The sequence below is a fragment of the Electrona antarctica genome (genome assembly GCF_951216825.1).
Source record: "Electrona antarctica genome assembly, chromosome: 22".
In the NCBI taxonomy this organism is placed as follows: domain Eukaryota; kingdom Metazoa; phylum Chordata; class Actinopteri; order Myctophiformes; family Myctophidae; genus Electrona; species Electrona antarctica.
The window spans coordinates 39,967,550-40,028,514 of record NC_136805.1 but is presented as its reverse complement, the minus strand read 5'-3'; the positions used below and the strand labels follow the sequence as shown (position 1 = coordinate 40,028,514).

Sequence of the window (60,965 nt, the reverse complement as noted above, 5' to 3'; positions counted from 1 at the left end):
GCGAAAGAAATAGCTTAATCTTTATCTAAAGACATATATAATAAAAGTCTTCAGGGCTTTTTGTGTTATCCTTTTAGCTTTATTGTATAGCTGAACCAATCAATCAATCAATCAACCGACCGACCAACCAAAGGCTTAAGTCGTTAAGATCATCAGACAAGGTCTTTATGGCCCATCTTACCAAGATATGATACCAAAAGGTATTCCATTCTGTTTTAAAATATGAATGAATGAATGAATGAATGAATGAATGAATGAATGCATTTTAACCACCCCAGAGTGGCTGACTTGTCTGTTTTGATCAGAAGTTGAAGTCATTTGTCTTGTGTTATTACCCCTAATGATGTCTGGGAAGGAGGGGGCGGGGCTGGTCATTAGCTTGACTGACGGCTAATAAATGGATAGCAAAGCAGACAAACACCCCACTGTTGCCAAGTCTGCTTATTATAAGCAACTTTGTTTTTTATTGCTTATAAATATTGGTACATTTGTTTATTTTTGTTCTTGTTGCTTATTTTGGGCTTGTTTCTAAAGTGTAGTTGCTTATTTGGGCTTGTTTATAAAGTGTGGTTGCTTATTTGGGCTTGTTTCTAAAGTGTAGTTGCTTATTTGGGCTTGTTTCTAAAGTGTAGTTGCTTATGTGGGCTTGTTTCTAAAGTGTGGTTGCTTATAGGCTTGTTTCTAAAGTGTAGTTGCTTATTTGGGCTTGTTTCTAAAGTGTAGTTGCTTATTTGGTCTTGTTTCTAAAGTGTAGTTGCTTATGTGGGCTTGTTTCTAAAGTGTGGTTGCTTATTTGGGCTTGTTTCTAAAGTGTAGTTGCTTATTTGGGCTCGTTTCTAAAGTGTAGTTGCTTATTTGGGCTTGTTTCTAAAGTGTAGTTGCTTATTTGGGCTTGTTTCTAAAGTGTTAGTTGCTTATTTGGGCTTGTTTCTAAAGTGTAGTTGCTTATTTGGGCTTGTTTCTAAAGTGTAGTTGCTTATTTGGGCTTGTTTCTAAAGTGTAGTTGCTTATTTGGGCTTGTTTCTAAAGTGTAGTTGCTTATTTGGGCTTCTTTCTAAAGTGTGGTTGCTTATTTGGTCTTGTTTCTAAAGTGTAGTTGCTTATGTGGGCTTGTTTCTAAAGTGTGGTTGCTTATAGGCTTGTTTCTAAAGTGTAGTTGCTTATTTGGGCTTGTTTCTAAAGTGTAGTTGCTTATTTGGTCTTGTTTCTAAAGTGTAGTTGCTTATGTGGGCTTGTTTCTAAAGTGTGGTTGCTTATAGGCTTGTTTCTAAAGTGTAGTTGCTTATTTGGTCTTGTTTCTAAAGTGTAGTTGCTTATGTGGGCTTGTTTCTAAAGTGTGGTTGCTTATAGGCTTGTTTCTAAAGTGTAGTTGCATATTTGGGCTTGTTTCTAAAGTGTAGTTGCTTATTTGGGCTTGCTGTCTAATGTGGTTTGAACCAGTGGTTCCAAAAACATCTCCATGTCAAAGACCCCCAAAGTAATATGTATTCGTCAGCGGACCCCCTTCTGAGAATCAGTTGAGCCAGGGAGGGACCCCATACGAGATTTGTGTTAGAACGATTAAAAAAAAAAAAAGATTCCAAATATTTCTGGATAATAGCAGCTCTACCAGATGTGACGTGCTGTACGTGAGCTTCAGCTATGTTCAAATCGCTGATGTATCACGCCATGTTAATGTAACTATCCTCTTCTACCCCGGATTTGAACCTGCAGGTTTCCTGCCGCAAGTGCTGACATTTGTTTTACCATTGGGCCAACAGAGCCGGCCTGTTTGCGATCAGCTCTGTAAATTGAATCTTGACCATGGAGGTCATAATTGGTGTCAGATCCTGTGTCTATTGGTGAGACATGACCTTTGACACCATCTAAATGTCTCAATAGAAGAGCAGGGAGACCAAATACAATTAACCACCCCGATTGACATTAACATACCCTACCATACAGATTAGACCAAATTACATTTTATATTGGGTTTGTGATTATCGGGCCTTAGCCGTCGACCCCCCCCCCCCCCCCCCCCCCCCCCCATCTGAAAATAGTATGTACCAGGGACCCCCTATACAAGATTTGTGTTGTTTAAAACAATTCATAAATATTCAACAATATTTCACAGTTTTTGATTGGCTATTTTCAAATAGTATGTGCATGCATAAAGTGAATGGCAGATCGAGTGGCAAATCGAGTGACAAAGTGAATTTAATGTAGTTTAAAGTAATTTAATTCAATCAAATTGGACTTTTCTGTTTGGATGTAGGGGCTGTCAAGGCCAGAAAGTAGTTTTTTGCCACTCAGTAGGCGTTCCTGCATAACTTCCTGGTTTGATGATGATGTCACACGCATACCCTCTATAGGGGTTCAAGTGGTAAAAGAAAAACAAGTGTAATTTACATATCATGTTATGTAAACAGATGCCAGGCAATTATTGACTTGGCATCCTATAGTGTTTATAGTTTCATTGTACAATCCTTCCTTCCAGTCTTGTTTCCATTTAGACCCTATCTAGGGATTCAATTCATAGACAAACTGTATAGGTCAAAATCCGTGTTGAATCCTCAGTCCTGTGTCTATAGGTGAGACATGACCCTTGACACGATTTCTATCCATTCCACGTGTTGTCCTCGCTTACAAGTCCAACCCATTTAGGCCTGACGTCGAAAAGTCTTCTGAAAGAATATATATTCAAAGATTTGTGCCGCATTTTCACGATTTTTTCAAAAATAGCAGACCTACAAGCTACAAGCTACAAGCAGACCTACGAGCTTGTAGATCTGCTATTTTTCAATAGCTAAAGTATAACATAATGCTTAGTTATGTCCAATGATCCATGGGTCGGCGGTTCGAATCCCGGCTCCTCCTGTCTACATGTCGAAGTGTCCTTGGGCAAGACACTGAACCCCAAATTGCTCCCGATGTGCTGGTTGGTACCTTGCATGGCTTCCGCCGCAATCGGTGTATGAATGTGTGTGTGTGAATGGGTGAATGTAATGCACAATCTATGTAAAGCGCCTTGGATAAAGGCGCTATATAAATGCACCATTTACCACTTTAGTTAAAACACCAAAAGGGGTTCCCGCCAGCCTCTACGTATTATTAAACCGGTCGCTTCTTTTGGGCTTGTTTTTCGTATAGACCCCGGCCCCCGCTTGTTTCTCCGGCAAAACCTGGCAACAACGAGAGATATTCATTCACGCATGCATGCACGCTAATGTCAGAGAGGATCCACAGCCACGCGTGTAGACGTGTCTCCAGACCAGACAATACTTAATGATCGCTCTGGGAGGGTAATGAACTATACAACATACTTCAGCCAAACAAAATGAACTGGAAATAAAGCCCCCAAGGGAGAGATTAACAGGGTCCCTGTCCCCTCTGTCTGTCACCTGGGCTGGCCTGTGTGTGTGTGTGTGTGTGTGTGTGTGTGTGTGTGTGTGTGTGTGTGTGTGTGTGTGTGTGTGTGTGTGTGTGTGTGTGTGTGTGTGTGTGTGTGTGTGTGTGTGTGTGTGTGTGTGTGTGTGTGTGTGTGTGTGTGTGTGTGTGTGTGTGTGAGATTCCTTATGCCAGTGGTTGTCAACCCTTTTCATATTAAGGCCCATTATTTATTCGGCATTTGAGCCACGGACCACCATTTTCTCAGACACAAAACGTAGAATATTTTTGTTATCGTTGGATACGATTTTTGTCCACATTTCCATGCTGTATTGATGTGGTACCATTAGGATAGATAACAGGCAATCATCAATCAAAATAATAATTATTCTAACTCTTGAGAGCATAAAATGAAACCAATGATACCATTATTAGAGACAACAGGCAAATGTTGATCAAAATAACAATTCTTCTACATTCTCTGATTGTGCAGACTTCTTGTAAATGAACTGAATCAGATGTCTTGAGAGTGTAAAATGAAACCAAATGGACCCTCACAGGTCCATTTGGTTTCAATTTACACTCTCAAGAGTTAAAGATCTATAAAAGGTCCATTTGGTTACCAACTCTCCATCATTTATAGCTGAGGGCCACCTGGAACCCCCTCAACGACCACTGGTGGTTGAAAATGGGGTTTTGGGTGGCCATGCTTCATATCCCCCACACGAGGGCAGTGTTTGCTTGAAACACATGTGGAGCCACTTGTATGCTGCTGTTGCTGCTGCTGTTACCTTCCTCCACCACCAGATGGCGGTGTTACACAGGGTCTGGTCAAGGCTGTGAATGCAGAAAATGATACAGTGGTTTGTTTGGGAGCTGGTAACAGTGATATAAAGTATCTAAGTATACATTTACTTACATACTGTGCTTAAGTACAATTCTGAGTTATTTGTACTTTTACTTGAGTATTTCCAATTTCCCACTATTTTACTTCTACTGCACTGCATCTCAGACGCAAATATTGTACTTTTTACTCCACTACATTCATTTGAAAACTTTAGTTTACTAGTTTGTTACTTTGTACATTTGGATTATTATTACAAGACATACATTAACCACTTCAGCCCTACAGTATATGCATACCAGCCATTTGAAAATAGCCGATCTACAAGCTCACAATGTGTCCCATCGCGACACATTGTGAGCTTGTAGATCGGCTATTTTCAAAATATTATTATACATTTGAAAACTTGAAAACGAGACATTCTGCACAATGACTGTACTTTCAGTACATTTCAATGCCAATACTTTTGTACAGTACTTTTACTGAACTACATTTTGAATTTGAGTATTTCTATATTGCAGTATTGATACTTTTACTTAAGTAAAAAGTAAAAACATTTGACTACTTTTGTCCACCACTGATGATAGCTAATGTGAACATGGAGGCTTGCAGAATGGTCACGTGCACGCAGAATGCGGTGCACACACACACACACACACACACACACACACACACACACACACACACACACACACACACACACACACACACACACACACACACACACACAGTGCAGTGACCCTGTTTTACCCTGAGCTATTCCAAGTATGTTAGGAGGAGAGGCAGTGGGTGACTCTGACCTCCCAGGACTGCAACAAATAGCCTCTCTCTCTCTCTCTCTCTCTCTCTCTCTCATTGCAATTTCAATTCAAAAGAGCTTTATTGGCATGAGAAAACACAATGCGTTTACATTGCCAAAAGTGGATTAACAAAACAAACAAAAACGATGCATGTGCAAATAAATCTAGAATATAAATTGGAATAAAATACAAGTGTAAACAGAGCTGCACGTGTTACACGAGGGAAGACTATCTTAAACTATACAAATTGTAATTTGTATATTTTATGTCAGAATTAAGTCGTTACATGGGCTAATACAGTACATCCATATAGCTTGGTGTAAACATTTGGAAGTTGACAGCAGTATCTCTCTCTCTCTCTCTCTCTCTCTCTCTCTCTCTCTCTCTCTCTCTCTCTCTCTCTCTCTCTCTCTCTCATACAGACATAGTTTCATAGTTTTAGATATCCATCGGTTCCCAGCAGCACACAGATGATGCTTTCTTTCAGATGATAATTTCATTCCTTTTTTGTTTTAAAGGAGCATTCAAAGGGGTGGAGAAAGGGCTGTCAGTCACTCGGTGTCAAATGTCTGGTGCACGCTGACAGCAAGCATGAGAACTCAATCTCCAAACATGTGTCAAGTCTGTCAACAAACACAATGTTGTTATTTGTTATTATGTTGGCGAATTTATAGCCTCAGACCCGCATTCCATCGAGGATATGAGGTGATGAGAAAAGTACTATACATTTGAACCATTTAGACCTGATGCCGATTCTAAAAGTTTTCTGAAAAACCTATGTTTCTATGTCGGTGGTGCTCAACCTTTTTCATGTCAAGGACCCCCAGAATCATCTGTATTTGGCTGCGGACCTCCATCTGAAAATATGTTGTTCCAGGGACCCCCAGAAGCAACTATTTGAGTTAACCCCCAAATTGACACTAATTAGCCCACGGACCCCCATTTGAAAAGATATGCCAGGGACCCCCATAAGAGAAGATTGTTACGGCTCTAGCAGAGATTCTCAACCCAGTTTGACATTAGTCTACGGACCCCCATTTAATGGCATTTCTATCCCTGGGACCCCCGATTTATATTGTAAAATCAATGTCAACTTAACTCTGAGAGTGTACAAATGGAACCAAATGGACCCGGTCCATTTGGTTCCATTTGTACACTCTCAGAGTTACAGACCCATAAGGGCCCATTTGGTTCCTAATTATCATTTAGCTGGGGACGCCCTGGAACTTCAAGGACCCCTGAGGGTCCCCGGACCCCACATTGGGAACCACAGGACTATAGTACCGCAGTCCAGATTCCTAGATTGATGGGATCTAAAGATAACCTTATGGGGATTCCAATACAGAATATTACGCCGTGTCCCAGGGGGAATAGTGCCCCCTAGCTAAGTGATGTGAGACTTTGGTACTCCTAAAGAACAAACCACACCAATGGGTCGCCGTACAAGTAATTTGCAACCAAACGGTTTGCGAGTAGACACATGTAGTTGCAAGCAACCATTGAATTGAACCACTTCCGACGTAGCCTGGCTAATAAGCCAGACTCAAATCACACTGTCGTGTGGTATTTGAGTCTGGAGATGCTGTGTATGGATCTTGTTTCCCGGGGGGCGGGTTCAAACATTTTCTCTTTGACGCAATTGGTCAGAGCTACTGTCAGTCAAAGGTCTCAAGCATTGAACATCACTGTACCAAAGCCCGACCATATTGCATATCGTGTCCCGATTGGCCACACCAGTTCTCTGGTGTAGGAAATGGGCGTACAATTGAGCCTCTCCAGACCGTAATCCGCCGGCAGGCAACATTTTTTTGCCAACGGCTGATTCGGTCTGGCTTATTAGCCAGGCTACTTCCGACGACTTGCGTCGACATGCGCCGACGTCCAACAGGACATATCACACCACCGGGACGAACGCTAAACCCGCTTTGCTGCGTCTCGACCCGTTGCCGTGGTTTGGGCTTTAAGTACAAACAGATCAGAGTACGTCTGATCCCAGTCTTGCCCAAATAAGGAGTTCCACACTGATGCCATCCATGTGATGTTAGTTTTGCCCAAATATGGGGTTTTGCCCTGACTTTTAATGTTGCTGTACCAACATAAATATTGTGTGGGACAGCGCTACCATTGTTTTTACGGGGCCTTCACATTCATTGGTCTTTGTTGCTGTTGTTCAATATGTGGCGCTGGACCTTGCACTTGAAGAGAGGGACAAGCAGATACTTGGATGCCACTGTAGCAGTGGGACAAGATCTGTACTCCTTCGGGGGGTATTGTGACCGGTTCGACCGGAGCCTGATTGCAGTGCATGTCTTCAACACGGTAGCTTTGAGCTGGAATCGCTTGCGTCCTGTGAAAACTCCCGATGTCCCCCTCAACCGTGTGTCCCACACCGCTGTGCTGATAGAAGGCACCGTCTACATCTGGGGAGGAGCGGACTTCCAGGAGTACAGCAGCAACATACTTTTTGCATTTGATGTGGACACCCACAGATGGTTAAGACCCAAGGATTCCGGGACCTTTCCAGCGGGGAGGAGGGACCACTCGGCCTGTGTCATGGGGAAGGTCATGTATATTCACGGAGGATCGATTCAACCGAAAACGCTGAACAATATTAGCGTGACTGAACACACTAACATGTACAAGTTGGACACCAGCACAATGGTCTGGTCTTTGATTAACACCAGAGGGACTCCACCTGCTTCACAATGCCACTCTGCAACCGTCTCCGGGACACAGATGTTCGTATTTGGGGGCGACCACAACAGCATCCAAGTTTTTGACACAGAGACCAACTGTTGGCTGAGCACACCTTCTGCACAGCTTCGCTGGGGTTACTCAGCCTGTGCCTACAATGGAGAGCTGTACATATTCGGTGGAAAGAACTCGATGTGGAAATTCAATCTAGAGACCTTCTCCTGGAGGAAGGTTAAGCCCAAGGGGAAAGGCCCGGTTCCAATGTATGGTAATTGCTGTTGCATGGTGGGAGATGCAGGTATCATCCTCTTTAGACCATACAAAGCCAATGATCTGTACATCTTAGACTTGAGTCCTACTCTTAAGACGCTGTGCAAGGGGGCAGTTATTCGGTACCGTCTGGATCAGTCTGAACTGCCTCACAACATCAGGTGGGAACTGGCAGCCTGCCGGTTGGTAAATACATCAAAGACGACGGCATCAAGGCCCTCCAAAATACATTTTAGTCGACGAAAATCAACTGTCAATTTAGTCGACTAAAATCTTATGATATTTACCCAACACATGATATTAACACCAACACATTTCAGGTGACTAAAATGTGACTAAGACTAAATTAAAACTATTCAAAAGACTATGACTAAAACTAAAATCTAAATTTGCTGCCAAAAACAACACTGGTGTGTGTGTGTGTGATCGTGAGCTGAAACCCTATAGTCAGCATGCCATGGATGACTGGCATTGGGGTGGCAAGAACGCAGAGCCTTGACTCCAACGTGTCGCCTCCTCACGCCAGCCTCACATAGTATATATACTCCCAGCTCTACTGGTATGAAGAGCAGCAGGTCACAGGCTCAAGTGTACAGTACAGTACAGTACAGTACAGTACAGTACAGTACAGTACAGTACAGTACAGTACAGTACAGTACAGTACAGTACAGTACAGTACAGTGGTCGGCAACCTTTTTGACATGAAGTGCCATGTTTTCATTTTCTCGATAATCAGTGTGCCATATCAACAAAGTTGAATTATGTCACCACATGAAAATGTAATATTTCCATCAGATTTTGATTGTCCATAGGCTGTACAGTACATAACCTTTTTATGTGGCCTATTTTCTTTCACACAGAATCAGAGCCCCCAGAGTTTGAGTGAATGTAGAATTATGTGCAGGGTGTAATTTATATATATGTGAGGGGACATTTCACAGACTAAACTTTTTTGCATACTAACTTCTGCCAGTGTGCCAGTGACCACCCTCCCCTGTGCCAATACTGTTGGCACCCGTGCCTGAGGTTGCCTACCCTTGCAGTACAGTACAGTACAGTACAGTACAGTACAGTACAGTACAGTACAGTACAGTACAGTACAGTACAGTACAGTACAGTACAGCAGTGGTTCCCAAACTTTTTCATGTCCCCCAAATTCACACTAATTAGCCCACGGACCCCCATTTAACCCATTTTGACCTGAGATCAGATTCTAAAAATGTCTTCTACATCCTGACAGTTTTCTGAAAAAGCTATTTTTCTATGTCAGTGGTTCTTCGATTTTTCAAAAATAGCAGACCTACAAGTTCGTTCTTTTTTTTTTTTACGGCTCTAGCAGTGATTCTCAACCCGTTTAATTTCAAGGACCCCCCCAGTTTGACATGCATTAGTCTATACGGACCCCTCATTTAATGGCATTTCTATCTCTGAGACCCCCAATTTATATTGTAAAATCAATGTTAATTTAACTCTGAGAGTGTTGGTTCCTAGCTATCATTTAGCTGCGGGGACCCCCTGGAACTCCCTCAAGGACCCCTGGGGGTCCCCGGACCCCACTTTGGGAACCACTGCAGTACAGTATACACTGCTGGCAAGCATTAACCAGGGGAGGACACTAACGGTTGCCCCGTGGCAATAAATAAAACGTTTGGGCAAATGGAGGTTGCTTTCAGGTTGGCTGAGGGGCAAGTGCATTCCGTCTTTATTCAATATCATTAGGTTACTTATGAAGAACAATGCTACCTGTTTACTACTAGCATCTGCACTCGTTCTGGTTGTTCAAAGTGACCGTCGCCACTCTGTAGTTATCGATTGGATTTAACACACTTTGGGCGGGAACCCCTTTTTGGTGTTTTAAACATTGTTATAATTTAGCTATTGAAAAATAGCAGATCTACAAGCTCATAGCGCGCCACCGAGTGGCGCGCTATGAACTTGTAGGTCTGCTATTTTTGAAAAATTGTGAAAATGTGACGCAAATCATTGAATATACATTCTTTCAGAGCGAACGTTTTTAACTCAAAGCTTTGCTTCTGGGGGGGTCTCTGGAACAACATATTTTCAGATGGGGGTCAGTGGCCAAATACATATAATTCTAGGGGTCCTTGACATGAAATAATAGAGAACCACTGACATAGAAACATACTTTTTCAAAAAAAACTATCAGGAAGAAATTTGTAGAATCAGTCCAAAATGGGTTAACACACATTACGGCTGAGATTTTTGATCGTGAAATAACCTTCCCTGCTGAGTTCCTTTGAATAATCACCCGGTCACGAACGTATAGGTCCGTTTCACGAAAATCCAAAGTTTCTGATCAACAACAACAGAAGGGACGACAGACCGACCCGTAACGCACCGCCATTACCAATAGGACTGCATTGAGCCTCCATTTCCCATCAGCCCTGAGAAGCCAGCGCCGGTTGTATTTTTCCAGTCACATGATCCAAACGTGTGACATATCCAACAGTGTCCGGGGAAAACCTTGTATGTCTTAAAAAGTTATCAAAATGTGCGAATAAAACGAACAAAACAAAATTCGGGAATGTCGGGTTCGGCAGGGAACGAGGTCTTTATCAGTTCAGCAGTCAAACTACATTTCACAACTTATTTTATTTATTTCGTATAATGTTAAATTTACTTTTTGGGGCAAGTGGGCATGACCTTTGGGCAAGTATAGAACATGACCTGAACATGACCTTAGTGTCAACCCTTGTCTGCTGCTGAATTGTGGGTAATGTTACACTGAGATCCCTTTGACACTGTCCACCACATAATATGGAAATAGGACCGTACGCTAGGGTATATGTAACTGTATGCACATGCATGCAGTGAGTGGCAAATCCAGTGGAAAAGTGAGTTTAACGTCATTTAACCCATTTTGACCTGGGATCAGATTCTAAAAATGTCTTCTACATCCTGCCAGTTTTCTGAAAATGTTGATGTTTCTATGTCAGTCGTTCTTCGATTTTTCAAAAATAGCAGACCTACAAGCTCGTAGCGCGCCACTCGGTGGCGCACTATGAGCTTGTAGATCTGCTATTTTTCAATAGCTAAAGTATAACATAATGCTAACACCAAAAGGGGTTCCCGCCCAAAATGGTTTGTTCTGAGAGACGCTAAATGGCTTCTTTTGGAGATATACACCCAGAGATTTAGCTCTTTCCCCCCCTACATGAGGATTACCCATATTAACTTGCACTCCTGTGGGCGCATTTGAAATGCAAAGGTCTTGAAAACACGCCTTCTAAAACATTCCATGGAAAAAAAAATTATACAATCAGACTTTCTTGGGGTTTTTTGCCACTCGTTAGGCGTTAACGCATAGCTTCCGGGTATGATGATGTCACGTGCATACTCTGGACCCAAATGGACCCCTTATGGGTCCATTTGGTTCTATGTGTGCATTTCCAAGAGTTATGGTGTTGGTGGTCCTTGAAATGTAAAGGTTTGAAAACCACCGGTATTGTAATTGTATAGCAGTCTATGAATAAATAAAGTCCACATCACCAGCTCTGACGGTGTGATAGAACCCGGTTCCAGAAAACGGTTACAAATGTGACCGGGTCTGGCAAATAGGCCCTCATCTCGACCAGAGTAATTTTTCAGTTTTTTACAGATTATTAAAGTACAGAATGTAAGCTTTCATATGATGTATCATTCAATGAAATTGAAATATTTGAAGAAGATATGACCATTTTAAAATGATTGTGCCGTTTTACCCAAAGCTGAGAAAAACCCCTTTGAATGTTCACAACATTCACAAAACAAGCCTACTTTGACTTTTTTTGCCCAAATCAATAATCTGTTGGAATGAAAACCTTCTTCAACATTCAAACTGTGTTAATATGAAAAAAACGAAAATCACAAAAAAAAACATCTAGTTTATTTTAGATTTTCTGCCTTTTCATTATAGGCGAGATGAGGACCATTTTGCTAGACCTGGTCACAAATGTGACGGAACCCGATTCCGGTTTCCTCGATGTTGGATTTGGTTCCTCCTGATCCCGATCCTAACCGTTAACATAATGCGTATCCTTACGTCTTGTGTTCATCCAATGTAAACAGATGCATATGGCCACAAAAAGACGGTTTTAGAATTTGCATTCATCTTTAATAATAACACACTGTTACCAGTTATTGGGCAGTTAGGATGGGGCTCAACACGATGCCCTTCTTGGCTCGTATCTTGCGATTCGAGTAGTTTATGGCAAAAAAATAAAAAATAAAGGTTTCTCGGTAGACATTCAACCCAACAACAGCTCATGAAACCTACAGATGTGCCATTCCAACTCTTCACCGCTTTCCTGATCTTTTCCTGAAGGTTTTCTGAAAAAAATGCATGTTTTCCCTGCAGATTTTATTCATTGATTAGCCTAATTAAGTTAATGAATTCTATACTGCGTTGCTACTGAAAAGAAGTGTCCAGCAGAACTCTATCTATGCAGAGAATCTGAATAGTATTAACGCATTCTGGGCGGGAACCCCTTTTGGTGTTTCAAGCATTATGTTATACTTTAGCTATTGAAAAATAGCAGATCTAGCAGCAGAGCTACAAGCTACGAGCTTGTAGGTCTGCTATTTTTGAAAAATCGTGAAAATGTGGCCCAAATGTTTGAATATTATTCTTTCACGGCGAACGTTTTCAACTCAAATCTTTGCTTCTGAGGGGTTCCTGACCTGAAACAACATATTTTCAGATGTTTTCAGGTCGGTGGCCAATTACATATATTTTTGCGGGTCCTTGACATGAAATAGTTTGAGAACCCACCCTTCTCACTGACGATGTTCTGTGTCTGACAATCTACTGAATTGTTCTGTTTCTGACAACGCACTGACATTACTGAATTGTTCTGTTTCTGACAACGCACTGACAATCTACTGAACTGTTCTGTTTCTGACAACGCACTGACAATCTACTGAACTGTTCTGTTTCTGACAACGCACTGACATTACTGAATTGTTCTGTTTCTGACAACGCACTGACAATCTACTGAACTGTTCTGTTTCTGACAACGCACTGACATTACTGAATTGTTCTGTTTCTGAAACGCACTGACAATCTACTGAATTGTTCTGTTTCTGACAACGCACTGACAATCTACTGAATTGTTCTGTTTCTGACAACGCACTGACAATCTACTGAACTGTTCTGTTTCTGACAACGCACTGACATTACTGAATTGTTCTGTTTCTGACAACGCACTGACAATCTACTGAACTGTTCTGTTTCTGACAACGCACTGACATTACTGAATTGTTCTGTTTCTGACAACGCACTGACAATCTACTGAATTGTTCTGTTTCTGACAACGCACTGACAATCTACTGAATTGTTCTGTTTCTGACAACGCACTGACAATCTACTGAACTGTTCTGTTTCTGACAACGCACTGACAATCTACTGAACTGTTCTGTTTCTGACAATGCACTGAAAATGTAATTGTTCTGTTTCTGACAACGCACTGACAATCTACTGAACTGTTCTGTTTCTGACAACGCACTGACAATCTACTGAATTGTTCTGTTTCTGAAACGCACTGACAATCTACTGAACTGTTCTGTTTCTGACAACGCACTGACAATCTACTGAACTGTTCTGTTTCTGACAACGCACTGACAATCTACTGAACTGTTCTGTTTCTGACAACGCACTGACAATCTACTGAACTGTTCTGTTTCTGACAATGCACTGAAAATGTAATTGTTCTGTTTCTGACAACGCACTGACAATCTACTGAACTGTTCTGTTTCTGACAACGCACTGACAATCTACTGAATTGTTCTGTTTCTGACAACGCACTGACAATCTACTGAACTGTTCTGTTTCTGACAACGCACTGACAATCTACTGAACTGTTCTGTTTCTGACAATGCACTGAAAATGTAATTGTTCTGTTTCTGACAACGCACTGACAATCTACTGAACTGTTCTGTTGCTGACAATGCACTGAAAATCGAATTGTTCTGTTTCTGACAATGCACTGACAATACTGAACTGTTCTGTTTCTGTGCACAGAACATCTACTGAACTGTTCTGTTTCTGACTGAAAAATCGACTGAATTGCCAGGACACATCTGTAGTAGGAAGTCAGTTCAAAGCTACTATACCGTTCATCATTATGCAAAGTGTTAGCATCAGTCCAGTCCCTTGTAACAGTGGAATAACACCATGTTAGATCATCATGAGAATAGTAAACTATAGTTATTTTATTTTTTATTTTTTTTAATATATTTTTTTAATGGTTTTTAATTTTTATATCGGATGAGTGAGTCTTCAGGATAGATTTGTCATTGACATTTTTGTTATGCACAGGATATAAACAAGGTATTATTATACAGTTAAAACATCATAATCCTCGATAACTTCGGTGGGGAGCCGAAAGAGAGCATTCAAAAACTTCAAGTACGCGAAACAGACGTTCGTGTCAACCAACGTAATAATAAACCCCCCTGGCTAGTCCGTTCGCTCTGACAAACACTTACTACTACTACTAGATCAACTTTCCTCCCCATCCTCTCTTTTTTTTGCGATATGGCTTGCCATTTATTGTTTCTCACGTTGAAAGAATGCTTATTCTTTTTCTTTTGAGTGGTGCAAACCACTCCAATAACCAGCTTTGTCTGTATCTATGTGTCTATGTGTCTATGTATGTGTGTACCTGTACGTGGGGCCACGTACAGGTGAGCATGGTTGCTATGGTTAGTGTGTGACGTAGTGTGTGAACAGTTGCACCACTCAGTTCACACGGGTGTGATTTTGAGTGGTGCAAACCACTCCAACAACCAGCTTTGTCTGTATCTATGTGTCTATGTATGTGTGTACCTGTACGTGTGTGTACCTGTACGTGGGACCCAAAAAAATGAGCATGGTTACTATGGTCACTGACATTACGTCAGACCACAGCTGATCAGGCTATATAAGACCTTGCACCACTCAGTTCACACGGGTGTGATTTTTGAGTGGTGCAAACCACTCCAACAACCAGCTTTGTCTGTATGTTTGTGTACCTGTACCTGTATGTGTCCGTGCACAGGTGAGCATGGTTGCTATGGTTAGTGTGTGACGTCACTGACATAGCTGATCAGACTATATAAGACCTTGCACCACTCAGTTCACACGGGTGTGATTTTTTGTTTTATACGAGGCTTGCAAAAGTACAGTAATTTGGCCCAGCTGAGGCTGATTGGCATTTAGAGAGTTTTAACTTTGCGATTCACGAGGAAATGATCAACCGTAACAGAATGAGAGAGTGTGAGGTCGGGGAGGAAAATATGAATCCCAAATGTACATGTCATTTAAGTGTACTAAAAAGTCTTACATCGTAATACAACCGATTGTCACGGCATAATACTGACATTGTAAATGACATAATGTTGCATTCACCAATGCGCTACAATCCCAGATTCCATTCCGTTCTTTAGTTACAGTAACTGATCATACAAGGAGAAAAAAAAACGGAATTATTCCAACAATGCAGTGTGAAATATGGGCTCTGTTCCCTAAAGAAGCAATTAGGCACATTAACGCACAAGTGTACCTCTCTCCAGACTCGCGACTCGCTTCCGACGCCAACGTCGTTGAGTCTGTCCAGACAAAATGGCAAAAAAATAAAAGTAACTCGATCGTAAATGACTGCTATCAGTTATAGGAATGGTAAATGCGTAGCACCATCTTTGTTGAAAATAAGAAAATGGACAAGAACAAATTGTAACGAAAATAAAAACACTGACACTTGCAAATTCACAAAACGGAAAAGGACCCAACGTTTGATGGCTATCCTACACGCATCTCACTTGGATGTTACCACTCTTTTTTTTTTTTTGTAAAGCAAAGCTGCTCAATTAAAAAGTCGAACTTTTCTATTTTCTTTTATACATGCACTTTGGTTAAAATACTTCAAAAAACTGTTTTTTTTAAAACTAACTCTCTTTGGCAATTACCAAAAAAAAAGAAGAAAATACAACAAAAATAGCATCTAATCGTTTCAATCATTACAAACAAACATTTAGGCACTTAATCAGCTAAACAAAGCCCATACAAGTATCCTTGTTGACGTAGCAACACACACGCGCGCGCACACACACAAACACAACAAAAAAAAACTATGTACATATATGTAAAAAGTGTTATAAATAGGTTTTAAACCATAGATACTATATACATCTTCAACTTCAGACAGGATCGGTTGTTTCCGTGTCGGTTTCACATGTTGTTATTATTGATGGTGTTGGTAGGAAGGCGAATGGTGTTTTTATTTGTTTTTTGTTTTAGCCCCCCCCTTGTAGTGACGTAGACGCATTAGCCCTCTTGGCCTCCGTAATATGGGCCAGTTGGTTCTCGGAGAGTGCCAAAAACTGCTTCTTCTCCTCCGAAGGTGGAGTGGTAGTGGGGTGGGTGGGTGGGTGGGTGGGGGGGGGCGCGGTATGGAGGGAGGGGCAAGGAGTGTTACTGGGAACACAACGAGGTTTTGGATGAAGGGGGTGCAGAGAGAGAGAGAGAGAGAGAGAAGGGGGGTTCGGGGGTCTCATTCTCGCTTTCTCAAGATGACGTAGATGAGACCGCTGATCAGTGCCAGGGGGAAGGCCACCCACGCCAGGATGTAGGACACGCCGAACGTGTCTGTCACGGGGGTCCACGCCGGACTCATCACCGTGTAGATGATGGCTCCGCTCATCACAAACAGACCTGGAGGGAGTGGAGAGAGAGGAGAGCATTAGGGGGGGGGGGGGGGGGAAGCACTGCTATCATTAGTACAACAGATCAGGTTTCTCTGCGTCTTTGGCTCGGTACGTCGTCATCCTCGACTGAATCTGATCCGATGAGTATTGATTTATAATAACGGAACAAAGGAGGTGGTTCCACTGTGCCTCGGAAGCCAAATCCAGGCTGGTCCCTCCGGTGCATCTCCATCCCTATAGCACCAACCAGACTGCTATGAAGAAGGAAGACACTGGTGCAAACTCAAGACAATTGAGCCCATTAAAGTGGGGTGCCATTCTTTTTGTACTTTTTTCTGTTTTGTATGTGTCAAATATGAAGTTAACATTACTCTAATTATTAGAGTAATGTTAACTTCATAGACACATACATGTTCTAACCACACCTGGGGGGTCTATTAGAGTCTAATAGACCCCCAGGTGTGGTTAGAACATTCAAATATGTCTTCTCTGTGTATGTTTGGTTTCTTCCTGAAAGCTGAAAGCCTTCGAGTCAAAAGACCCCAATCGAAAATACGCCATTTAGTGAGATCAAAACCCTAAGCCCTCCCCTAACCCTCTTATATCATACAACACACAACTGTGGGCGAGGCTTAAATTCAGGTGGGTGGTGCTAAGGTGAAAACCAGGTATACTTAATCATTAATCATTAGTATAGGAGGAACGTTATTTAAAAAAAGAATCACACCCGTGTGAACTGAGTGGTGCAACTACTCAGCTAACCATAGCAACCATGCTCGTTTTTTTGGTACGAACAAACACGGGTACACGGGTACAAAGCCAGTTGTTGGAGTGGTTTGCACCACTCAAAAAAAGTGTACGGAAAGTGTTACAATGATGATTTTATGTGGCCACACTTTCTGTACACTTTTTTATTTTTAATAACGTTCCTCCTAGTATAATCATAGTATCTGATGATCATGTTTTAAGGGGGGAATCACGGCACATCTTTAAGATCTGCACCCTGATATTAAAAAGGCTTGAATTGTCCGAGTTTGCTCCAGTGCCTTCCTTCTTAATACTGGTTTTAACGGGTCTCTACCCCACTCTCTATCGTGGCAGGGTGGCGGCGTTGCGTGTTCATCACATTGTGCGTAGGTAGGCTCAGTCCATTCTTTCTCTCTGATCGGCGGTCCTGGCAACAACAGTGTGGCCACCGACCTCTCCTATCCTCATCACGATGTCGACTGACATCACATGGCGTGATCTGTTTTGCTATTCAGACCCCTCCCCCGCCCCCAAGTTGACATTTCAACTTGGGACCGCGCCCAGTGTCATCTCCCCCCTCCTCCTCCTCCCCTCGGGGCGAGTGGGCACCTGTGCGCCTCACATTGTGCTGTGCCCGCCCCCATGGCTCTCCGCTGGCTGGCTGTGTGTGTGTGTGTGTGTGTGTGTGTGTGTGTGCGTGCGTGCGAGCGTGTGTGTCTGGGATGCTGTAAAGGGCTGCCAAGCGGGGCAGCACAATAGACTGGCACAGCACAGACAGCGAGCCGATCTCTCGGCCAAAAGGGCACCGCATGCAGAAGAACAAGAGGGACATTATGCCGTTTAATACAGTGGCACTGCCCTCGTCCCGGTCGGTCAGTCAGAGTGCTGCCGGGGGAAACACGGCCACATGCACAGCAGCCACCGCCATTCTGCTCGTTGCGTTTTCATCGCTATAAATACTAATTTACTTGAGTACTGTATATACTGCCCTATACGAAGCCAAAGTGCAGGAACTATGCAGATAATTTTACCCATTTTGACCTGAGATCAGATTCTAAAAATGTCTTCTACATCCTGACAGTTTTCTGAAAAAGCTATGTTTCTATGTCCGTCGTTCTTCTTCGATTTTTCAAAAATAGCAGACCTACAAGTTCATAGCGCGCCACTCGGTGGCGCGCTATGAGCTTGTAGATCTGCTATTTTTCAATGGCTAAAGCATAACATAATGTGTTTCAATTGGTCAGACAAATTATTATCGGCATACAAGTGATATTACACTGGTTGTATATGTCTGTTCTTCTGGTAATTGTTTTATCCCCCAAAATCATAACCGTTGGGATACACAAATAAAGTCAGTGTGTCCTACGATGTAGTTACTGCACCTTGGCTGTACTTAAGTACAATTTGCAGATGTATTTTTATCAGCTTGCAGAGTACTGGTAGCGATGTTGTGGCGATATTGTCATGATTCGCTGGCCTCTAAGCCAATGAGAGCCTATAGCCCCATACGATGGTACGGCATTAAAGCCAATGGTACGTCAAAAAAAAAAAACTTCCTGCAAGCTGATATAATATGACTCGAGTGATTTCTTGTTAAATAATAAAATATTGTAATTTTTACTTCACTGCAATAACGTGAAACCTCAGTTTGGTAGAGCACTCGCCTTTGAACTGGCAACGTCCTGGGTTCAATCTCGGGCACCGCCAACTCGCCGTGTGAATAGCACGGGTTGCATTGGCCTGTTTTCATACAGTACAGTACAGTATGTGTGTGGGTGCTACTTGGCTCTTAGAGTCACTGAACTACAATATAGCTCCTGAATTCTCAGTTTTTTTATCCATAAACTACCGGTAGCTAGGGTTATGGCAACATTTTACAGGCCGATAACCCCTTAGCAGAGAGGGATGAAACGGGGACCACCCACTACATATTGTATACATTGTGTTGCAGACAATTTTTTTTCATATGTTTCATATTTGTTGGATTAATGTTAATGTGTATTTTCATTTAACCACTTAAACTGAAACGTGGAAACTTTATCACTTTTTCCCGCTCTTTTTTTTCAACCCCCCTATACACCAAACCTCAAAACATTGCCGATCTACAAGCTCACAACGCCTCGAGCTGCGAAGCGTTGTGAGCTTGTAGATCTGCTACAGGCTAAAGTTCTCCTCAGAATAGGGAGGCTTGGGTTCAATTGGTTAACGTGAAAGAAAAAAATATCCTATCACACATATCACACAACAGGGGGTCCCGGACCGGCACCCGGAGGAAACCCTGAGGCGAAATCTTAGAGTATATATGAATAGAGACGGCACCCGGAGGAAACCCTGAGGAGAAATGGCCATAGTGGCCGGATTTGGTATTGCAGCGCTGGGCCAAACTCATGAATGCGCTGGTCCGTTGACTATCATTGTGCACGTTCACGATGACACGTGAGCACTGTTTCAGTTGTGAACGCCGCTGTTTCATACGTGAACGCGTGCAATGATAGTCAACGGGCAGCGCGTTCATGAGTTTGGGGCAAATCCATCCCAGAATGCACTCTGTTCCTGAGTGAAATCGCCTCATGCGCTTTTGAGCAACTTAATGCAAGTGGATGGGAGGAGATATCCGGTGCCGTCTCTATTCATATATACTCTAAGGGCGAAATAGACATAGTGGCCGAATTTGGTATTGCAGCGCTGGGCCAAACTCATGAACGCGCTGGTCCATTGACTATCATTGCGCACATTCATGATGACACGTGAACGCTGTTTCAGTGCAATGATAGTCATTGTGTGGCTCAAAGAAGCCAGGTCACATGACACAGATGGGAAGAGGAGGAGGAGAAGGAAGAGGAAGAGGAGGAGAACTCACTGGCGAGGATCTGGAAGGTTCCCGTGAGGAAGAATCGCCCGCCCTTCTGCAGGGTGAAGAGCTGGCAGAAGAACAGGAACAGGGAGATGATGCTGAAGATGATGGAGAGGATCATCAACGCCTGGACGGACTGGATCCACTCTGGAGAGGGAGAGGAGAGGAGGAGAGGAGAGGAGAGGAGAGGAGAGGAGAGACAGTCAGAACAAGAAACACACCAACATGATCTCGTCAAAACTATGACGAAAAATGCTCACTAGTCACTAGCTTTTTTCACAGACGAAAACTAGATGAAAATTAAATAAAAACTAAGCTATGGTGACTAACCTAAGACTCAATATACTAAATAAGAGCTAGACAAAAATGTTATGGAGGGAGTCGAGGGACTAGTGGTGGACACTGGAGAGGAGATCCAGTAGAATTTAAATACAAGTCCTTTTATGTCTGGCTGCGCTCTGAAAAGAGCTCACAACGCGTTGCAATAATTATGACGCCATCAAGACCCACCAAAATACATTTTGTTGACAAAATCAACTGTTGATGTATGATATTTATTTGGCTAAAACAAGACTAAAACATTTCAGATGACTAAAACTAAATTAAAACATTTTATTCAAAAGACTGCTGTCAAAATCAACACTGATTTTGAAGACAACCTTGGCATCTTTTGCCTTGGAGTTTTGCATTTCTCTATCAAAGATCACCACCATCACAGATATTTAGATTTCCACGCACCCCAGAACCTTTTCTGGTTTCCTAAACCAACAGTAGATTTTACACTACACTCCAGGGGTCCCTGGAACAACATGTTTTCAGATGGGGTTCGGCGGCCAATCACATATAATTTTTTGGGGTCCTTGACATGAAATAGTTTGAAAACCACTGATAGAAACATCTAATTTTCATTTTGTAGAATTTGGTCATTTTGTAGAATTTGGTCTCAGTCCTAAATGTGTTAAATTAAAACTCAATCATCTTCCCTTCACAAATATACCACACAAATCTTCCACAAGCTGGAACCTCTCAAACTGGCCAATAAAGGCCATGATATTTATAATGAATTGCATTTTTATAGCGCCTTTCTAAGTCGTCAAAGTGCTTTACAATGGTCCATTCATTCATACATTGGGAGGTGAAGCGGCGAACAGTCGACGCCAGCGTCCTCACTTCCCACATTCACACAGCAATGGAGGCAAGCTAGCACCGACCGACTCATTGGAGACAATGTGGGGATCAGTGTCTTGCCCAAGGACACTTTGACGTGGAGGAGCCGGGATTCGAACCGCCGACCCATGGATCATTGGTCACTATACACCCCCTGAGCCACAGCCGCCCTAATTTACTGGCACTATGGCAATCTCATTGCGTTGGACTTTGAGCACCTCCAAGCACCCCTTAACAAAACATGAAGGTTTAACAACCCTGGTCTGGATAGAACGCCTCTACTTCCTGGAATGTTTAATGGAGCTCTGCATCTGTGATCGTACCTGGACATCCTCTCCTCCTAAAAGTACACACCCTGTCTCCTGAGTCCTCCTAAAAGCACACACCCTGTCCCGTGAGTCCTCCTAAAAGCACACACCCTGTCTCCTGAGTCCTCCTAAAAGCACACACCCTGTCTCCTGAGTCCTCCTAAAAGCACACACCCTGTCTCCTGAGTCCTCCTAAAAGCACACACACTGTCCCCTGAGTCCTCCTAAAAGCACACACCCTGTCTCCTGAGTCCTCCTAAAAGTACACACCCTGTCCCCTGAGTCCTCCTAAAAGCACACACCCTGTCTCCTGAGTCCTCCTAAAAGTACACACCCTGTCTCCTGAGTCCTCCTAAAAGTACACACCCTGTCCCCTGAGTCCTCCTAAAAGCACACACCCTGTCTCCTGAGTCCTCCTAAAAGTACACACCCTGTCTCCTGAGTCCTCCTAAAAGTACACACCCTGTCTCCTCCTAAAAGCACACACCCTGTCTCCTCCTAAAAGCACACACCCTGTCTCCTGAGTCCTCCTAAAAGTACACACCCTGTCTCCTGAGTCCTCCTAAAAGTACACACCCTGTCTCCTGAGTCCTCCTAAAAGCACACACCCTGTCTCCTGAGTCCTCCTAAAAGTACACACCCTGTCTCCTGAGTCCTCCTAAAAGCACACACCCTGTCTCCTCCTAAAAGCACCCTGCCTTCTCAAACAACAGTCAGTCAGTCAGTCAGTCATTCAGTCATCCTCTGCTCCTAAAAACACCCTGCCTCCCCAAACATCAGTCAGTCATTCAGTCATCCTCTCCTCCTAAAAACACCCTGCCTCCTCAAACAACAGTCAGTCAGTCAGTCAGTCAGTCAGTCAGTCAGTCATCCTAAAAACACCCTGCCTCCTCAAACAGTCAGTCAGTCATCCTCTCCTCCTAAAAACACCCTGCCTCCTCAAACAACAGTCAGTCAGTCAGTCAGTCATCCTCTCCTCCTAAAACACCCTGCCTCCTCAAACAACAGTCAGTCAGTCAGTCAGTCATCCTCTCCTCCTAAAAAACACCCTGCCTCCTCAAACAACAGTCAGTCATTCAGTCATTCCAATCATCCTCTCCTCCTAAAAGCACCCTTCCTCCTCAAACAACATCCTCCTCCTAAAAGCACCCTGCTGCCTCCCCAAACAACAGTCAGCATATGATATGATGAGTGTAATGTACTATATTGATCCTTCCAGACCGGGCCATTAACTCATTAGTCACCTGTATTGATGGGTGGGGTGGGGCTTTAAGAGTGTGTGTGTGTGCGCGTGTGTGTCTCTCTCTCTCTCTCTCTCCGGCTGTGGCACTCTGCCAGGAATCTGCGGCCTTCCGAGCAGGTTCTATTTCTTGTTGGAGGGTTATGTATGCAGACCTCCAGCACTCTCAGGTTCCCTATGCTCTCTCTCCCTCTCTGAATGTCTCTCTCTCTCTCTCTCTCTCTCTCTCTCTCTCACTCTCTCTCTCTCTCACTCACTTTCTCTAACTTTTTCTCTCTCTCTCCTCCACTCTATCTCCCTCTCGTCATCTCAAATATTTGCTCTTTTCTTTCCATTTTCTCTCTCTCCCCCTCCCTCTCCCTCCCTCCCTCCCTGCCACTCCTATCATCTCATGTTTAGCTGTGTGTGCTGCTGCCCTAGCTGGTTAAGTGTCTGGTCGACCACGCCACTCTCCCACCCTGACATTCTCCAGGGGGAGTCAGTTCATGCCTCGCGGTCCGTGCCGTATAACGAGCTAGCCGGGACCACCACCACCACACCTCTGACGGAAGCACTCCTGCATTAAGCCTGATTTATACGTATATCGTGCGAGGCTGTTGTGCCCTGAACATACAGTTGGAGGCCATCGATATTGTCCTTTTCTTTTTGCTGAGGTTTGCGTGATCTGCGCAAAAGGACATTTTGGGCGGGAACCCCTTTTGGTGTTTTAAACATTGTTATAATTTAGCTATTGACAAATAGCAGATCTACAAGCTCATAGCGCGCCACCGAGTGGCGCGCTACGAGCTTGTAGGTCTGCTATTTTTGAAAAATCGTGAAAATATTTATTTCAGAAAACTGGAGGATTTAGAAGGATTTAAAAAAAAATTGAGGTCAGGCCTAAATGGGTCAAATGATAAGGGACAATATCGGTGGCACCCAACTGTAGGCTCTTCTGAGCTTGTAGATCAGCTGTTTATGGCAAGCACAGTGTGCAACATGTGGCCAGTGGTGGGGGAAAAAGTACCCTATTTTTTTCCCCCTCAATGCTACAATGTAGAAATCCTCTATTACAAGTTAAAATTCTAGTATTCCAATTTCCAAATGCTCTTGATACAGAGACAACCTGGCGACAATCATGGCAATAAGATGTAGAAGTAAAAGTGCTCAAAATTGGAAATACTGAATAACTATCATCGTACGATGCGGTTGTAGTCCTGATAATAGCCAGTCTACAAGCTCTTCTGAGCTTGTAAATCAGATGTCCAGGGCAAGCTGCAGTGTGCAACACGTGGCTTCACTGTCTCGTATAGAGTCGAGTCCTATATGATTTGCTTGGTCTATACACGCGAGCATATTGTTTTCATCTCCATCTCCCATAACTTTCCCCTCCTCCCAAGCATGTGTTTCTCGCTGTGAAATCAAAGTCATGTGGGCTTAATGGGGGTCTTATACAGTTCGCTTCATGACATGAAAAGCCATGGATGGGAGAATTCATCGGCGGTCGTCGTCGTAAAGCATGAAAACAGTTACATTCTGCGAGACAGCTTACTTAGTGCGGCAGACATCGACGGACCACATCATAGCGCTGAAGGCTAAAGTAAAAGCACTTCCCACTTATTCACGACTCCGTATGTATAGCTTTTGGCCTCCCTCTGGAAAACTATTGTACACAAACACGTGAGTCACGTGACAAAAGGAACGCCAACATGGTCTTTGTGGTTATTTAACCCAGGGGTTCGCAACCCGTGGGTCGCGACCCCTCGGGGGGTCGCCAAATTATTTTGGGGGGTCCCCAAAATATTAAAAAAAAAAAAAAAAAAAAAGATTTACAAGTTCATAGCTTGTAGATCTGCTATTTTTCAATAGCTAAATTATAACAATGCTTAAAACATCAAAAGGGGTTCCCGCCCAAAATGGTTTAAGGTTATTGTAGCAGTCAATTTATATTGGGGGTCGGGAGGGGGCGGGGCGGGGGTCCCGAGACATTGCCAAAGCATTTCCGGGGGTCCCCGGCCAAAAACGTTGAGAACCCCTGATTTAACCCATTTAGATTTAGACCTGAGGACGATAAAAAGGTCTTCTAAATCTAAACAATCTTCTAAACAGTTTTCTGAAAAACCTATGTTTCTATGTCAGTGGTTCTATGTCAAGGACCCCCGGAATTATCTGTATTTGGCCGCGGACCCCCCTCTGAAAATATGTTGTTCCAGGTACCCCCACCAGAAGCAAAGATATGAGTTAAAAACGTTCACTGTGAGAGCATATATATTCAAAGATTTGCGCATTTTCACAATTTTTCAAAAATAGGAGATCTACATGCTTGTAGCGCGGCACTCAGTGCTGCGCTACAAGCATGTAGATCTGCTATTTTTCCAATAGCTAAACATAATCCTTAAAACACTGAATGGCTTAACGATTAAACATGCTTTATAAGCTTGTCCATAAATACGTAATGTTTCATTATATGAAGGTACTGCATGTGATGAAACTGATGAGGGAATAAACCTCATGTTTCATAGACTTTTTGCTGTTTTTTTCCATTCTGGGCGGGAACCCCTTTTGGTGTTTTAACCATTATTTTAAACATTAGCTGTTGAAAAATAGCAGATCTACAAGCTCATAGCGCGGCACCGAGTGCCGCGCTACGAGCTTGTGGATCTGCTATGTTTCAAAAAATCGTGAAAATGTGGCGCAAATCTTTGAATATATATTCTTTCAGAGCGTTTTAAACTCATATCTTTGCTTCTGGGGGAGGTCCTTGGAACAACATATTTTCAGATGGGGGTCGGCGGCCAAATACAGATAATTCTGGGGGTCCTTGACATGAAAAGGGTTGAGCACCACTGACGTAGAAACATCGTTTTTTCAGAAAACTGTTTTTTTGAATCGCCCTCAGGTCTAAATGGATTAATTTGTGTCCCATGTTTATATGACTCTTACACATAATAGATACCAGGCTCCCCGCCACCTCTCTGACATCCTCCAACGCCACCACCCCTTCCCGCTCACTCATGTCTGGTGATCTCAACCTCCTGAACATCCCCAAAACAAACAAACAAAGGCACCTGGGGTGACAGGGCTTTGACACTCAACTCACTCCCACCTCACATCAAATCCCCTGGCCCCCAAGCCTTGCCCCGTCCAAAGCCCCTGGCCCCCAGCCTTGCCCCGTCCAAAGCCCCTGGCCCCCATGCAACCTTGCCACCTCAAAACACTCGCTTTCCCCATGCCTAATTCAAATCCCCCTTTCTGCCTTTTTAAGGCTTTTTGTGCTTTTATTGATAGGGATGGGCGGGTGACATGCAGAAAAGATGGTCGGGATCGGGACTCGAACCCACAACATGCTGTCAAGGCTGGATTACCAGTTTAGGTGCCCGGACCGCTAGACTGGCCAGGGCCCTTTCTGCCTTTTTTTTTTTATTGAAATGTATGTTTTTTTAGCCTTTAACTAGTTAGTCGCTTAATAAAGTAGTTTGTTTCATTCTTTTTTTTTCTCCTGTGGTGTAAAGCAACTTTTAGTACCAAGAAAAGCGCTGTTATTCTTTATTATTATTATTGTTATTATTGCCCATATATGACTCTACTAGAGATTTAGAGGAGAAAATAACAAGCTTGATGGATTGCGTCGGGTCATTAATAGAGTCAGGTTACCCAGAAGGACAATGCTTGTCTCCTGAAGAGCGATGGACGTTCTTTTCCTCTCGGGAAGACTGGGGAGGAAAGAAACACGACACTCCGCTTTGCCCCCCTTCTCCGGAAAAAAAACAAACAACGCACGCTATATCGATGTCCTGAAAAAGCCCCTTTTCTATCTATGCCATTTGGAAATGCAATTATATTTCACCCATATAATAATTACATTGTCTGGACGTTGTTTGTAGGGCCGTAACGCAATTACGCCAGTGAGCTACGGGGCAAATTTTCCATTCCCCCCCCCCCGCTTCTATGAATAGCGCCGGGGGTTTATAAATACCGACGGTAGTATATCACCGTTTTCAGATAAACAGACATCTCGTCTTCCTTCCTCGACAGGGCTGGTCGTACCCGAAGAGCCGTGACATGGGGCCCTGCTTCCTGCCCGTGCGCTCGCAGTTAACAGCTAGGGGCCTCCGATGGGGACTGATAAGGGCTTCACTTTCAGCGGGTTCAACTGCCGAAAGTGAAGATGCACAAGCAGATGTGTACTGTATAAGCTCGCAGCACTGCAGCACTAAAGTGGTGTGCTGTGCGTGCTTGTATATAATTGCTATTTCTGAATAGCCCAAAAGTATAAAATATGGGTTATAAAGTGGTTAAAATGATCGTGTGACGCTATATATTAACTAATTTAGCTGCATGGGACCCCCTGGGACCTCCTCCTCTTCAAGGACCCCTGGAGGGGTCCCTGGACCCAACTTTGAGAACCAATGGGTTAACCCATTTTGGGCGGGAACCCCTTTTGTAGGTCTGCTATTTTTGAAAAATCGTTAAAATGTGCCTCAAATCTTTCCGAAAATTGTCATGATTTAGAAAACTTTTTTAAATTTTCGACGTCAGGCCTGAATGGGTTAACCCATTTTGGGCGGGAACCCCTTTTGGTGTTTTAAACATGTTATAATTTAGCTATTGAAAAATAGCAGATCTACAAGCTCATAGCTATATCATAGCTATTTCTGAAAAATCGTGAAAATATTTATTTCAGAAAACTGAATGGCACGGGTTTGCATCCGTACAGTCGGTACAGTAATACGAAACCAAACCAAACCAAAAGAACACATAACATACTTTAGTTTCCCCGGGAATGTCAAACAGGAAAAAGAGTGCTGTGTGTGGAGTCGAGTGGCTGTTGTGGTTCTTATAGAGTGTGACGATGAGGCCCCGCCGCCCTACTGTGTCGGCTATATCCAAGTAAACACAATGACGCAAAGTGAATTATCTCTCAACCACTACAGCATTTTGTCTTGGGTCTATATTTATGTCCTGTGTGCGGGCGAGCGAGTGGTGGGGGAAGAGAGACATTCTTCTTGAATGGCAAAAAATTGGAGGAGAGTAAATTCTGAGACATTTGTCTTCTACTCCTATACCACTATAGTAAACATGAATGTGATGAATAGATTTCCAGGGTTTGCCAACCTTCTATTTTTGATAACACGCCCCCTCAGATGGTCGTGGTTTTAGCCCTGCTGTTTCAGTTCAGACTGAATAAAATACACATGTTAGACACACTTATTTTTGGAAATTGCAGGCCGTCTGATACAATAAGCACAACTAGATAACCATCTACATCCATGCCTGTAGATCGGTGGTTTTCAATCCTTTTTTCATATCGAGGCTCATTATCTATTCTGCATTTGAGCCACGGACCACCGTTTTGATGAGATTTGCAGACCCAAAACTAAAGAATATGTCCACATCGATGCTGTATTGATGTTGGTACCACAATTCGTCTACATTCTCTAATTGTGTAGACTTCTTGTAAATTACAAAAAATAAAGATAAAAATAGCAGATCTACAAGCTCTCAACACGTCGCAGCGCGACGCGTTGAGAGCTTGTAGATCAGCTATTTTCGGGGCGCAACCCAGCACTCTTTAGCTAGTGGAGATGCGGTGTAACGACATGGATTTCTAAACCAATTTGTTCAACACAAAATGCTGCGTTCAAGTTCAGGAGACAATTATCCTGAATGCAGACTTTGGTTATGGCACATGGAATGGAAAGGAGGGGCATGTGCATTTCTTTCACCATATAGTAAATCCTGCATTTGTGGTCTGGAGAGGGGAGTTGTTATACAGACGGGTAAAAGGGCAGGGGCTGAAGCCCCCTTTGATGTCTATTTGTGCACGTCCCTGAACCCTAACCTACATAACCGCAAGCACGGGAGCAGCGCAGTTCGAGCGGTAGTCCGACCGATGACCACTGTTGGTGGGTCTAACCATAGTACGCATCCCGATGTTTAACAATAATTTGACTCTTGAGACTGAGAGTGTAAAATGAATCCAAACAGACCAGTTTGGTTTCATTTTGCGCTCTCAAGAGTTATCTAATTGGTTACCAACTCTCCATCATTTAGCATGGGGAGTTGGGGACCACCTGGAACCCCCTCAAGGACCACTGGTTGAAAACCACTCATCTACATCCATCCCTGTAGCAAAGCTCTTCGTCCAGCACAAGTCAGAGCAGTATCTGCCACGTCCCAGCATGTGAGGGCCCCAGCATGTGAGGGCCCCAGCACGTGAGGGCCCCAGCATGTGAGGGTCCCAGCATGTGAGGGTCCCAGCACGTGAGGGCCCCAGCATGTGAGGGTCCCAGCACGTGAGGGCCCCAGCATGTGAGGGCCCCAGCATGTGAGGGTCCCAGCACGTGAGGGCCCCAGCATGTGAGGGTCCCAGCACGTGAGGGCCCCAGCATGTGAGGGCCCCAGCATGTGAGGGTCCCAGCACGTGAGGGCCCCAGCATGTGAGGGTCCCAGCACGTGAGGGTCCCAGCATGTGAGGGCCCCAGCATGTGAGGGCCCCAGCATGTGAGGGTCCCAGCATGTGAGGGCCCCAGCATGTGAGCATGTGAGGGCCCCAGCATGTGAGGGCCCCAGCACGTGAGGGCCCCAGCATGTGAGGGCCCCAGCATGTGAGGGTCCCAGCACGTGAGGGCCCCAGCATGTGAGGGTCCCAGCACGTGAGGGCCCCAGCATGTGAGGGCCCCAGCATGTGAGGGTCCCAGCACGTGAGGGCCCCAGCATGTGAGGGTCCCAGCACGTGAGGGTCCCAGCATGTGAGGGCCCCAGCATGTGAGGGCCCCAGCATGTGAGGGTCCCAGCATGTGAGGGCCCCAGCATGTGAGCATGTGAGGGCCCCAGCATGTGAGGGCCCCAGCATGTGAGGACCCCAGCATGTGAGGGCCCCAGCATGTGAGGACCCCAGCATGTGAGGACCCCAGCATGTGAGGGCCCCAGCATGTGAGGGCCCCAGCATGTGAGTGTCCCAGCATGTGAGGACCCCAGCATGTGAGGGCCCCATAAAGTGAGGGCCCAGGCATGTGAGGGTCCCAGCATGTGAGGGTCCCAGCATGTGAGGGTCCAGCATGTGAGGGTCCCAGCATGTGAGGGTCCCAGCATGTGAGGGTCCCAGCATGTGAGGGTCCAGCATGTGAGGGTCCAGCATGTGAGCATGTGAGGGCCCCAGCATGTGAGGGTCCCAGCATGTGAGGGCCCCAGCATGTGAGGGCCCCAGCATGTGAGCTGCCCCAGCATGTGAGGGCCCCAGCATGTGAGCTGCCCCAGCATGTGAGGGCCCCAGCACGTGAGCTGCCCCAGCACGTGAGGGCCCCAGCATGTGAGGGTCCCAGGCATGTGAGGGCCCCAGCATGTGAGGGCCCCAGCATGTGAGCATGTGAGGGCCCCAGCATGTGAGCATGTGAGGGCCCCAGCATGTGAGGGCCCCAGCATGTGAGGACCCCAGCATGTGAGGGCCCCAGCATGTGAGGACCCCAGCATGTGAGGACCCCAGCATGTGAGGGCCCCAGCATGTGAGGGCCCCAGCATGTGAGGGCCCCAGCATGTGAGTGTCCCAGCATGTGAGGACCCCAGCATGTGAGGGCCCCATAAAGTGAGGGCCCAGGCATGTGAGGGGCCCAGGCATGTGAGGGCCCCAGCATGTGAGGGCCCCATAAAGTGAGGGCCCAGGCATGTGAGGGCCCCAGGCATGTGAGGGCCCCAGCATGTGAGGGCCCCTGCATGTGAGGGCCCCAGCATGTGAGGGCCCCAACATGTGAGGGCCCCAACATGTGAGAGCCCCCCAGCATGTGAGGGCCGACACACAGGAGTCAGGGCAGTGTCCGCCGCGCTCCCAGCATGTGAGGGTCAACACAGGCAGGCAGACACAATCTCCCACCATCCATCTAGCGCCGTCAGAACCAACCGGGCGCCTCGGTTGAACAAACAGTGTGCGTCAGTGCGCGCTAATGAAAGCAAAGTCAAACAAACCGACTGTACCATGAAACCACCTGGCAGAGCATGCATGCACGCTGGCCCCCGTCGACAACGCACACACACACACACACGCACGCACGCACGCACGCACACTGGCTGAGCGCGGCTCATTCTAGACACATGACATCACCAGCCTCGGCCCTGGCCAGCCAGGCCCTCCAGCTAGTGCTACCGCACCACTTTTTTTTCAGCAGCAAAACGTAAACTAACACAGCGGTATGAATTCATCCATTCTGTTCCCAATCCACCCATCGATGATTCTCGAAACCTCTGAGGGGAGTTTTTGGACGGGCGATAGGCCCTCCAGTGAGCTTCATATGTATATACGTCATATGGCAGCCAAGTCTATGGACTTTTCATATTTGTTTAAGGCACTAAATGACGACGTGAGACACCATGTGGCCAATATAAATACGTATGACTCTTTTTGATACAGAGAAACTGTTCAGGAGAGGAGAAAAAAATCAATGACTTAGCCTCGGTCAGAAACGGTCACTTGTGACTGATTTTTGTGTTTATACAATCACTGCATTCATGTGCCGTAAATCGTAACGTATATAGTGGCAGTGAATCTGCAACGAATGAAAGTGACTCTGCCACATATGTGGAGCATTCTAAAAGTCAAAATGATGCTTCAATTCAACGTTCCCACATGCCACTCACTTCACACGAGTGTGATTTTCGTTAACCCATTCTGTACGGGAACCCCTTTTGGTGTTTTAAGCAATCTGTTATACTTTAGCTATTGAAAAATAGCAGATCTACAAGCTCATAGCGCTGCACCGAGTGCCGCGCTACGAGCTTGTAGATCTGCTATTTTTGAAAAATCATGAAAATGTGCCTCAAATCTTTGAATATATATTCTTTCAGAGTGAACTTTTTTAACGCAAATCTTTACTTCCGGGGGGTCCCTGGAACAACATATTTTCAGATGGGGGTCGGCGGTCTATTACATATAATTTGTATGGTCCTTGACGTGAAATATTGAGAACCACTGATATAGAAACATGTGGTTTTTCAGAAAATTGTCATGATTTAGAAGACATTTTTAAATTTCGACGTCAGGCCTATGGGTTAATAACGTTTGGGGGTTTCATGTTACGCCGCCAACCAGGGTCAAAATAACCGTGTGTGTGTGTGGGTGTGTGTGTGTGTTGTTTCCACTCGGTAAATTTAACATCACACACGGACGGCGGCGGCTTTGAGCGCGATTTGTACGCCGTCGGAACGGCAGCGCCGTACGTGCCTCGTCGAAAATAGCCGATTCAATGATCTCGCGCCCGTGCCGCGTACGTTGTTGCGAGCTTACGGCTCTGCTATTTTCGGTCCTGACAACAGCACATAGCAGTCACATGACGGGAGTATAAACTGGGCATTTTACATTGGGCATTTAAGTCTAAACATGTCTCTAAATGCTGCAGCTGCTTGCATTAACTTTGTTATTAATGATCCGCAAGTGAGTAGTGGCGGGCATGCTCTTATCCGACAGAGGGGAGTGAGACATTGTCAGCACACACACACACACACACACACACACACACACGCACACACGCACACACGTGCTCTTATCTGACAGAGGGGAGTGACACAGTGTCAGCACGCTATGTACTATACACGGGGTGGTCCAACTTAGGCCTTGAGAATGCACGCACGCACGCACGCACGTGCACATACAGTACACACACACACACACACACACACACGCTAAGCACTTTAAATATGCCCTGCCCCACCCTGGAACACACCTCCCGGGCAGCCTCCCAGCTCCGTATATCCTCTCTCACTGCTTTGGGACTCCCAAACATGGGGGTTGAATATGGACATCACATCACACCATGACTATTTATACAGCTGGGGGGGCCTAGGGCTGCACCGACACATTCTCTACCCTAGATGGCGCCTGGGTCGCCCCCCCCCCCCCATACCCTGAGGACTGAGTCCCTCTAAGCTGACACACCCACCTCCAGCAAGCCAAGCTGATTTACAAGTCACTTTAACAGAGAATGTGCTGGAGTCCCACATCAAAACAGAGGGACACACACGAGGACGAAGCGTGATGTTGCACAAATACAACTTTGTTTGCATGAAAATCCAAACATTTATGAACTAATGATGATGATTACCTGGCTGTGAGGCTTATACAGGACACCATGATCACAGGACATCGTAATTTTAGGGCCTACCCAATAAGAAAAGCCTTGATGTGGCGTTGAAGTTTCTTCAAGTACTTCTTGGAGTTGTGTGTTTGTTGTAATCCATTTTTTATTCCAACTCGTATAGCGACTGGCGAGACTAAAAACAAACAGTTTTTTTTTTACCATCCGGTGTAGATCGGATCACACGGGCGATTTAGAAACACAGAGCAGGCTTTCCTCCAAGTTGGAAGGTCTGGTGACGCGAGGTTAATTAGTAGAGAAACATTGAAATTTAGGCTAACCTGAAAAACCTTGATTTGCATTTAAGAAAGTGGTTGTAGTCTTTCGTTCATGATGGGGGGGGTGTCAGTGGTAACCTCCATTGATTGATTGATTGGTTTATTGATTAGTTGATTGGTCTTACCTCCCGCGGTGGCGGGGTCACAGTGGTATCCTCCATTGGCAGTAGAGCAGTTATTCCACAGGTCTGAGGTTCCGAACTCGCCTGTCGTCCATACCTGGTGATGTCAACAACATGACAAAACTGTTATCAACACACCTGGTGATGTCAACAACATGACAAACTGTTATCAACGCACCTGGTGATGTCAACAACATGACAAACTGTTATCAACACACCTGGCTATGTCAACAACATGACAGACTGTTATCAACGCACCTGGTGATGTCAACAACATGACAAGACTGTTATCAACACACCTGGTGATGTCAACAACATTACAGACTGTTATCAACACACCTGGTGATGTCAACAACATGACAGACTGTTATCAACACACCTGGTGAAGTCAACAACACGACAGACTGTTATCAACACACATGGTGATGCCAACAACATGACAGACTGTTATCAACACACCTGGTGATGTCAACAACATGACAAATTGTTATCAACACACCTGGTGATGTCAACAACATGACAGACTGTTATCAACACACCTGGTGATGTCAACAACATGACAGACTGTCATCAACACACCTGGTGATGTCAACAACATGACAGACTGTTATCAACACACCTGGTGATGTCAACAACATGACAGACTGTATCAACACACCTGGTGATGTCAACAACACAACAGACTGTTATCAAGACACCTGGTGATGTCAACAACATGACAGACTGTTATCAACACACCTGGTGATGTCAACAACATGACAGACCGTTATCAACACACCTGGTGATGTCAACAACATGACAGACTGTTATCAACGCACCTGGTGATGTCAACAACATGACAGACTGTTATCAACCCACCTGGTGATGTCAACAACATGACAGACTGTTATCAACCCACCTGGTGATGTCAACAACATGACAGACTGTATAAACCCACCTGGTGATGTCAACAACATGACAAACTGTTATCAACACACCTGGTGATGTCAACAACATGACAAACTGTTATCAACACACCTGGTGATGTCAACAACATGACAGACTCTTATCAACACACCTGGTGATGTCAACAACATGACAAACTGTTATCAACACACCTGGTGATAACAACAACAACAACAACATGACAAACTATTGTCAATAGCACACATAGATTGATGACACATTATCCATTGATTCCAATAGCCTAAACAAAGGCTACTATGACCAAGGGAGCTTTCACTTAAGTTTAGGCCTACAACAGCTTTATGTTGCATGCCAGAATGGGGAGTGGCATGGGAGTAATTATAACCAAGCTTAAATTCCATATCACATAATGGCATCGCTTGCCCATAAGATCTGTCTAGTTAGTTCTGGTTGGCAAGAGCCACTGACCCTATAGATTGCAATATGTGGTTCTCAAATGTTTCATGGACCCCCAAATTGGTAGGTATATTTGGCCAAAGACCATGAAAGAGTGTATGTCAGGGAACCCCATTTGTGTAGTTTACATTTTTCACAATCTTTCAAAAAACTATTAACGATCTGCAATGTGATAGTTGCGAGCTTATAGCTATATTTTTTTGTTTTATTTTTCAATAGCCAAAGTTAAGTATACAATTGGGTTGGTTATACTGATTTAGATGATAATGCAAATGATGTAAAATTGGTAAATATATTATATTAACCAATTTAGCTAGGTAAATAAATAGTTAAATGTGTAGGACAGTGCGGTTCCCAAAGTGGGGTCCGGGGACCCCCAGCGGTCCTTGAGGGAGGTCCACAACTAAATGATAGATAGATACACTCTCTGTAACTCAGAGTGTATACTCATTTTACTATATATAAATCTGGGTCCCAGATATATAAAAATGCCATTAAATGGGGGTCCATAGCTTAATGCAGGCCTTGAAATTAAAATAGTTGAGAATCACTGCTCGAGCCGTTAACATCTTTATGAGGGGGGTGGGGGTCACTCCCATATATCTTTTCAAATGGGGGTCCAGGCAGGCTCATATAAGTAGCCTATAGACTCAATTTGGGTGGTCCTTGACATCATGAAGTTACAGTTTGAGAACTATATAGCCTACGGGTGTAGGCTATTAAGGACATGATTGTGTTACTCACGCTGACGATAGTGGAGACAAACAGCAGGACCAGAGCAGCGACGTGCAGCAGGATGATCCCAAGCAGCAGGAGAAGCATCTTTACGGTCTGGGGAGGGAGGGGACAGAATAGATAGATAGAGCACCCTGTCACTGACAGCTCTATGTGTGCATGTACGTGCGCGTGTGTAGTGCGTGCGAATGCCTCAGATTGGTGGGACATGGGTGTGTCGTCCCATTCCTTCCTCGCTGCACTAAAAACAGGACACCACAGCATAGCAGCAGCGCGTGTTTAATTGCGACTTTATTTTAGTGTCTCCGAGTCCCGGCCCTATACTATAGTACATCTCGCACCAAAATAAACAAAAATATGAAGTCTTAATTAATAATTAACCAGAGAGCTGTGATTTAATTAGCGCTGCTGTTTGCTCTGCAAGTATTTGGAAAAGAAAGGGGTGTGTTAGAAATGCAAACAAGAAAGCCTATAGACAGTATAGGACAGTTTTAGAATGGACTTTTATGGCACAGCCTATTCTTATGTTCCTTATACAAATCAAATACATCGCAATAAAAATTGCATATTATTGATTAGCTGCAATGCAAGGCTCAATCACCTCAATGTCACATCAATAGAGAATCCTAAAATGAGGTTTTAAACTGCGCGTTCCCACAAATAGTTTTCATTCCCAAAGTAAAAAGGGAAAGGTGAACCGATCTCCAGCCCAGCATCGTCGCGGCGTCCGTCCGTCCGTCCGTGCTAATTTAAACGCGCACCAACTTCACAAAATCAGTCTTAAGAAACCATCAAATATTAAAGACAGCATAGCGATGCGAAACGATGCACTTTCTGGACCGTGCGCGTACATAGGCCTATACATTCCACAGGACAACGTTTCATTGTAGCCTATAATCTCACACAGACACTTTGAGCGCAGCAGCAGCAGCAGCCGCACCACCAAAGTTTGAACCAAAAAAAAGCAAAAGCCAGATAGAAATGCTCCAAACTTGACTTACTTCGAGGCGGAAAAGGTAATCCCACAAAAACGAAATGAAGCGAACCAAAAAATAGTTCTGATTTGCAACAAAAAAAAGGCAGCTAAAGTTTCCCCCAAAAAAAGATCAAAGAGTCCCAACAGTAAAGCAGCGGTATATAAAGTCCCTTCAGATGAGCGAGTCCCTCGAATCAGACTAGATTGACAGCAGGCTTTACTCCGCTGTTATAAAGCGTCTCAATATGGACGGAACAACGCCCTGCGTGCGTCCTGACGTCACGGAGGACCCCCCCCCTCCCCATCCGACCCCTCCCCTCACCCCCCTCTTGCACTGTATGACAGCGAGAGGGTTCCCAATATACACGACGCGCACTGACTGGTGCGTAATAGCGCACGAGTATGAACATAACCGGAGTTGTACACTGTGTGTGTGTGTGTGTGTGTGTGTGTGTGTGTGTGTGTGTGTGTGTGTGTGTGTGTGTGTGTGTGTGTGTGTGTGTGTGGTGTGAGAGAGTGAGCGGTTGCAGGACCATTGTTTGGTTCTCATGGATACCAAAAGAATCATAGCTTTGCATTCGAGGAATTTCAGTTTTGTTATTACAGTAAGATAAAATGGCAGCGGTTATCATTCCATGCAAGGAACTGCATCTGCCTCTTTAATCTAAAGCCATGGCTGCTCGGCTTTGGATATTTCATAATCTAATATGCAAATAGAAATGAGGACAATTATTTAATTATGTTGTATTATATTATATTTTTTGACTTGATAAATAAATAATACAATGTTTTGATCTTTCCTTTATTTAACTTCAAAGGAGCAACAAGCAACGATTACAACATAAAATTAAATAAAAAAAAAATACAATGATAATAATCAAGTGAACAGCTGTGCAGACCTCACTTTTTGACATCTTAACCCATTTAGACCTGAGGCCGATTCTAAAAAAATGTCTTTTAATAGACAATATTCTGAAAAAGTTAAAAACCTATGTTTCTATGTCATTTGTTCTCAAACAATTTCATGTCTAGGACTCCCAAAAATATGTAATTGGACACCGACCCCCATCTGAAAATATGTTGTTCCAGTGACCTCCCAGAAGCAAAGATTTGAGTTAAAAACGTTCACTTTGAAAGAATATAAATTCAAAGATTTCCACCACATTTTCAAGATTTTTCCAAAATAGCAGATCTACAAGCTCGTAGCGCGGCACTCTGTGCCACGCTACGAGCTTGTAGATCTGCTATTTTTCAACAGCTAAAGTATAACATAATGCTTATAACACCGAAAGGGGGTTCCCGTCCAGAATCATGGGTTAAGTAAACTTTCTAAATTTTCCCAGAATAGAACAGAATAAAGGCCATATCTTCAGGATTACTTGGGAATGTCTGGCATGCATGTGACAGAAAGTTGACTTCATTTTGTGGACGGTGGCTGAGCCAAGTCAAACACAGCCGTCAGGGACTGACCGACCGGCCTGGGATTTATAGTCGAGTCAGACCTTGTGTGATTAATCAATTTTGGGCGGGAACCCCTTTTGGTGTTTTAAACAGAAAAATAGCAGATCTACAAGCTCATAGCGCGCCACCGAGTGGCGCGCTACGAGCTTGTAGGTCTGCTATTTTTTTTAAATCGTTAAAATGCGGCGCAAATCATTGAATATATATTTCAGAGCGAACATTTTTAACTAAAATATTTGCTTCAGGGGGGGTCCCTGGAACTACATATTTTGAGATGGGGGTCCGTGGCCCAATAGAGATAATTCTGGGGGTCCTTGACATGAAAAAGGTTGAGCACCACTGACATAGAAACATGGGTTTTTCAGAAAGGTTTTAGGATTTAGAAGCCTTTTTTTAATCAACCTCAGTCCAAAATGAGTTAATTCAGCTGCTATTTGTGGCTATAACAGAGAGCGCCACAACGCAGTGATGTTTTTTTCTGGTGGAAAAAGTACTCACGCATTTTACGTACAAGTAAAAGCATCCAATGCAATGTAGAAATACTATGTTATAAGTAAAAGTCTGGTAACTGTTATAACAAATATATATACTTAAAGTACTAAAAGTAGAAAGTGTAGCCTACTACTTGGACACTCATGAATGAAGGAAGCATGAGTTCAAGTCCGTTGCTCTCCCCAGGTTGGCGGAGGGTGTGTCGAGCCCATAGATCACATTAGATAATTGACACAGGGGTGAAAAATGGCTTACAAAATCGTGGGATAAAAATTATATAAAAAAAAAAGAAGAAAGAAAGTAGCCTACAGTACTCATTATATGCAGAATGCCCCGTTTCACAACTGTTCAAATGTATACAAAATATTTTGAAAACATCTGATCTACAAGCTTACAATGACGCTCACAGTGACGCATTGTGAGCTTTGTAGATCGGCTATTTTCGAATGGCCGAAATGTATATAGGGCTGAAGTGGTTAGGTTTTGTCATAATAATCAAATTCTACAAAGTAACTATAGTACTCCAGTTAAGTAAAAGTACCTAAAAATTGTACTTTAGTTACTACTACTACTACTGCAACGTACAGTACAGTAGTGATGCCTTCTTGGGCTCTCTGTGTGTTGTCCGGGCGATGGGGCACAACAAACAGTGTGGTGCCCCCCCCCCCCCCCCCCCCCTCTCTCTGTGAGGAGTCATGTGTGTACAGTACAACCCCGTGACTCACAGCACGTGTGAGAGGAACGCGTCGACGGGTATGCCCAGCGCGGCCCAGCCCCGCTCGGCCCGCGCGCCCTGGCCGCGCCACTGACAGATTGCATCTGCACACACAGGGTTTGCCTCACTATGACTCATTTCCAGTGGGAGATATACGAGAGAGAGAGAGAGAGGGTGGTAGGCATGCCATGAGCACGGATGGGATCCCACCCACCCCCCCACTGTATACACTGTTTATTCGTTCCATGATAAAGTATGACTGTCTATGATATCCCTGTATGGAGCAGAGACGTGCTGGCCATTGGGAAATTCGGGACAACTCCCGAACGGCCGGTCCAGTCCAAGCCAGTCTGGGCCTGGACTGGACCAGGTGGAAGAGCGCCCTCTAGGCGCGCGGCCAAAGGCTGTGCGCCTAGAGGCCCTCCGCAACTCCACTTCCCGGGCTGAATTATGGGCCCAGTACGTCCCTGGTATGGAGGATTCTGGACCTCCACCAGTGACACTTTTATGCAGCGTTCACACGCCGGGGCGGGTACAAAAGATACAGTCTACCATGCATTGTCAATGGAAGTCAGCGACATGAGATACTCAGATACAAAGATACAGTCTACCATGCATTGTCAATGGAAGTCAGCGACATGAGATACTCAGATACAAAGATACAGTCTACCATGCATTGTCAATGGAAGTCAGCGACATGAGATACTCAGATACAAAGATACAGTCTACCATGCATTGTCAATGGAAGTCAGCGACATGAGATACTCAGATACAAAGATACAGTCTACCATGCATTGTCAATGGAAGTCAGCGACATGAGATACTCAGATACAAAGATACAGTCTACCATGCATTGTCAATGGAAGCCAGCGACATGGAGATACAAAGATGCAGTCTACCATGCATTGTCAATGGAAGCCAGCGACATGAAGATACAAAGATACAGTCTACCATGCATTGTCAATGGAAGCCAGCGACATGGAGATACAAAGATGCAGTCTACCATGCATTGTCAACGGAAGCCAGCGACATGGAGATACAAAGATGCAGTCTACCATGCATTGTCAATGGAAGCCAGCGACATGGAGATACAAAGATACAGTCTACCATGCATTGTCAATGGAAGCCAGCGACATGGAGATACAAAGATACAGTCTACCATGCATTGTCAATGGAAGCCAGCGACATGGAGATACAAAGATACAGTCTACCATGCATTGTCAATGGAAGCCAGCGACATGGAGATACAAAGATGCAGTCTACCATGCATTGTCAATGGAAGCCAGCGACATGGAGATACAAAGATACAGTCTACCATGCATTGTCAATGGAAGCCAGCGACATGGAGATACAAAGATGCAGTCTACCATGCATTGTCAATGGAAGCCAGCGACATGGAGATACAAAGATACAGTCTACCATGCATTGTCAATGGTAGCCAGTGACATGGAGATACAAAGATACAGTCTACCATGCATTGTCAATGGAAGCCAGCGACATGGAGATACAAAGATACAGTCTACCATGCATTGTCAATGGTAGCCAGCGACATGGAGATACAAAGATGCAGTCTACCATGCATTGTCAATGGAAGCCAGCGACATGGAGATACAAAGATACAGTCTAACATGCATTGTCAATGGAAGCCAGCGACATGGAGATACAAAGATACAGTCTACCATGCATTGTCAATGGAAGCCAGCGACATGAAGATACAAAGAGCAGACGTGTGTAGCTGCTGCATAAGCTACACGACAGTTGAGCTATATAGTTTCAACGTCGGATACAAAGATATAAAGCTACAAATACGTTTTGTAGCTTTATATCAGTGTTGATTTTGTCGAGTAATACTAAAACGAGAAATGTTCGTCGACTACCTTTTTTCACTGAGGAAAACTAAATGGAAACTACATGAAAACTAATCTACGATGACTAAAACTAGGACTAAATATATTGACAATTTCGTCAACAAATAAAGACTAGACTGAAATGTTAGGAAGGGACAAGTGGACAAGAGATCCAGTATAAGTCATTTTACAATTAGTTGCATGCTGAAAATTGACAATCTACAAGCCTTGTGGGCTTGTAGATCGTCTATTTTCAGCCCGCCAAAATACATTTTGTTCGACTAAATCCAGTGTAGATTTAGTTGACTAAAATATCATGATATTTAGTCGACTAAAACTAGACCAACACTAAAACATTCCAGGTGACTAAAATGTGACTAAAACTAAATGAAAACTATTCAAGAGACTATGACAAATACTGAAATCAAAATGTGCTGCCAAAAACAACACTGCTTTTATATCTTTGTATCTTTTGCCTCTGCCGGTGTGAACGCAGCATCGGGTATGGTTTTTGTACTGATTTGCACTGTGACAGTGACTTTTTCTTTCGCATTGCACCGATTGAAATGGACACTTTATTTGACTGGCATTGTCTGATTTGTAATGGACACTTTATTTGCCCTGCGGTGCGGGATACGGTGAGGGACACTGTGACCTTGTGTCGTGTTTTTTTTATGCATAGTGCAGGATAGTTGTATAATAACCCATTTAGGCCTGACCTCGAAATTTAAAAAACTTTAAAAATCCTCCAGTTTTCTGAAATAAATATTTTCACGATTTTTCAAAAATAGCAGACCTACAAGCTCGTAGCACGCCACTCGGTGGCGCGCTATGAGCTTCTATTTTTCAATAGCTAAATTATAACATAATGTTTAAAACACCAAAAGCCCAAAATGGGATAATGTATATACTTGGGTAACGGGTACGGTCGCCCCAATTCCATCTAGCCCCAGCTTTTTTCCGCCGACCTCGCGCCGACAGCTCGGTGCGGCGGTTCTTGTATTCTTTATTTTGTTTTAAGGTTAGAAATAAGTTTAGGGTTAGGCATAGTTTTACTGGGGTTAAGTTTAGGAATAGTGTTAGGTTTAGGCATATAGTTTTACTGAGGTTAAGGTTAAGAATAATGTTAGGTTTAACCGTTTAAGCATCATTTAGATTAGATTACTTTAGGAATACCAGGCCGCGCTGTTCCGCCGGCTGTACGCCCGGGGCGAGTTGGTGAAGGGGCGAGTTGGTGAAGGGGCGAGTTGGTGAAGGGGCGAGTTGGTAAAGGGGCGAGTTGTTTTGTATTCTATATACTTGTACTGTTCTATTGTAATGACGGTGCTTCTTGTTGTTTTTCCTTGCCTTTGTCTTGCTGCATATAAACTCTGTACCTGAACTCTGTAACTGCTGTGCTGCCTTTGGGCGACAGACATTTCCACCTCCACTGTACAGTATACTGTGTACACCGTGAATTCTGTCGGGCAGAATCCTCTCTTCTAGATGTTCTCACTTTTTGTGTTTGTTTTTTTCTTCCGTAAATAACACCCTACTTGATCACACTACACTCTACAGCGTCACACGAAAGCACTAAAAGCAGCAGATCTACAAGCTCGAATTGCGGTGCGAAGCGACCAGTTTTGACCTTGTAGATCTGCTGCTTTTGATGCGTTTGTGTGTTGAACTTATGCATCTAGATGCTGCGAATACGGTATCAGCAATGTTATAGTTTATATAGTTGCATGGTTTTTAGAGTTGCTTTAGCTCTGCTCCATACTGTAGATCTAATGCGTTGCATTTAGAGCTATGTTACTCTCGACTTCTGCCACTCGCATGAATGCAGACCAGCCTCTCGTCTTTAGCGTAAATAAAATGAACGTTTTTGCTGCTACTCACCAAAACAAAGGCGGGTTGTGTCATTAGAAAGCCTACTTTCCTTAGTGGAAGCACTCTGATCCCCCCCACCACACGTATAAAAGGTACTTTTTGGCCAGAAAGGGATTTTTTTTTCACAGGAGGAAAATTATTCTCTATGAGGCAATTCTCTGGGCAATATCGGTAGAAGGCGCAGTGGAGTAACTAAAAGTATTTTTTTTCTGGTGGAAACAAAATACCCTTTTGGCCAAAAAGTACCGTTTATGCGTGTGGCGGGGGGCTCAGAGTGCTCCCACTAAGGAAAGTAGGCTTTCTAATGACACAACCCGCCTTTGTTTTGGTGAGTAGCAAAAACGTTATTTTTATTTACGCTAAAGACGAGAGGCTGGTCTGCATTAATGCGAGCGGAATAAGTCGAGAGTAACATAGCTCTAAATGCAACGCATTAGAGCTATGGACCAGAGCTAGAGTTGCTTATAGGAATAACTGTCTGCTTTTTGTCGTTACGTCTGTCTATACCAAAACAAAACACCTGGGTTCCCTAGGCTACTCTATACAAGACCAACAGTTCACAATGGAAATAAGTCTTTGACTTAATCTTTTTATCCTTGACGTATACGTGTGAATGTATTGCTTGTATTTCTCTCTTTTAACATATACTGTAACATCCAAATTAATCAATAATCAATGAAACTCTAAGAGTGTACTTGGGTCTGCATGCTCTCTGAGTTTCAGACCTGTAAATTGTCTGTTTGGATTCATTCGTATTATCTCCAGAGTTGGAATTTTCTGAGTAATACGCCTATACATAATACAGCATTTACAAGCACACGCTGAGATAAGACAGTACTGTTGAACATTCATGGGTGAAGCAAAGGTCAGAATTTAAGAGCATTAGTGTTTTACAGTGAGAGTACACCGGTACCACCGGACAATAGTTGAAACTATTCCTTATCTTTTCACCTCACATGGAATCCAGACTGCAAATCCTCCCCTCCCCTCCCCTCCCCTGACCTATACAGTATTGTAAACCTGACGACAAGTTAAGCAACAGACTTGTGGGGCAACCATGTCTGAGCCATTCACACAAACAAGTGGAGAGTCCTGGGGTTCACAAGGAGGGAAAAAAAAGTCCTGGTCTGCTAAGAGGATTTTAAACCCAATAAAAGCCTATTGGCTTGTTTATCGTCGAAACATTTAATGACCTACACAATATACAGTACTGTGCAAAAACCATATAAACAAGTGTATGTTAAAAGGGGGGGGGGGGGGTGCATGTTTTTTACTGGGGCCAGTTTGTTAGATGAATGTCACGACGGCATGACTTTTACCACCCCCACCGACCTCAGATAACCCCTACTCTCTACTCTCTCTGTCCTGTGGACACATACAGTATCACGTACAGCTCTCACTTCCTACAGGTGCCATGCACTTGACCCGTGTCTCCACACCCCACTGTAAAAATGCCTTTTCACTGTGGTAATCCCTGTACGCACGCACGCATGCACGCACGCACACACGTGCGGCTACAACAAGGCCCGGAGTGGCCTCTCGTCATGACGAGAGGGTGTGTGTGTGTCTCTGTCGGTCAGTATACGTGGCGTGGCTCCTTCGCCGAATTCTTCACGTCGTAGTAGTTGATCGATCCCATTGTTTCGGGGATGATGTCTGTCATGATTTCAGGGGATACGGGGGAAACTGTTGCGCATTTCCTTGTCCTTTTGTTCCAGGTTAACTAGATACAGGAGCGGTGGTCTTAAAAACATAGAGGAAAGCTGACCGAGAGAGAATAAAATAAAGGAGAACTCCTTAGACTGAGACTTAAAACACTAGCATGACGACTGAAGAAAAAAAGGACACAAGTAGCATGTGCTTAAATTCATATTTAGAAAATGTTTCAGATGTCCAAAAATGTCTGAGATGATAGAATGATGATGGTCCTGGAAGGGGAACCTTCTGAACTGAGTGGTGCAACTCCCCTCTCCCCCTGCCTCTCTCTCTCTCTCTCTCTCTCTCTGTAATTAGCAGGCAACAGTGCAACACTATCTCTCTGTTTCTGGCACAACAGCACCACTTTTGCCCCTACTGGTACTCTAAACATCAGGACATAGTCCCATAGGGACATTGCTGTTCCTTGGAGTGGTTGCACCACTCAAAAATAATGTATTTTATTTTTCACCATGCTCTTAAAGCGCTCTGGTGCTCATGGTGAATTTAAAAAGTAGCAAACGTTAGGTTCCAGGACCCGAAAGGATTTCAGAAGGAACAGAACATGCATCTCGTATCATCGTGCACATACTGTACTGTACTGTACTGTCTGCCTCTGATAAAGTAGTTGATGGTCATCATATTCTGGATATCAGCTATGCATACGCAGATGATTGTTTGAGCACGGGCAGACATAAGGTCATAAATCATGAATAACAAATGTCTGCTGTGTGTTTAAATCCCAACCAAACCTCCTCTGCTCTGATAGGCCTAATCAACTCGGGGTTATGTGTTTTGTCTTAAACCCGTGCAGCTAATAAGACAAATTCCAAATGACCTTTGATTTTGGTTCAGGCTATAGGCTACAGATAAAATGCTGACATGTCTTTTTGAGAGCTAAACTAGATTTCTAGCAGAGAAAAAAATCCCAACATATACCACTGCTTTTAAAACCCGTTTTGGGCGGGAACCCCTTTTGGTGTTTCAAGCATTATGTTATACTTTAGCTATTGAAAAATAGCAGATCTACAAGCTCATAGCGCGACACCGAGTGCCACGCTATGATCTTGTAGGTGTGCTATTTTTGAAAAATCGTAAAAATGTGACGCAAATCTTTGAATATATATTATTTCAAAGTGAATGTTTTTAACTCAGGTCTATTAAAACCAGTCTTGATATACCACCCCTCTATGAAATACAAGTCTTTGTTATTTCTCTGCAATGCAGTCATTTACCGGTATTTTCTTTTTCCCACGCAGTTTTACTTCTAGACCCTATAAGATGTCACCAGACATAACATCGGTATGTGGATTATATCTCTGATAAGAAGTAGTCAGTCCCGTGTTGAAACCATGGGCGAGTCTGAGCTCCAGCCCTTGTTATACCCAACCCCCCCTCAATTCCTTATGTCAATGTTTGCAAGTCAAAGTCAAAGTTGTACGATTTGTCACACACGTTTACCGCAGTGAAATTTGTTCTCCGCATTTGACCCATCCCTCGGAGCGGTGAGCTGAAGCCGTGCCGCGCTCGGGAATCATTCGATTAGTTCATTTGACCCCCCACAATCCAACCCCTTGATGCTGAGTGCCAAGCAGGGAGGCATTGGGTCCCATTTTTTACAGTCTTTTGGTATGACCCGGCCCGGGATCGAACCCCCGACCTCCCAGTTTCAGGGCAGACACTCTAAACACATCAGCCACTGTCTGGTTAAAAGCTTGACAATCTGTGGGGCTGGGTTCGGGGGGTGAACCTGCCAGGCTATACATGATGGGAGGGAGTGTCAAGTTTACTCTGAAGCTCATGCATGTGGCCCGGTGCCAGACTATGTTGGACAGCCTTCTCTACGCACATTCTGCCCCTGAGATTACGGACGGACGGTGTAACGTTGCACATGGTCCCGAGGTGTGGTGTAACGTTACCCGCCTCCGTCATTAGCGCGCTGAGATTTATGTATTTATGTGATGGGGGGGGGGTCCTTGAGGGGGTTCCAGGTGGTCCCCATGCAGCTAAATGATGGAGAGTTGGGGAACCAAATGGACCCTTATAGATCTTTAACTCCTGGGAGCGGGAAATGAAACCATTCCATTTGGTTTCATTTTACGCTCTCAGGAGTTACATTATTGTGAAACGCCTGCATTATTCTACATCATTTACAAGAAGTCTACACAATTAGAGCATGTAAAAAAATTCTTATTTTGATCACCCCTGCCGCATTGGATAGAGATATAGGGCCCGGGACATGCAGGAGTTATGTTTGTAGGAGTGAATGCATCGCGGTAGTTCCATCCAGTCCACACGAGCCATGGACGCATGCAGGAGAGGGTGTTAAAACAGATGCGCCTCTGTCTGTCTGTCTCACACGCCCCAAAGTGAAGGTTCTCTATTTAAACGATCCCTTGGATGTGTGTGTGTGTGTGTGTGTGTGTGTGTGTGTGTGTGTGTGTGTGTGTGTGTGTGTGTGTGTGTGTGTGTGTGTGCGTGTGCGCGTGTGCGTGCGTGCGTGCGTGCGCGTAAATACATTCTCATTGATATAGAACATTGTGGTCTCGCTTTAACAAGAGACAAGCCTTTTTTCCATCAGTCCTAAGCGACACAAGCACACACAACACTATCCCTCTTTGTGCATAGATTAATCCGATCACACACACACACACACACACACACACACACACACACACACACACACACACACACACACACACAGAGGGACAAAGCCACACTCTATCTCGGGTTCCCTAAGACTTGCATTCAGTGCCACCGCCACCACACTGGACTCGGGACAGTCCCCAGACCAATGCACATTCCATGTGCTAGGTGGAGTGAACACACTCTTAACGCGCACAATGACTCGTCTGTGGACGGCGGTGGACTTTGAGGCCGGTCAGTCAGTCGGCCGGCTGGCCCAGCTGATGATGATGATCCTTATTGCAGCTCAGGCTTGTGCACAGACGTGCAAAATGTGTGTTTGTGGGGGAGGGGATGGAGAGCTAACCAGCCACTTGTGTTTGAGTCTGGTGGCAGCTGCACGGTGGCCAACGACGTGGGGTTGTCCCTGTCTCCTGTCATCAGCGTGTGAAAGTTGTTCTTATCCATGCGGTCAGCCGGCGGGACAGCTGCCCTCCTGCTGTGATCCTCCGTGCACTGACCTGCCCCTGCCCGTTTGATTGCTTGATTGATTGAAGTATTTATTAATTAACTACAGAATTACAGTATACATTTCAAGCACAACTCAATACAAAAAACTGTTAACTGTGAGTGGACGACCAATAAAGCACTAGACTTGTTTTACAAGAGGGTCCACCTTGTTCAATTCATCATAACATTTAGACATACAGTACAAATATACACTTCTATATAGCCAAAATACAGGAAATCATCATCATAAAGGAGGTAAAAAGGGAAAAGAAAACATACTGTATACAGTGAGGGGAAAAAGGTGTGGGTGGGGGATTCCGATTTTACGGTATCCGTAGGTGTCCTTTTGAGAGCGGTTTTGAAGGAGTTTGCATGTCTTAATGACCGTTGGTAGGGCGTTCCACATTTTGGTGGCATAGGAGCGAAATTAATGTAGTCCCTTGTTTGTGCCAAATCTGGGTTTGTTGAGCTCCCTCACCCGTAACGTTGCTTTCAGAAGCTAACCGCCCAGATGTGTCACAAACAAGAACAATTATCCCGGTAGTTATTTGCACAGATGGCTAGTTGTATACACTGACACCACGGCGCGTAAACAGCGCCTCAAACTGTGACTCCGCCCACCACCAGGGGAAGTTGTGATTTGCGCTCGTTCACTGCAATGCAATTTGCGGCATTTTCAAAACAATATTGAGCAGAGTAGCGATTATCAAACGTATTTGCAATGCCATACGTTGAAAGATCTGTTGCCCGTGGACAAGGCACGCTACCTCCGCAAGTTAGATAGCATCGGCATAGATGTTTGTCCGTATGTGATTAAGGATTGGACCAAGTTGCATTGGCAGCCATAGAAAATTCTTACCCCAGGCTAAAACCGGATGTGACGTTTTTGGGCGTTCCTGTCTAGCGATGGTGTCAGTTTATAGTCAAGTTAGTAGTTACCCCCCCCCAAAAAAAAAACTCAACGTATTTTCTATCAATCACACACCTCATGAAGCCTTGAATTCATGGAGATTTGTTGCATGTACACATTTATACAGTAAACACACAATAAGTGATGCGACGGCAGTTTTCTCAAGCGCCAGACATACAGGAAGCACATGTTGTTTGTTGCTCGTCTGCCAAGCATGGAAATGAAGTCTACGAATGTTTGTCCACACAGCAAAATCCTCAGTCTTCATTTAACTCTCTCTCTCTCTCTCTCTGGCAGATGTGAATTAAAGTTAAACGGTGTGGATGTTGTGGAAATGCTGGACATTTATTTAGTGACTGACCGGCAGGGAAGAGAAGGGAAGGGAAGAGGAGGGGTTGTATAGGAAAAAAGCTCAGGGTGGAAGGAAGCTAATAGAGAGGGAGAGATGACAGGTTAATGCTAGCCTGTTTGTGTGTTTACCGATGGCTTTTTTTTTTCAAACCACGTGCACCTCTTGTCTTGTCATCGGGTTTTAATCAAACAAAGCGCTTGGCGTTGACAAATAAAGCGACCTGGCGCGTAAAGGCCTTCCTCCCTGAGTCATGATGTGACATCCATGCTAATGCTAATTGATTGCCTGCTCTCCTGTTGACCAGCTGTTTCACCATTACCATGCAAGGAGCGCTTGGAGCGGTTTTCATTATTGTGTATTAGCTTTTAAAAGTTTACCAGGTAGCAGTGGCATGAATGGACTTCATTTGTGACTAAATCTGACTGAGGGACTGCCATTGGATTTTTTTGAATTTTCGTTTTTTCATGTCATATGAAAGCAGGGAATCACAGCTTCAAATTGACATATTGGTTGTTCAGTTTGACCCACCAGTTTTGGAGATATGGCTTATAGAGTAATGTCTTGCAGAAAACAGCGAGTTGAGAAAACAGGCTTGAAAGGTTCACTTCTGTGGTCTCTAACATTACACCTAGCTACATGTTTGGGCATTTATTTCATATTTACATTAGAGCATGTTATGCCTTTCATGCGGAAGGTTGTGGGTTCAAACCTTGCCTGGAGTCAACGTCAGCAAGGGCATGCGCTCGCAACAAGTTCCTAATCGCCAGGGGTGGACTGGCCACAGGACGTACCAGGCATATGTCCGGTGGGCCGGCCGTCTGGGCCAAATGTTACAATTTACAATTTAGGCATTTAGCAGACGCTCTTAATCCAGAGCGATTTACATTCAGCAAGAACAAAAAAACATGGGAATACATCACATATATAAAAAGCATTTATCATGAAACATGCGTAAGCTAAGAACTTAAAAAGGAAAACGCACGCGCACACACACACACAAAACTTAACATAAAAAAAACTTAACTTAAAAAAAAACTTAACTTAAAAAAAATACTTAAAAAGGAAAAACTTTAAAAGGAAAAACTTAAAAAAAACTTAACTTAAAAAAAAACTTAACTTAAAAAGGAAAAACTTTAAAAGGAAAAACTTTAAAAGGAAAAACTTTAAAAGGAAAAACTTAAAAAATACTTAACTTAAAAAAAAACTTAACTTAAAAAAAATCTTAAAAAACACAAAAAAAGAGAACTTAAAAAAAACCTTAAATTACGTAATTTATTCTAATTGTTGTTTTTGCAATTTACGAGCTGCTTTCGCTTCCCGCGTTTGCGCGTCTTACTTGTATACTATGCTATACTATGATGTGCTATGACTACATACAATGCAATTATTTACTATACTACTACAGTATACTGTATCAAATGTCTACAAGAATGCTATCTAAGAGGGTAGGGTAAGTGCTATGAGCGATGATGGAATGTTAAATTAGTTGTCTGTTGGTTGTGTTTCATTTATGTTGTACTGTAAATGTGATGGTGTTAAGGGCTTGTATTTCAAGTATTTGTATATGGGCCTCAACCCGAAAAGTCAGTAGAGTATCTACGCGCTGGTTGTGGTGGGCCAGTCTGGGCCAAATTCTGCGAAAATGTCCGGGCCGAATTCTTGTCTCAGTCCAGCTCTGCCTAACGCCAAATCAAATGCGTTCAGATTCTGAGCCATGAAGTCTCCTGAGGAAGAGCGTGTATGAAGCCTGTCCTGGACGGGTTATCCGGACTTAAAAACAAACTGAAAGTATAACTATAGTGATGTTCGGGCCGACCTGTAGCCCGCGGCGTGGGCTAGCTGAGCTGAGTCGAGACATTTTCACTTTATTGGCGAGCCAGGTTGGGGTGGGTTAAATATAAATATGTAATATATAATGGGATTTTACACATAATTTGCAATTGTCGCAACTGTTAGGAGGAGGAAGTTTGGTAAACATACAATAAAAAGTGCGCACTGCAGCCTACTGGAGTGTTGCGGAGCAGTGCTATATCACAATTTAGGCATTTAGCAGACGCTCTTAATCCACAGCTACCACACTACCACAGACGGAAATGCATCGGTGATAGGTCACCGTTTTTTATGTAACACCCAAAAAAGCGCATCAGAGGAATCTAAACCGTGACGATTATAATTAGATTTAGAATAGCCTCCTGTCTCAATAAATATATACAAATCCTTGCCAGTCTGGCGGGGAGGGTGTGCGGGTGGCTTGCAGTGAAATCCTGCGTATGGGTTTACATAAATAACCCAACAACCCTACATAAATCACGCCACTGCCAGGTAGGTATAGTCATGCACTTGAGATCACACTGTAGATGTCTTTTTGTCTAAGACCTGGGCAAAAGTACATTTCCACAGCCTCCGCCTGCGTGAGTCACGCTACAAAGGTTCAAATGTACATCAGAAACAAAGTAAACAAAGGCAGCACATGGCATGTGGCTGGATGTGACAAACGAAGCTTAACCCATTCAGGAGTTTATTGTTTTAAGTATTATGTTATACTTTAGATATTGATAATAATAGCAGATCTACAAGCTTGTAGATCTGCTATTTTAGAAAAATACGAATATATATTCTTTCACATCGAAGGTTTTTAACTCACATCTTTGCTTCTTGGGGGGGGGGTCCCTGGAACAACATATTTTGAGATGGGGGTCCGCGGCCAAATACAGATCATTCTGGGGGTCCTTGACATGAAAAAAAGTTGAGCACCACCGACATAGAAACATAATAGGTTTTTCAGAAAACTGTCAGGATTTAGAAGCAATTGTCTTTAGAATCATGCAGTCTCGGGTCTAAATGGGTTAAGGTGATTCATAACGGCTACACGGAGTCTCCGGTCTTCGAGCGGTCCAAATGACTGTGATTCATCACACATTACACTCCGATGTGTCACTTCACTTGAAAGGGCGATGGATGCAATTTGTTGTCATGGAAACCGCGGGCGAGAAAACATACATGATATAGAAGCTAATCTGTAACAATGATTCATTACATTATGATGTGTGCTTGTGGGGGGGGGGGGGGGGGGTGCAGCTGCGCGCATGCACATCTGTGTGTGTGTGTGTGTGTGTGTGTGTGTGTGTGTGTGTGTGTGTGTGTGTGTGTGTGTGTGTCATTCTCCCCTTCCTCATCAATGTGAGCTTGCAGATCTGCTATTTTCAAATATCAGATCTGCTATCAGATCTGCATAAATAGCAGATCTGATATGCAGATCTGCTATCTGTGCATGAACATGGCAGTTGAAACACGTGAGTGCTTATACATTTTGGCAGATGATGAAACATATGAACTTATGTCCTTAGCTAATAGGTCAACAATTCTGTACATGTACAATGTACATTCCCTTATTATTATTGTTATTATTCCTGTATTATATACATAGCAGCCATTAAGAATATGTGTGTGAGTGTGCGCGTGCGTGTGCGTGCGTGCGACGATGCATCTTCCCGTTTTCGTTCTCATAAGCACCCCGTTTCCTGTCCCCTCCCTGGTGACGGAGAGTACAAATAAACAACATGGAGAAAAGACTTTGGTGCAACAAGTCACCATCATCGTCATCCCACGCTTCTATGATTCAGCGGAAAAGGCCGCGGTGGCATATCTTGACCGGAGAGCAACCCACCCACCCGTGTTATATAGCCCACACCCCTTGTCTAGTGTTGCCAAGTTTTTGTGGGTTGCATATTTGGGCTTCCTTCCTAAATGTTTTGTTCAAACCTACAAGAACGGTGTATTCCTAAGTCATTCATTTGATGACCTCTCCAGGAGCGATGATCGAGGAATCCAACAAAAACAGAACAATCTCCATGAATTCAAGGTGTCATGGAGTGTGTACAGTAATTGATAGAAAATAAGTATTATTATATTTCTTCCCGCAAACTATACTCCTTAGTGTATTCAAGCGTGTTCAACTAGTCAATGTATATATGCGGTTAAAGTGGTATAAAACTATTGTTTTCATAGACATGGCCCCTTGTTTCTCTTGCAAGATCTGGCAACAATTCATTCAAGTTTTATTTATTCTCGAAATTACACTGAGTAATTAAACTCATTTTCAGTGTCGTTGAGTAATACAATATCATATAAAAAACATCACAATACATCAGACGATCAGGAAAACAAAAACAAAAAGGTATACATGTGAATGGCCCGTAGCTCTTGCCCTAGCCTAGCCCCTTAGATAGCACATTATGTAGACTTAGATAGTATTTTAAACAGACTTATAGCTTGTTACGTAGACAGCTCTAGAATTGCACTTTATGTAGTCATAGCACTTTATAGTACACATGTATAATATATTATATAGTATAGTATGTATAGTTAACATAGATACTCCACTGTTACGTTCTTAGTTTACGCATGATTCATGATAACTACTTTTTATATATGTGATGTATGCCATGCTTTTGTTATTGCTTAATGTAAGTCGCTCTGGATTAAGAGCGTCTGCTAAATGCCTAAATTGTAAATTGTAATTGTGAATTACATATGGTTACAAATAAAAGACAAATTTCAAAACGATCTAAAAACAGTTACATATTGTTGGGATCTGTATGCTCACCAAGGTTTTAAAATGACTCAGGGGTACCAATGTGGTCAATTTTAATGTCGTTTGCAGGTTATTCCATGTATTAGGGCCACAGAAGCTATAAAAGCAGATCTACCAAGTTCAGAGTTAACAATGATGGAAGGTGAGCCGGAGGGAGGGGACCGGGAGAGGACAGGGGGGGGGGGGGGGGGTGAGAAAGCCAAACAGATCGATGGGACGTATGGATCGTGGTGGAATTCCGCTCCAGTCCAACAACAAAGCCGCCACAGTGACTCCTGTCTCCCTGAGTTTAGTCATCTGCACGTTAATGGTACTCTCCATTGATCCGCATGGATTGTCTCTCCGCAGTAAAAGCTGCAGGAAAGGCTCTGGTCTTATCGGTTCTGTGCAGATTAGAATGCTCGCCCCGTGATGAATGAAGATGAATGACAGTTCTCAGGAGAAGAAGAAGAAGCCGTGACGGGATGGGGGTTTGTTCCTGGTATTAACGTGTCAATGGAACAGTTACACACATACAGTACCATACAGTACAGTGCAGTACAGTATAGCCGCTGCCACCACAGACCCTCATTGTATCCGCTCTGTATATATGGCAGTTACGGCAAACCGCGTACATGTCACGTTATCTGCTGTCGGCCAGCTTCCTCCCCTCTCCAACCGTCAAAAAGTTAAAGACACTCGTGCTGGATTCATACTTTGCTGTACTCATATTGCATCATATTCAAGTGCTTTTGGAGAGAAATGAGAGTCACTTTCAGTAGTAGAGCACTGTAGAGGGGAGCTGTGTGTGTCTGTGCCCAGGTGATGATGGTCGTTCATTATGTTTCTGCACTGTCGAAAGTAATGCTACTTTTTTACAATGTAGTTAAATAAAAAATCTCAGGGGGGGAAGATAAATTATATAAAATAAGAAAAATGGTATTTTTTCTTTAAAATATATATATTTTTTAATATCGTGAAAAATCGTATCGTGAACCTCATATCGTGATACGAATCGTATCGTGAGTTGAGTGAATCGTTACATGCCTAGTACTGTCGCACTGCACCAAAGAAATAGCCGATCTACAAGCCCACGGCGTGTCGTATTTCTGTTGCGTTGTGAGCTTGTAGACGTGTCGTTTTCCTTGCACGAGCACGACGCCGGTAAACAAACTATATCAAGCACTATATACACTATACTTTGTTTCATTCTTTATTCTTTCTTTCTTTCTTTCTTTCTTTCTTTCTTTCTTTCTTTCTTACCCACAAAGGAAACTGTCTTCATTCCCCGAAGCTAAATGATTGATGCGTATACGCTTAACACACAACAATATTGTGTCATCGTCGTTGCACCATTTCCAGCAAATCTGTTTGCAGAAAATACACGCTATAGGACATTAATAGCCCCATATGACTTATTTCTGTCACTTCCGACTGGGAGTGAAACATTTTAGCTGCGGCCCAACAAAGAGAGAGAGAGTGACCATGGACTGAACTGGCTATGAGAACACAGAGCTTTATTTGGCAGGGGTTCAGAAAGCCCCGGGCCGGGCGCGGGAACGTTTGGTTCCCATGAATGTTTACTATTGGCTTCAAATGGAGGGCCGGAGGGTCCGGTTATGTTAACCCATTCAGGATGGCCCTGATCCCCTTTTGGTGTTTTAAGCATTATGTTTGGTTTTTTTATCGTGAAAACGTGCAACGTTTTGAACTTATATATTCTTTCACAGCGAACGTTTTTTAATTCAAATCTTTGCTTCTGGGAGGTCCCCTGAAACAATTATTTTGAATAGGCCTATCTCACAGCCCGCTTTCCACGCCCACTTCCGGTAAATAGTGGTGTCTTTAACATTAGCATTTACACGTTTTTTTCTCTGGAGAATCTAAGTACATTTTCTAATGTAAAAATGTGACAGACCAATATTATTATGAAGCAAACAAGATGGTAAATCAGCTCGAACAGATAGAACAAACCTTACCTTGAGAAAACAAAAGTTGTAGACTTCTTAAATTACCTCTGTTAACATGTAGCATCTATGGAGTGACGTCACGCTATCACCACTAACCCCGAAAGGGGGCGTATTAAGGGGGGCGGGGAAATTCTGTGAGCTTATTGGGGGTATGCGGCCAATTACATATAGTTCAGCAATTACTGTACATATACTGTATGTAGGCAACGTTTCGGTCAAAGACCTTCAGGCACGATGCCTGAAGAAGGTCTTTGACCGAAACGTTGCCTATAAATAAAGTTCGTATAGAGGGTATGTGCATGCATAAAGTGAATGGCAAATCGAGTGGCAAATCGAGTGGCAAAGTGAGTTTAACATTGTTTAATGTCGTTTAATGCAAATAGATATGACTTTTCTGTTTGTATGTATGGGCTGTCAAGGCCAGAAAGTAGTGTTTAGCCACTCAGTAGGCAGCCCTGCATAACTTCCTGGTTTGATGATGATGACACCCACGGTGTGTGGGTCTTTGTGCACTTTATGTGCATTCTTCTGAGTACATTGAGCCCTGCCTACGCACCCGCCTCAGAGCTTATAGGTGTGCATAAGACTTTGTTGCCTATTTAACTACATTGCAAAAGTAGCATTACTTTTCACGTAAAATTACTTAATTTCTGTAAACTGTAAACGGCAAACATGCTTTCTTGTTTAGAACCTAGCTCGAGTTAACAATTAACATGTGCAAAAAAAGCTTTCTTTGACATGGCATCTTAGAATAGATGTAGACCTATTTGACAGTGCAGAAACATAATTGCCTTCCTTGATGTATTCATGTTAATGAGCATCAACGACCATCACCTGAGCACAGACACAGACACACACACACATCCCTACTGGAAGTGACTGCATGGAGTCTGTCATTTCTCTCCAAAACTCTCTCCATTTGAATATGATGGAATATGATTAAAGCTCACATTTCATATCACACACACACACCATAATTTACTAGCTCCCCATATATGTATATATATATATTTTTTTTTCTTTTTTTTTTTTTGAGTGGTGCAACCACTCCAAGGAACAGCAATGTCCGTGTTAACCTATGTGACTATGTATGTGACTGTTACTATGAGTACCAGTAGGGGCAAAAGTGGCGCTGTTGTGCCAGAAACAGAGAGAGATAGTGCTGCACTGTTGCCTGCTAATGAGAGAGAGAGAGAGAGAGAGAGAGGTAGGGGTAGGGGGAGAGGGGAGTTGCACCACTCAGTTCACACGGGTGTGATTTTTTTATATTAAATGAATTCATATCGTCAAGATTCACGACGATAACCGTCGGTATTAATATCGATATATATCGATATACGATATACCGTTACATGCCTAGTATACTGTACCACTAGGAATTCAAACTGCAGAGCGCAGCAAAAATCCACGAGCCGTTCGTTTATAGCTTACAATTAAAACTCTTGAGATCATCACTCTTGAACTAACACGACAAATGAACCATGACGTGTTTGCAAAAAATATTTGAGCAAAAGTTCAGATGGATGATCATGAGTCAATGAGTCATCGTATAGTGTCATGTGCTGCTATTATTTTAACCCATTTTGGGCGGGAACCCCTTTTGGTGTTTCAAGCATTATGTCATGCTTTAGCTATTCAAAAATAGCAGATCTACAAGCTCATAGCGCGCCACCGAGTGGCGCGCTACGAGCTTGTAGGTCTGCTATTTTTGAAAAGTCGTGAACATGTGGTGCAAATCTTTGAATATACATTTCAGAGTGAACTTTTTAAACTAAAATATTAGCTTCTGGGGGGTCCCTGGAACTACATATTTTGAGATGGGGGTCCGTGGCCCAATAAAGATAATTCTGGGGGTCCTTGACATGAAAAGGGTTGAGCACCACTGACATAGAAACATGGGTTTTTCAGAAAAAATATTTTGAAGCCTTTTTTTTAATCGACCTCAGTCCAAAATGTGCATAAAATTTCCTTAAAACTTTTTTTTTTTTTTTTTACATATTTTTTTAACATAATTATTAGTAGTACAAAGTAGTAGTAAGGTTGAAATCTTTTTTTTGCAAGTAGAAATATATCCGGGTCTTACAGGGTTAACTGGAACCTTTTTGTTTGACTTTGTTTGATGCCAATCCGCTTTGCCAGTTGTACTCGTTATAAAGATATTTGTCAAATTGAATGTTGTTACAGCTGTGTAGTGAATCATCATGCATCATCGTGGCCCTGGGGTTTTCTACTGTCTCATTTTATACCAGATATGATATTTCTGAACCACAATCCACTTTCTTTACGTACTGTAGCACATTTCAAAACTCAGGGTTCACAAAGTGCCGTACAGAAAGTTAAAAGCTAAATGCACGGTAAAGCTAAAATATAGAAATACCAGCAAAACACACGGTAAAATAACACAAAGCCAAACAAAAAAAACACAAATTCTCAAACGGAATTAAAAGCCAAGGTGTAAAGGTGGGTCTTAACCCATTCTGGGCGGGAACCCCTTTTGGTGTTTTAACCATTATTTTAAACTTTATCTATTGAAAAATAGCAGATCTACAAGCTCATAGCGCGGCACCGAGTGCCGCGCTACGAGCTTGTAGGTCTGCTATTTTTTGAAAAATCGCGAAAATGTGGCGCAAATCTTTGCATATAATATTCTTTCAGAGCGAATGTTTTTAACTCATCTTTGCTTCTGGGGGGGTCCCTGGAATAACATATTTTCAGATGGGGGTCCAAGTACAGATAATTCTGGTGGTTGTTGACATGAAAACGTTTGAGAACAACTGACATGCAGTAGAAACATGTTTTTTGTTTCAGATTTAGAAGTCATTTTTTTTAGAATCGTCCTCAGGTCTAAATGGGTGCGAGATGTCAAAGTCTGGATGGTGGGGGCCATGCAGTTTGACATGGGAGGGGAGCTCATTCCACAATTTGGGGGCTGCGGCAGCAAAGGCTCGGTTACCTCTGGTCTCTAGACGTGACCTTGAGATTCAACATGGCCTGCAGACCACAGTGACCTTGAGGGAGTATAAACCTTTATACGATGCCAGAGTTGCCAGTCCGTTCAGTGATTTGAAAACAAACAATAACATCTTAAAATCGACTCTTTATTTCATATCAAGGCCCATTATTTATTCGGCATTTGAGTCACTGACAACCATTTGTGACCAGATTTGACTGAGAGGCTGCCTCCAACTTTTCACCAGAGGGGAAAAACTGAATTTATTATCTTTTTTTTATCCAAAATGGGTTAGTGCAGACTGTACATGTAGCTAGGCAGAGCCGGATTTACCTTGCTGAGGGCCCCCGGGCTGGAGCAAATTTGAGGGCCCCCCTTGGGGCGCGCGGCGAAGCCGCGCGTCCTGCGATTTGGCCGAGCGGCGCAGCCGCGAGGCCGAAAAAAATTTGGGCTATTTTGTTTTCATTTTGGGGTACCCAGGCCCCTAAAAAGAGAGGCAGGCAGGCAGAAGCTCTCAATGGTTTAACCATAATACAACTAAATACAATAACAATACACACATTTCACTTGAATTGGATTTCACTTTACAATTTTATAATTCAAAAAAAAAAAAAAAAAAGTCGGGGGCCCCCGGGCTTCAGCCCACCCTAGCCCAACGGTAAGTCCGGCTCTGTAGCTAGGTGTAAAGTGAACCTTTCAAGCCTGTTTTCTCAACTCGCCAGTTTTCTGCAAGACATTACTCTATAAGCCATTATCTCCAAAACTGGTGGGTCAAACTGAACAACCAGTACTGTATGTCAATTTGAAGCTATGATTCCCTGCTTTTATATCACATGACATAATTCAATAAAAATAAAAATCCAATGGCAGCCCCTCAGTCAAATCTGGTCACATTTGATTAACCTTGCAGACCACAAACGAAAGAATATCTGGATATATTGGATATGATTTTGTCCACAATTCCATATGCTGATGTGGTACCATCGGGGAGACAACAGGCAAACGTTGATCAAAATAACAATCCTTCTACATTCTCTAATTGTGTAGACTTCTTGTGAATTACGCAATGCATGTGTTTAACAATAATTTAACTCTTGAGAGCGTAAAATGGACGACTCCCAGACCACTGCCTAATAAATGGGACATTTCCCCAGCATAATTGTGTGTTTTTTCCATTACCGTATATATGCTTTAGTTGTGGGAAAAGAAGGGACCAAGCATGCATGCTGCCTCGCCCCACACCCATGGATGTTTAACCATTTTGGGCGGGAACCCCTTTTGGTGTTAGCATTACGTTATGCTTTAGCTATTGAAAAATAGCAGATCTACAAGCTCATAGCGCGCCACCGAGTGGCGCGCTACGAGCTTGTAGGTCTGCTATTTTTTGAAAAATCGAAGAACGACTGACATGGAAACATAGCGCTTTCAGAAAACTGTCAGGATGTAGAAGACATTTTTTGAATCTGATCTCCGGTCAAAATGGTTTAATGGCTTTTGTCTATAACTGGTGCCAACTGATCTGCAACACAGACAGAGCACTTCAGGTTTACTACTCGAAGCAGGGGAGAGATGGTAGAATGGGAAAGTAAACCGAGCCGAGTGCAACGCGGTTCCATTAGGACGTCGGCACCTGTTTGACTGAGAGAGTTTGACATTGTGTGTCTGTCGCTACGATATATACGGCAGAGTCACGCAGGTCTTCACTGTGTGTGTGTGTGTGTGTGTGTGTGTGTGTGTGTGTGTGTGTGTGTGTGTGTGTGTGTGTGTGTGTGTGTGTGTGTGTGTGTGTGTGTGTGTGTGTGTGTGCGCCGCCTGCCGCCTGCTGCTGATCGGCTCTTTAGAATGGCCTGTCGAAAAGACATCAAATACATGCACATTGGGGGGGCCAAGCGGGGCATCTATAACGAGAGATTGGGATAAAAATAAACCCAGCTGATATGCTCGGACTGTGGGGAGAATTCCAGAGTACATTCCCCTCTGTATGCAGAGGGGTGGGTGGGCCGGGGGGAGGAGGAGGAGGGGGGGGGGGGGTCATCTATCTATTTGCGTCCAGCCCCCAGAGTGAGGCCTCAAATCTGTGTTCAAATGAGAAGTCTTTTATTTTCCAAGGATGGAAGAATGTACCACTTACACTCTATTCATATACTTTGTTGACCAGGGGTTGCTTATAGAGGCCCCCCGGCCCTCCTTTGGGTCCTTCTATACACCTCACACCTAGTCGCAAATGGCTTATGTACAAGCTCACGACATGGCACTTTGCAACGCACTGTGATCTTGTAGATCTGTTATTTTTGAGAGAGAGAGAATTGAGAGGGGGGGGGGGGGGGGGGGGGGGGGGGGGGGGTAAAGCCTCATTTGATTGGCGTCCGTCAGTGAGTTTAATTAGGATGTGATGAAAGGAGAGTATTGTGATCTGAGCTAGACAACAGGGGCCTGTCTCCACAATAC

The 60,965-nt window shown here is 43.8% G+C and overlaps 1 protein-coding gene across 3 annotated transcripts; it reads right to left on the bottom strand.

Annotated features, from left to right (window-relative positions):
• Window positions 1-13,563: 13,563 nt before the first annotated feature.
• pmp22b (peripheral myelin protein 22b) lies at window positions 13,564-36,732 on the bottom strand. Of its 3 annotated transcripts, none has more exons than XM_079493699.1 (5): window positions 36,574-36,732; window positions 35,582-35,668; window positions 33,479-33,572; window positions 20,264-20,404; window positions 13,564-16,663 (listed from the first exon to the last, which is right to left on the bottom strand). In XM_079493699.1, exons 2-5 carry the CDS (start codon window positions 35,657-35,659, stop codon window positions 16,503-16,505), a joined length of 474 nt encoding a protein of 157 aa, XP_079349825.1. In that variant the 5' UTR covers window positions 35,660-35,668; window positions 36,574-36,732; the 3' UTR covers window positions 13,564-16,502. The 3 variants fall into 3 exon arrangements, 2 of the variants coding, with proteins under 2 accessions (XP_079349825.1, XP_079349824.1); XR_013788910.1 differs by lacking the exon at window positions 36,574-36,732 and having other exon boundaries at window positions 13,565-14,636; window positions 14,801-16,663; window positions 35,582-35,709; XM_079493698.1 differs by lacking the exon at window positions 36,574-36,732 and having other exon boundaries at window positions 13,565-16,663; window positions 35,582-35,709.
• Between the last annotated feature and the right edge of the window lie 24,233 nt (window positions 36,733-60,965).

What these genes read in the sequence shown, in the direction of transcription:
- pmp22b (XM_079493699.1), bottom strand. Translation starts at nt 35,659, where the DNA reads ATGCTTCTCCTGCTGCTTGGGATCATCCTGCTGCACGTCGCTGCTCTG. An exon ending in TTGTCTCCACTATCGTCAGC is followed by an intron (nt 33,573 to 35,581) that starts GTGAGTAACACA and finishes TGACATCACCAG; the next exon opens with GTATGGACGACAGGCGAGTT. An exon ending in TGACCCCGCCACCGCGGGAG is followed by an intron (nt 20,405 to 33,478) that starts GTAAGACCAATC and finishes CTCCCTCTCCAG; the next exon opens with AGTGGATCCAGTCCGTCCAG.